At 42.3% G+C, this 72089-nt stretch overlaps 1 protein-coding gene across 8 annotated transcripts; it reads left to right on the top strand.

Annotated features, from left to right (window-relative positions):
* Positions 1–36259: 36259 nt before the first annotated feature.
* Positions 36260–56241, top strand: ZNF202 (zinc finger protein 202). Of its 8 annotated transcripts, none has more exons than XM_060160642.1 (7): positions 36272–36393; positions 49456–49951; positions 50626–50836; positions 51195–51283; positions 52741–52870; positions 53419–53535; positions 54051–56241. In XM_060160642.1, exons 2-7 carry the CDS (start codon positions 49550–49552, stop codon positions 55040–55042), a joined length of 1941 nt encoding a protein of 646 aa, XP_060016625.1. In that variant the 5' UTR covers positions 36272–36393; positions 49456–49549; the 3' UTR covers positions 55043–56241. The 8 variants fall into 8 exon arrangements, 2 of the variants coding, with proteins under 2 accessions (XP_060016625.1, XP_060016624.1); XM_060160641.1 differs by having other exon boundaries at positions 51195–51349; XR_009542553.1 differs by lacking the exons at positions 49456–49951; positions 50626–50836; positions 51195–51283; ... (1 more) ...; positions 53419–53535; positions 54051–56241 and adding exons at positions 37316–37434; positions 37637–37754; positions 42930–43115 and having other exon boundaries at positions 36260–36393.
* The last annotated feature ends 15848 nt before the right edge of the window (positions 56242–72089 follow it).

Genomic DNA, 72089 nt, shown 5'->3' with positions numbered 1-72089 from the left:
CAAGGAGGTCATGCATGAGCCAATCCTATAATCTCCTAGAAGTATTCTCATTTCCATGAATATCATTAAGGTGTAGGTTATATAAACTTGGAATTTGGTCCTGGGTCATAAGGCATGTTGATAGAAAGTCTAACTGTGCTCTCTGTTCTTCATGCACGAGAATATACTGCAACTAAACAATGCCAAAAAAGGTGCTGGCAGGAGAAACACACAGCTGTCTCCTACATATGAACCAAAACTGGGATTGACAGAAATAAGAGCAGCTGACAGGAACAGCTGAGGCTGGTGACAAACTGATGCAGATTAAAGAAGTAAAAACCTGACCAGAGATTAACTCTGGGAAACCTGAAAATGGCAAACTACATTGTGGTTTAGAAATAATCCTTGAATAAAAGTCAGTTATCCTGGGTTCCAACCATGGTTCAGCCACAAAGTAGATCAGTAGCTTCATGCAAGTCACTAAATTTCTGTTTTTCTCAGTTGCCTCAATTATAAAATAAGTTGGTTGTGTTTTCTATGCTGTCAGTCTTTGTCCAAATGTACAATGGTGATTCTCAATGTCAGGGAGGGGAAAATTTCCCCCTTCACCCCTGTCGAGTTCTTATGGCTGCACTAATAATAAAATGGGCAAAGGACAGAGTAACAGGAGAAAAAGAAACAAGTTTAATCCATGTACACAGAGGTCTCATAAATATAGGACCTAAGAAATGGCCAAAGGAGGCAATTTTATACTTTTTTAGACAAAGAAAAAATAAATTTGAAAGAAATTGCCAGGACAAAGAAACTTAGATTTCAGTGCTTAATTAGTAAGAAATTTAAGCAAAATTTGGGCTTGGGTAATAAATTAGCAAAAAAGTAACCAGATTTGCTTATATAGGCTTCTTGGCCCGAAATTATCTATCTCTGGTGATAAGAATGTCTTTCTACTGCCCAGTACAGGGAGGGCATCTTTCTATAGGACATTTATTTCCTGATTTCAGAGATACAGAAAGCCAAATTGTTCCTCTTGTATTGGCCATTTCTCAAGTAACTTAATTTCAAAATAATAAATATGCCATTGAGTCATATTTTGGGATGGCCTGCCCTAGGCCCCAATGTCAAACTAAAATATGCATACAAATATTCTAAAGAACTTGTTAAAAATGCAGGTTCTAATTCACTGGTTTTGAGTGGGACCCAATGTTTTGTATTTCCAATCAGCTCCCATCAGATTTGATGTTATTTATTTGCATATCACACTTTGTATAGTAAGGCTCTTGAATTTGTTGGTTTGGTTTTCCTGGTAGGCTCAACCAAAAAGGAAACAGAGTTGTTTGATTGGCCCTTTTAAACTATAGGATGGCCCTTTTTTTTTTTTTTTGCAGTACGTGGGCCTCTCCCTGCTGTGGCCTCTCCCGTTGCGGAGCAGAGGCTCCGGACGCGCAGGCTCAGCGGCCATGGCTCACGCTCAGCGGCCATGGCTCACGGGCCCAGCCGCTCCACGGCATGTGGGATCTTCCCGGACCGGGGCACGAACCCATGTCCCCTGCATCGGCAGGCGGACTCTCAACCACTGCGCCACCAGGGAAGCCCCACTTTTAAACTATAAAGAGTCAAGTGAGTAGAACAGAGATTGGGCCAGGAAATGTGAAAAGGACGCAAGCACTACTGAAAATTATAAACAACTGAAATCAGGGTTTACCATGCAAATTGTGTCAAATATCTAAAGATATGAGGATTGCTAAAACTTTTGAGTCAGAAAAGAACAACAGCCCTAGGGAAAATTCATTTGTAAAGTGAATTATACTGCTAATGATAAAGAAATTAGCAAACCTATAGACAACATCATGCTAAACAGGGAAAGCTGAAGGCATTTCCTCTCAAAGACAAGAGAGGGATGCCCACTCTCACTCCTTTTATTCAACTTAGTATTGGAGGTCCTAGCCACAACAATCAAACAAGAAAATAAAATTCTACTTCAAAAAACAAAGAAACAAACAAATTCATAGAAAAAGAGATCAGATTAGTGGCTGGGGGGACAGGGGAATTGGATGAAGATTGTCAAAAGGTACAAACTTCCAGTCATAAGATAAATAAGCAATAGGGATACAGTGTACAACATGACTGATATAATTAACACTGCTGTATGGTATATATGAAAGCTGTTAATAGAGTAAATCCTAAGAGTTCTCATCATAAGGAAAAATAAATCTTTTTTTTTTTTGCCACACTGCGCAGCATGCAGGATCTTAGTTCCCTGACCAGGGATCAAACCCACACCCCCTGCAGTGGAAGTGCAGAGTCTTAAGCACTGGACGGCCAGGGAAGTCCCTACTTAGTGGTAATCATTTCATGATGTATGTAAGTCAAATCATTATACTGTGCACCTTGAACTCATACAGTGCTGTATGTTAATTATATCTCATTAAAACTAGAAGTGGGGGCTTCCCTGGTGGCTCACTCGTTGAGAGTCCGCCTGCCGATGCAGGGGACACGGGTTCGTGCCCCGGTCCAAGAAGATCCCACATACCGCAGAGTGGCTGGGCCCATGAGCCATGGCCGCTGAGCGTGAGCCATGGCCGCTGAACCTGCACATCCGGAGCCTGTGCTCTGCAATGGGAGAGGCCACGGCAGTGAGAGGCCCGCGTACCGCAAAAAAAAAACTAGAAGGGAAAAAAAAAGAAATTAGAAAACCAGTTTATCATGATAGCTCTGAGCATAACAGATAATCTGATTAACAGGGTATTGTTGAAAACATCCAGGTTGATCAGGAAGCTCTGTTTCTTTTTTCTTTTTCCCCCTTCCTTCCTTCCTTTCCTTCATTTCCTTTTTCTGGCTCTCAGGTGGAGAGAATTAATGAACTATACACCTCAGGCCATGACACACTATCAGGATTGATCTAGGCAAGGCCCTCATCTCTCTTACTCCCTTTGATTCCTATTCCCCACCACCATTTCTTGCCTCTCCCCACAAACAACAATTATTTGTGTAAGTTTCTGTATAATGTGTATTGCTATTTGGTGTTGACCAAGATGACCTTAATGTTCTCAGCTTGACCAAACTTTACACTGGGGGTTGGGACGTTTTCCTAACTCTTGACCCCTGACTTTTCTTAGAGCATTTATTTAAGAAAACTTGTAGCTGTACTTTCTTTCTCTGCCCCTTTGAAAAATGCAAATCTTTTTTTTCTTTTATTATTCTTTCTGTTCTTTTCATCTTTTTTTTAAAAATTGAAGTACAGTTGATTTACAAAGTTATGTTAGTTTCAGGTATACAGCAAAGTGCTTCAGTTATACATATATATATTTTCCATATGTATACATATGTATACATATACATATATATATTTTCAGATTCTTTTCCATTATAGGTTATTACAAGATATTGAATATAGTTCCCTATCCTTGTTGTTTGCCTGCTTTATATACAATAGTGTGTATCTGTTAATCCCAAACTCCTAATTTATCCCTCCACCCACTACTTTCCCCTTGGTAACCATAAGTTTGTTTTCTATGTCTATGAGTCTATTTCTGTTTTGTAAATAAGTTCATCTGTACCATTTTTTTAGATTCCACATGTGTGACATCATATGATATTTGCCTTTCCCTGTCTGACTTATTTCATTTAATAGATAATCTCTAGGCCCATCCATGTTGCTGCAAATGGCATTATTTCATTCTCTCTTTTTTTTTTTCCATTATCTTTTATGGCTGATGTGTATATATATATATACCACATCTTATTGATCCATTCATCTGTCGATGGACATTTAAGTTGCTTCCATGGCTTGGCTACTGTAAATAGGAGATGCAAATCTTTATAAAAGCCTCTTGCCAATTTTACAACCCAGGAAAGTCTTTCTCAAGGACATGGGAGCCATCCCTTTGAAGTGTTATCATCAAAGAACATAGCTTCCCTTTCTCCTAGTCTCTGTGGAAGGGTAGGAGTCTAATTCAATGAGGGCCAATTAGCAAACACAGATGGCATAATCACAGAAAGGACATTTGCAACCTCAGAAGTAACTCCATATGCTTGACATAACCCATTGACCAACCTCCCCAAAAACACTTCCTATTATTTGTCCACTAGCTCACCCTAGTGCTTAAAACACTTCCACCCTTTGTTTCAGCAGAGTTGAGTTCAGACAGGGTACTGGCCTCTCTCTCCTATGGTAATAGCCTTGAATAAATTCTTCCTTGCCTGTTTAACTTTGTCCAGTATATTTTTTTTTCTTTGACAGTGTGCATATTTTTAATTTACTTAAAGGGAATTATTTTATATATCATATTGCACTTCTCACTTTTTTTTTAACTGAGAACTATATTTCATGGATGTACGCATGTTTTTATAAGTATATCTAGTCTAGTCCTCCTAACTGTGGCTTCATAATCTGCAGTCTGCTTTACCACCACTTTCCTATCTACCCTTACTTGTTTTACTTTACATTTCTCTAAATACTGACTAATTTGACAATATCTTTAAGTGCACATTGTTCTCTGGGTTTCCTGTAAATTACCTGTGCCTATTTTCCACTCATTTTTCTATCAGGATCTCTGTCATATTCTTGTTGATTTGTAGTAGTTCCATAATTACTCTGGATATTGATACTTTCTTGTTTATAAAAACTACAAGTATCTTCTCCCAATTGGTCATTTGTTTAGTCAACTTGTTCATAGTGTACATTGTTTAGAAGAAATGCTTAACTTTGAGGTAACTCAAATTTATCAATTCTTTGCCTTGTGGTTTATGATTTTGAACTTTAGTTGAACATCAAAACAAAAGCACCCACTCCAGACTACAAAGTCATTCTCCTATATTTTCTTCTATTGGCATTACAGTTTTATTTTTCACATTGAGGACTTTAATCTCTCTGGAGTCTTCCTTTATAGGAAATGTTTCATATGGATACAGTCTCAGTGTTCTCTTCTGTTTGGTACTCTATAACCCCATTCAATTTGAGATTTTTTTCCCTGATTTTAGGAAATGTCTCCATTATTTCCTCAAATACAACCACTTTCCTTTTTTTCTCTCTCCTACTGGGACTCGTCCATATCTCTGGGCTTTTTATTTTTAATATGTTCTATCTTATGCTTTTCTCTTGCCTTCTGGAGATCCTCAGCATGGTCTTTCAACTCACTAGTGGTTTTTCAGTTACATCCATCCTACAATTTACTGTGTTTTTTATTTTAATTACTATATTTTACATGCTAACATTTCCCATTTGGTTCTTATTTGTGATTTCCTCTGAATTTTTTATTTTTCTAGTATCTTCCCTTATCTCTTTGAGTATTCTTATTTTGCACATTTTAAATTCTCACTATTAGTAATTCTACTTCAAGTGATATATGGTGTTCGGTTCGTCTTTTTTTTTTTTTTTTTTTTAATAGAAAGTTTAGTCCTCATCTGTTACTTACTTGTGAACTCATGTACCCCTAGAAACATCAACTGCTCTTCTGGTAATTCATGGTGGTGAAGAGCCAAATGTCAGGTACTAGTCCACACCAATCTGATTAAGGTAAGGAAGTGGTCTGCAAACTATGGCCCATGGGCCAAATCAAACCCACTATTTTTGTAAATAAAGTTTATTGGAGCACAGAAACCCCGATTTGTTTACATACTGCCTATGGCTGTTAGCACAACAAGCGCAGAGTTGAGTAGTTTCAGGAGAAACCAAATGGCTCACAAAGCCTAAAATATTTACTACCTGACACTTTACAGAAAAAAAGTAGTTGACTCCTGATTTAAGAAGTAGAGAGGGTTTAGACCAAGTGCGGAAAAGGGCCAAACTACCATGATTCCCTGTCATCACTTCTAATTGCTGCTGCCCCATCAGGCAACACCTCTGATCTGGATTTCATCTTTGAGCTGGCTCTCCTAGGCTGTAATGCACAAGCCTTGATGGTTTGCCAGGAACAGTGAAGGCAGGAAGGCCTATGTTTTGCCGGTCAGCTCACACCTGTTTCCATCAGCTCATCACTCAGTCCAGGTTTTTGCACTGCCCTGGTATTTCATGGTTGAACTGCCGCTACTTATTTCTGTCATGATAGAGCAGGCAATGATTGTTGAAAGGCACTGCAGGTGAAAAGCAAAGGGAATTTACAAGTGATCCTCCAATCTAGCTTCACAGTGCCTCCTCTTCCTGACCCAGGAATGAAGTTGCACCTATCCACCTCCTCCCAAGAAAAAAAAAAAGACAACCTTCTATTTCCCTGGAGGTTTTCATGCATGATTTTTGTTGTTCCATGGTAATTGTTGTTTGATTCTGGAAGCCATGCTTCCCTCTTGCTTCTTTGGTTTCTCCCAGATTGTTTTTCTGTGAGGGAGCCAACAACCCATGTTGACAGAAACCAGAAGTCTCCAACATTTATACAGATTAAGCTGATCTCCATGGCAACATCTTTTCTAAGTCCTTCTCCACTTATTCCTAGTCCCTCCCACCATACAAACCCCATTAATCTAGAAGGAGTGGAGCCAAGAGATAAGGAAGAGTAAAACTTTCAGTGATTTTTCTTCAGGAGTTTCGTCTAGTGATCCTTCCTTCTCATGGGCCCCCGACAGCTTATGAAATATGTCACCTGCTTTTATGGACTGAATTGAGGTTGAGGTCCTCAACCTGACTATTTGGAGATAGAGCCTTTAAGGAGGCAATTAAGGTTAAACGAGGTAATCAGGGAGAGACCTAATCCAATGGGACCCGTGTCCGTAAGAAGAGGAAGAGACTCCCAGAGCATATGGACAGAGAGGTTATGTAAGAAAGGCACAGGAAGAAATGGCCGTCTACAAGCCGGGAAACAAAACCTCACAAGAAACCAACCCTGCCAGCACTTTGACCTTGGACTTTCAGCCTACAGAACTATGAGAAAATAAATTTCTGCTATTTAAGCCACCCATTCTGTGGTCTTCTGTTATGGCAGCCTAAGCAGACTAAAATACCTGCCAGTTAGCACTAAAACGTGCCCAGAGGAATCTCGGAGCTTATAACATCCTGATGGCAAGGATGCTGCTTATAAAACATGTCTTCCCCAATATCTGGCATATACTTATCATACCAAATTTCATACATCTTACATCACAAATGCAGAGAAGGGGGGAATTCCCTGGCAGTCCAGTGGTGAGGACTTGGCGCTTTCACTGCTGAGGCCTGGGTTCAATCCCTGGTCGGGGAACTAAGATCCTGCAAGCCCCGTGGCACAGCCAGAACAAACAACAACAACAAAATGCAGAGAAGGAAAAGAACTCCATTAAAGTATTCGAGGCAAAAAAAGAAAAAACAACTTCTCTGTTAGAGAAACGGACGCTAAATACTTACCTCCACATACCATGACCCCACCTTGCCAGATAAGGAATGTCTTAAACATAGATAAAGAAGGCAAATTAATGGAAAAGAATTATTCACCCTTCAAGCACAGTTAGGGAGTACCATTAGAACTTGTGAGACATTTGGGGGAATCCATCCTGTGCTTTATCACAGATGAAGAAAGGCAAGACATTAAAAAGCTTGGAAAGAAGAGACAATGAGCACAGTGAAGAGAGGCTTACATAACCATTTCCATGTGGGTGTCTCCTGTCCAGTCCTCTCAGTATATTGCACATAAAAAGATAATATCCATGAATCATCCTGAATTTTCTCAAATCCTTTAAATGAAGAGAAAAGTAGTGTGGGCTCCCTAAATATATGACTTGATTGCAGCGTAAGAGAAAAAACTAGAAATCAAGCCAGATGAAATTTTCTTACCTGGAAAATAAAAGTCAGCATACAAATTGCCTATATTGCACCATACTACACCCATTCTCCTTTTAGGTTTCAGTTGACGTGACTGTTACACTCAGAAATTCTCCTCTGATAAAGAAAGTGGGGTGCTGAATGGCTACCTCCACCTGCAATGCAAAGCAAATGCCAGGGAAAGGAGTGTCCCTTGCCTAAATACATCCCTCCCCCATACACAAAACAATTCCCTACCCATAATTTGTGGATCATAAGTACTTGTCAAATGACAAAAATAAATAAAACTAATTATGGCATAAGAGACAGATGAAAGTGGAAATGTCTCCTTTACTGCTGATCGAGTTGATAGGAGAACATGGCTTTGACTTGCCTGTACTTCATCCAAGAATTAGAGGTCACACGCTCTGGTTATGAGCAGTGCTGCAAACGGAGATGGGTACCTCATCAGACATAGAACTTGTTTGACTAAGCTTACACATGATGAGAACACAGCCTGAGATCCAGTGCACCCTCTCCAGATAGAGAAAACTCCAGAAAGGCTGGGTCAAACATGTTCAATCTTTTCTCCCAAACATGTCAATCAGATAAGTCAGTTCTAATCCTTCTGTTGAGCATGGATGACAGTCTCTTTACAAGATAACATGCCTCCAGGAATTCTTTGTTCCTTTTTGCCCCTTAACTTATTAAATTGGATGCTTGCCACATTAATTTTCAGTCTTTCTGCTTTTCTAGGGAGCAATTCTAAGCATTTTCTAGGGAGCAATTCGAGGCATTTAAAAAAATTCCTTTGATTATACTACTTTAGCTATATTGGGTGTATTTTCATATATAGGGGGGCAAATTTTGCCACCACAAAATGTGTCTCTTTGGCATGAAGATTAATTTAGGCTGATTATTTTTAAGAAATAGAAGATTCGGGGGCTTCCCTGGTGGCGCAGTGGTTGAGAGTCCGCCTACCGATGCAGGGGACATGGGTTCGTGCCCCGGTCCGGGAAGATCCCACATGCCGTGGAGCGGCTGGGCCCGTGAGCCATGGCCACTGAGCCTGCGCATCCGGAGCCTGTGCTCCGCAGCGGGAGAGGCCACAACAGTGAGAGACCCGAGTACCGCAAAAAAAAAAAACAAACAAAAAAAAGAAATAGAAGATTCGGGAAGTGTTTCATGTTACCTCCCCCTTAACTACCTAAAAAATTTAGATAAAGGGCCTGTTCCCAGAGTAGAGTTATCACCAGAGATATCTGCAAAGAATATAGGCTAGGTGTGGTGGGAAACCTGGCAAGAGCCTAGAGATCAGAGTCCACTCTGGGTCCCACTGTCACTTCACAATCCAGCAAACATTTGTTTACCAAACATTTGTTTTTCCATCTCCATGTGAATTACCTTCCTCCTCTTCCGGGTCACAAACCATTACCCCCAATGACCTCTTTTTTTTTTTTTAATATTTATTTATTTATTTATTTTGGCTGTACCGGGTCTTAGTTGCAGCATGTGGGATCTAGTTCCCCAACCAGGGATCAAACCCGGACCCCCTGCATTGGGAGCGTGGAGTCTTACCCACTGGACCACCAGGGAAGTCCCCCAGTGTCCTCTTTTGTTTTTAGATGAAGATGGGTATTTGAGGTGAGGGCTTCAGCTATTTTGGCAAGTTATTCAGTTTTCCTGGGTCTCTCCCATGTATATGTGTTAGACTTTGTGTCAGGGAGAGGAAAATATCCCCCCTTTACTTAACTATTGAGTTCTTGTGGCTGGACTAATAACAAAATTGACACAAGACAGTTAAAGAGGAGAAAAAGAAACAAGTTTAATTCATGTTCCTGGAAGTCTTATAGATATGGGACCTAAAAAGTGGCCAGAGTAGGCAACTTTGTAATTCTCAGACAAAAACTAAATTTGAGAGAAATTGACAGGACTAAGAAACTTATGTTTAACACTGGTAAATTAGTAAAGAAGTAACAAGTGTTGTTTATATAGGTTTCTCAGCCCTGAATTCCCTATCTCTGGTGATAAGGATATCTTTCCACTTCCCTGTACAGGGAAGGCACCTTTCACATGGGAGACTTATTTCCTGCTTTCAGGGAGACAGAGAGGAGGGTAAAAGTGTCCCTCTTGCATTGGCCATTTCTTAAGTAACTTTACTTCAAAATAATCAATATGTCATTGAAGCATAGGGTGTCCTGTCCTAAGCCCCAACATTTGTTTTTCTCCTATTAATCTGTTTCATGTCAATTTAATTCTTAGATCAGCCAGAAGCACCCAGAAGGGTAGGGGGGAGGTTTTTGTCCTCTTCCAGAGATGCATAGTATTTTCATTATCATTCAGTTCCAAGCATTTCCTTTTTTTGGGGGGGCTGTGCCACGTGGCATGTGACATCTTAGTTCCCCCAGCCAGGAATTGAACCCACGCCCCCTGCAGAGTCTTAACCACTGGACTGCCAGGGAAGTCCCAATTTGTATTCTTTTTAGATTCCATATATAAGTGAAATCATATGCTATTTGTCTTACTACATCTGACATTTCACTTAGCATAATACCCTCTAAGACCATCCATGTTGTCACAAATGGCAAGATTTCATTACTTTTTATGACTGAATATTCCATTTTATGTATATGACACATCTTTTTTATCCATTCACCTATTGATGGGCACTTAGGTTGCTTCCAAATCTTGGCTATTGTAAACAATGCTGCAATGACCATAGGAGTGCATATATTGTTTCAAATTAGTGTTTTTGTTTTCTTTGGAACATTACCCATAAGTAGAACTGCTGGATCATATAATGGTTCTATTTTTAAGTATTTGAGAAACATCCCTACTATTTTCTATAGTGGCTGCACCAATTTACATTCCCACCAACAGTGCGTGAGGGTTCTCTTTCCTCTACATCCTGACCAACACTTGACATTTATTGTTTTTTTGATAATAGTCACTCTGACAGGTGTGAGGTGAGATCTCATTGTGGTTTTGATTTGCATTTCCCTGAGGATTAGTGATGTTGTTCATCTTTTCATGAGTCTGTTGGCCATTTGTATGTCTTTTTTGGAAAAATGTCTGTTCAGGTACTCTGTCTAATTTCTTTTTTTTTTTTTGGCCACGCCACACAGCTTATGGGATCTTACTTCCCCAACCAGGGATTGAACCTGTGCCCCCTGCAGTGAAAGCACAGAGTTCTAACCAGTGGACTACCAGGGAATTCCCTGTCCATTTTTTAATCAGGTTGTTTGTTTTTTGATATTAAGTTGTATGAATTGTTTATATATTTTGGATATGAAACCCTTATTGGATATATTGTTTGCAAATATCTTCTCCCATTCAGTAGGCAGACATTTCATTTTGTTGATAGTTTCCTTCACTGCATAAAATCTTTTAGTTTGATGCAGTATCATTTGTTTATTTTTGCTTTTGTTTCCCTTGCCTAGGAAGACAGATCCAAAAAAATTGATATGACCAATGTCAAAGAGTGTACTGTCTATGTTTTCTTCTAGGAGTTTTATGGTTTCAGGCCTTACATTTAAGTCTTTATTCCATTTTGAGTTTATTTTTGTTTATGGTATGAGAAAGTAGTACAGTTCAATTCTTTTGCAGGTAGCTGTCCAGTTTTCCAACATCATTATTGAAGAGGCTGCCTTTTCTTCCTTGTATATTCTTGCCAATTTTGTCATAGATTAATTGACCATATAAGTGTGGGTACATTTCTGGGCTCTCTATTCTGTTCCATTGACCTATATGTCTCTTTTTCTGCCAGTACCATACTCTTTTGGTAACTGTAGCTTTGTAATATAGTTTCAAATCTGGGAGCATGAGACTTCCAGCTTTGTTCCTCTTTCTCCAGATTGTTTGGCTATTTGAGGTCTTTTACATTTCCATAAAAATTTTAGAATTATTGGTTCTAGTTCTGTGAAAAAGACCATTGGTGTTTTGATAGGGTGCATTGAATCTGTGGATTTTCCTTGGGGACTGTAGTCGTTTTAACAATATTAATTCTTCCAATTCTTGAACACAGTGTACCTTCAAATTCTTTCATCAGTGTCTTATAGTTTTCCAAGCTCAGTTCTTTCACCTCCTTGGTTGGATTTATTCCTAGATATTTTTTTATTCTTAATATAATTATAAATCATATCACTTTCTTAATTTCTCTTTCTGATAGTTCATTGTTAGTGTACAGATTTCTGTATATTAATTTTGTATCCTGCAACTTTACTGAATTCATTTATTAGTTCTAATGGTAGTTTGGTAGCATCTTTAGGATTTTCTACATATACTATGTCATCTGCAAACAGTGACAATTTTACTTCTTCTTTTCCAATTTATATTCTTTTTATTTCTTCTTTTTGTTTGATTGCTGTGCTAGGACTTCCAATACTATGTTGAATATAAGTGTCTTGTTCCTGGTCTTGGAAAAAATGCTTTCAGCTTTTCACCATTGACCATGGCTGTGGGCTGTTGTATATAGTCTTTATTATGTTTAAGTATGTTCTCCTTATATCCAGTTTGTTGAGAGTTCTTACTATACATTGATGTTGAATTTTGTCAAAATTCTGCCTCTATGAAGATGATCATATGATTTTTATTTTTCAATTTGTATTCTGCTTTTGGATGGAGTGTTCTATATACATCTATTAAGTCCATCTGGTCTAATGTGTCCTTTTTTTATATATATAAATTTATTTATTTATTTTTGGCTGCATTGGGTCTTCTGTGCAAGGGCTTTCTCTAGTTGCAGCAAGCGGGGGCCACTCTTCATCACGGTGCATGGGCCTCTCACTGTCGCGGCCTCTCTTGTTGCGGAGCACAAGCTCCAGACGCGCAGGCTCAGTAGTTGTGGCTCACAGGCCCAGTCACTCCACTGCATGTGGGATTTTCCCAGACCAGGGCTCGAACCCGTGTCCCCTGCATTGGCAGGCAGATTCTCAACCACTGCACCACCAGGGTAGCCCTAATGTGTCCTTTAATGCCATAATTTCCTTCTTGATTTTCTGACTTTGAGGAAACAGAGATGGTACCCACAATAGAGCTCATTGTTGCTCACTGCTTCCTTACCAACACAGGAGTTTGAAGGTACATCTTTCTCCTGGATCTGAGCTCTCCAGGCTTTATTCAGAATCTATTTAATGATTTCATCTTTCTGATTAAGGCTTTGTTCTGTAATAAATACTCATTTGGCACTTTAATCTGATTTTGATATCAAACTATTTCAGCCAAAGCTGGCTGAAAATGCTTTCAGCCCAGTTCCTTCAGGAGGGGGCTGCTTCAAATAAAATCGTGCCAGTGTTCAGCCTTTGGTCTCTTCCTTTGGAAGGGCTGTCCTCTGGAGATTGGCTTTAAAAAGACTTCAGCCTGGCTTCTCTAGAATCAAGCTGTCTTCTTAGGACTGGCTGGGATTGGTGTGCAAGCTTTTTAAATTGAGCCTTTCTGCTGTAAGCTGCTTAAGCCATTTGAAAATTGTTCTTTACTCTAGAGGAAAAACCTCTAGAGTTTTCTAGAGGAAATGGGATCCCAGTTGTCTAAGTATGTTGAAGGTTCCTCCCCTACAGGGACTCCACCTGATTTTATGTTTAAAACCATGGTCATTCCTCATGTGCATTTCTGATTAAATGGACCATCCCGACCAAAGGCAATTTCGAACAGCAGTGGCCTTTATGGGGAACTTTTGCAATCCCTACATTTATTTTCCTTAAAATCGAATTGGACTACAATAGCTCAAAAATTTCCAGAACTGAGTGGAATGCTTATTTCAGTTGGTATTTTGGGGCTTCCCAGTGCTATCAGGAGTCTAAAATTGCCTCTCTAAAAAATAAGATTTTAAGATTAACTGAGGCAAACAAATGGTTAAAGAAAGATAAAATGGCTTCCAAAGCCTCAGACTCTTCTTTCTTGGCTTCTTTGTGTGAGGCTCTGCCTCTGGTGCCATCTTCCTCCTTCCCTTCTACTGCCTGTGGCTCCACTACATCTTCAACTCCCCTATACAAATTCTCACCAAATTTCCCCTTTTCTTTGAAACTCTCTCCACTCCCTTTTCCTCTAAACTTGTCAGAACATATCCTTTTAAAATTAAGCCTTCTGAGGATCCAGAGGTTAAACATTCTTAGACTTCCTGGACTAAGGCTGAACCGTGAGCCGTAATCAAACACTTCCCCAAAGAAACCAAAGATCCTCAGCTTTGCTGAGAAATTTAACACAGTCACCCAAACTTATCAACTTGGTTTCTCTGACTTACATCAGCTAGTTCATATGCTTGTTGGTGAAGGCCGGGCCAGCACTGGATGAAAACTGAAACTGGGAATGTTCTGGAATGTCTCTAGAATTACAACCAGGAGACTAGCCCACTAACATACATTGATTGCACCCTCGCAGAAGGTAAAACTGCAAATATCTATACAGATGGCTGCTATGCATTTGAGATAGTTTATGACTTTGGCATGCTTTGGAAACAGAGGATTCTTGACCTTGGGGGAAGTGGGGGTTGGGAGGAGAACCAGATTAAGAATGAAAATTAGGTCAACAGGTTGTTGGAATCATTCAACTTCCATCTGTCCTAACCATCATTAAGGTGAGTGGACATTTGAAATTAAATTCAGATGAAATCAAAGGAAATAATTTAGCTAATAAGACCACAAGGAGAGCTGCCTTATGAGCTATCCAACCTGAAACTGTTAGAGCAAATTTGGACTACATTCCAAAAGAGGACCTAGTGAAAACTATCAAATATGTCCAATCTGGGGCACCACATGAAGAAAGGCTTCATTGGGTTGTATTTTTAGCCTGTTAACTAATTTATGGTATGATCCAAATAGAAGATCTGTCTTGCCAGAGTCCATTCAAAGACCGCTGATGGAAATGACTCATTGGATGACCCACTGGGCAGCAGATAAACTTGTAAGTTTTATGAAACAATACTGGTGGGGAAATATTTCTAAGGCCACCAGAGAAGCACAATTAACTTGTGCTGTATGTCCTAAATACAACCCAGGGAAAACTACCCAAACTGCCACTGGACACTTTAACTTGCCTAAAGGGCTTTCTAAAGGATGGTGAAGGGATTTTATCCAGTTGCCTCCTTCCCAAAGCTATAAATTTCTTCTTGTTATGGCTTGCGTGTTTGCTTATTGGATTGAAGCATTCCCTTGCTGACAGCCTACCACTTCAGCAGTTGCAAAAATATTGTTAGAAAATAATTATACCCACCTGGAGCATACCCTCAGCACTGCATAGTGCATGACGCAGACACTGAAGTTAGAAACAGCTTTAAAACAGATACTATAAATATAATATTTAACTTTTTAAATATGGCCATAATGAATGAACAGATGGGGAAATTTCTGCAGAAAAATGGAAATATTCAAAAGAACAGTATGCAAACTCTAGAACTGAAAAGGAAAATGTCTGGAATAAAAAAGCCATTGGGTGGACTTAACAATAGAATGCAATGATAGAATAAAGCCTCAGTGACCTTAAAGACAGAACAATAGAGCTTGTTCTAGTTAATGAAATAGATTTGTTTTTAATTTTTTAAAAAAGTACAGAACCTCAGCAACCTCTGGAACAATATCAGGCATACATGTATATTAATTATCCCAATTCCATTTAAATTCCAACATAAATGGACATTCATTATAAAAATGCCATACAAACTATTTTTAGTCATGAAATTTTGTTTAGGGACTTCACTGGTGGCACAGTGATTAAGAATCCACTTGCCAATGCAGGGGACACAGGTTCAATCCCTGGTCCGGGAAGATCCCACATGCCACGGAGCAGCTAAGCCCGTGCACCACAACTACTGAGCCTGCATTCTAGAGCCCGCAAGCACAACTACTGAGCCCACATGCCGCAACTACTGAAGCCTGCGCACCTAGAGCCCATGCTCTGCAACAAGAGAAGCCACCGCAATGAGAAGCCCTCGCACCGCAAAGAAGAGTAGCCTTTGTTCCTTGCAACTAGAGAAAGCCCATATGCAGCAATGAAGACTCAAAGCAACCCAAAATAAAATAAATAAATAAAAATTTTTGTTTAACTGCATTGATAAATATGATATTCTTATTCCACAGAATCTGAGAGGTCAGAAACATTTCCAAAGAGAAGTTCAGCTTCTCTATAAATAATGAGAAAGTAAAAAGAAATGCTTCAAAGAAATGAGACACCTGACTGCAGTCCCAGCCTCTCTTTCCCAGTTCCTCCTTTTTCTTTATTTTTTGGCCATTACACCATTGCATGACTTGTTTGTAATTATAAAAGTTAATGTGAGATTTGTATAGCTCAGAATGATAAAGTGTTTCTTGTCCGGGGGGGTGGGTGGAGGGACAGGTAGAAGATAGAAGAATTTAAGGTAATTGCTACCTAAAAACCAATCAACATCTTTTTTTTTTTTTTTTTGTCCCGTTGCGGAGCACAGGCTCCAGACGCGCAGGCTCAGCGTCCATGGCTCACGGGCCCAACCGCTCCGCGGCATGTGGGATCTTCCTGGACCGGGGCACGAACCCCTGTCCCCTGCATTGGCAGGCGGACTCTCAACCACTGCGTCACCAGGGAAGCCCCAATCAACATCTTTGATGGCACCCTGCCATTGAGGGTCTGTCCCTCCATTCCAGTCCCCTCCATTTTCTTGTCCTCCTCCAGTGTATTTTCTCTGAACTTCACTACAGCCTAAAATACTTCTGTGCAGAAACACGCAGTTGAAGATAATATAGGCGATACTTGGTAAAACGATGTGGTCTTTAAAATATTTATTCTGTCCACGGTCTCATATTTTACCTTCCACAATATTCTTGGTTCCATCACCTTCTTCATAAGAGCCCTAGTGCCTTCTCCTTCTCCTAATAGCTGCCTATCACGCACTCTAGAAGAAATATTTATGTTCTAAGTTTAAAAATGCTCTTCCAAAGCTATTTGCTTGTTCAACTTTATTTCCTGGGAAATCCAACCCAATCGCATCTTGTATGGTCTCTTAAAGCAAGACCTGAAGATGAAGATTTGAAAAAAAATGGGCTTCCAGAGCCTCATCACCCTGTAAGTCTGCAGCTGCAGGGTAAGCTCGGACAAGCTTGGCTAAGGCAGGCCTGCCTGCAGCTGTTGGGGAACTATTCCCAGGAGTTTCTAGAGCTGAAGGTTCTTCTTGCCAAGTTCTCAGTATGTGATTCCTCTCCTGCCAGAACAGAAATCCACCCAAAACATCCTCTCCCAACAGTTTTCACTCCTCTCCACTTTCCTCAAGGCCCTCTTTACCTCCCTGAAATTTCATGATTCCTTTCTTTCAATGTTTTTGCCAATTTTCATAATAAGGCATACCGTTTTTTTCCTTTTACAACTTTTTTTTCTAAGTATAAATTAATGCATGGTCATCACAAAAATAATTGTAAAATTGAAAAGACATATAAAAGCACTTAACTTCTCTCACCCAGAGACAAATTATTTTAATTTTTTACTGAGTGGTTCCTTTTAGGTTCAAGTCCATTAGAGAGTGTAATCCCAATAAGTGTCTGAGTGAATTAGACAGCCAACAGTGACTTTGCATCTTGCATGTAGAGCCTTATAGGGAGGCACTGTAATTAAAGGTATGAGGAATATTTTTTTTTGTTTTTTTTGTTTTGTTTTGGTTTTGGCCACACTGCACAGCTTGCAGGATCCTAGTTCCCCAACAAGGGATCGAACCCATGCCCCCTGCAATGGAAGCACAGAGTCCTAACACTGGACCACCAGGGAATTCCTCAAGTTGGTTCTTCTGCAGTAAGAATTTTTCCTTATGATTCCATATATTTCCACCTCCATACATCCCCCAGTCATCTGGACTTTTCTTAATCTTATTTTATTTTTTGAGATGACTCTGAATGCTTAACTTGAACTAACTTCATGTGTCCTCTTAGAATTCAGGCTTGTTCTGTCATATCTTGAGACCTGGAAGGGATGGTGAAGTCAGGGATTTATTTGCCTGAAAACTATTTGGAAGAAATGTGAGGGGGGCTTGAGTTCTTGTAGAGCAGATATTTATTAAACCAAAGAAAGTTTGCTTTTAGTGACTATTACTTTGGTCCTGTTTATCCAGGATTGTAATCACATGGAATACTTGGCTGAGAAGATCTTTATGCCTTTTTCCTAAGTCATGAAGACTAAAGAACAAATAGTGTATTGGGGGGAATTTGTGAAGGAAATGATTATTGAATAGAATCTTCATGTTTGTAGACTCTTCACTTTGGGGTGAGATAGGGCTTGATAAAGAGGAAGGAGGACATTTCAAGTGGGGTGAATATCGTACCAAAGCTAAGTGATGAAGTAAAAATAAACTTTACATTTTTAAGAAAATTGATATTGCCAACTGAAAAAAATTACACAGCCTAAAAGTTAAGAGGTATGTTTTATTCAGCGGACATTCTGAGGACTTCAAGCCTGGGACACAGCATCTCAGATAACGCTGAGAAACTGTTCTGAAGAGGCAAGGGGGGAGACAGGATGTATAGGAGTTTTTGTAACAAAAGACCAGGTAGTCAGACCATCAAAAGATTACTGTTAATTAAAGAAAACCAGACATCTCAATTTCAGGAATTTAGCACTTTTCTATGTATGGGAAGGTGCGAGAGTCTGGGCTCCTTTGATACGCAGCTCAGCTATCTGAGGCTAGCATCCTGTTCCTTCTCATCCTGAGTCTCCTCAAGGTGCACCACCCGGTTGGCTGCAGCAGTTGACGGCTAGATGGTGGGCATCCTGTTTCTTTTCTTTTTTAAAAAATTAATTAATTAATTAATTAATTAATTTTTTTAACATCTTTATTGGAATATAATTGCTTTACAATAGTGTGTTAGTTTCTGCTTTATGACAAAGTGAATCAGTTATACATATACATATGTTCCCATATCTCTTCCCTCTTGCATCCCCCTCCCTCCCACCCTCCCTATCCCACCCCTCTAGGTGGTCACAAAGCACCGAGCTGATCTCCCTGTGCTATGCGGCTGCTTCCCACTAGCTATCTATTTTACGTTTGGTAGTGTATATATGTCCATGCCACTCTCTCACTTTGTCACAGCTTACTCTTCCCCCTCCCCATATCCTCAAGTCCATTCTCTAGTATGTCTGTGTCTTTATTCCTGTCTTACCCCTAGGTACTTCATGACCTTTTTCTTTTTTTTTTTTCTTAGATTCCATGTATATGTGTTAGCATATGGTATTTGTTTTTCTCTTTCTGACTTACTTTTTTCTCTTTCTGTCATACTCTGTATGACAGACTCTAGGTCCATCCACCTCACTACAAATAACTCAATTTCGTTTCTTTTTATGGCTGAGTAATATTCCATTGTATATATGTGCCACATCTTCTTTATCCATTCATCTGTTGATGGACACTTAGGTTGCTTCCACGTCCTGGCTATTGTAAATAGAGCTGCAATGAACATTTTGGTACATGACTCTTTTTGAATTATGGTTTTCTCAGGGTATATGCCCAGTAGTGGGATTGATGGTCGTATGGTAGTTCTATTTGTAGTTTTTTAAGGAACCTCCATACAGTTCTCCATAGTGGCTGTATCAATTTACATTCCCACCAACAGTGCAAGAGTGTTCCCTTTTCTCCACACCCTCTCCAGCATTTATTGTTTGTAGATTTTTTGATGATGGCCATTCTGACCGGTGTGAGATGATATCTCATTGTAGTTTATTTATTTATTTTTGGCTGCGTTGGGTCTTCTTTGTTGCACCCAGGCTTTCTCTAGCTGCGGCGAGCAGGGGTTACTCTTCATTGTGGTGCACGGGCTTCTTACTGCGGTGGCTTCTCTTGTTGCAGAGCACAGGCTCTAGGTGCGCGGGCTTCAGTAGCTGTGGCGCATGGACTTAGTTGCTCCATGGCATGTGGGATCTTCCCGGACCAGGGATCGAACCCATGTCCCCTGCATTCGCAGGCAGACTCCTAAACACTGTACCACCAGGGAAGTCCCTGGGCATCCTGTTTCTATCCTGAGTTTCCTCAGGGCTCACCATCTGGGGTGGCTGTAACGTGGTGGTTTGATGGCTGCAACATCCTTTGTTTACTGATATGGCCGGCAGTATTTTAGTTCACAATATTATAATGGTTAAACATTGGGTTTGAGGCTTTATAAAAGGAAAGAAGTTTACCTGCTTGGACCTTGGTTTTCTAGGAAGTTAGGGCTAAAGTCCAATTTACTTACTTATGTAATAGCAATATGGCATCAGTGTCTCTATCACTTTTGAATCCCTGTCACTGCTCCTGGCTCACCCTCTACTGTCATCAACTCCACCTGTCTAGTTTCCTTAGCTAACTGATAACATGCTCATTGATGTATCTGCAGGAATAACTTTGTGTTACCCTACTAATTTGGATGTTTGAATTTAAAGGAGAATTATAGGAGACAGAATAATCTAAGGCCAAAAATAATTACTCTGCAATGGTAGATTTTCAGGTAGATAACAGAGGTAGATGATTTTGGACAGGTGACTACCTTGCTACTGCTAAACTTCTGATCAGAACATTTCATTGTCTGACTTCATGCAAGGCAATTCCTGGGTGTCTTTCTACAGTAGAAAACAGTGGTGTCCTCAACCATTATAGGCTTATAGATGCTGATTCCTACCATTTACCCTGAATTTGATCACCTGTGCCTAACTTACAGCACAGGACAGTCAAAACCACAAGAAGTGATGATTCAGTGCAAAGAGCTCATTTGTTCCTAATGTTTACATATCCTAGAATTACATTAGATTTCTGTCTTATAGAAATATGCACTTAGGACCTTGTTTCCCTCACAAAGTTGTTGTGAAATTAACTAGAGCTATGTCACTTGGGAAATTAAAAGCACTATACAAGTGTTATGAACGTTTTGTCTGTTTCATATAGTCTATTGTGATCCCAAGCTATTTTACTACATATGTGCTAGCTCCTATTCATCTTATTTACCTTTTCTGCCAGACTCCAAGAAATAGTAGTGATTCGTGGTTATTTACAGCAGAGAAGATAGCTGGGGAGAATCTGAAGTTGGCAATTAACATAGCCATTGGAAGAATAACAGATGGAATAAGATAAAACTTCAGAGGACTCCAAGAGATGAGAATAGACCATAACAGAGAATCTGGGGCAGATGATACTCAGGAGCCAAGCAGGTAGGCGCTCAGCATCCAAATTGATAATCAACCAGCAGTAAAGATTCCAGCTACCAGGATGGTGTCGGAACAAGACTCCAACCCTGAGAGGGGATCCTGGAGAAGCCCAGTTACTACAGATTCAAGTTGGGGGTGGGGGGAGGCTGAGGAACGAAGAAAACATGTGGGCCTCAGGATGCAGGCAAAGCTCAGTCTTCAGAACTCACTGAGACTAGGAACTGAACCACTTCAATGTTAGGAGCTGACCACTCTCCTGCTGCAGGTCAGGTTTGATCATGGGAATGAGATGAAGAACGGCATCTAAAGAGGGTCATCTAGCCTGGCAAAGGGGCATGAGGAAGCCAGGAATAGATTTGAACCTAACATTTCCTTCTATTTCATAACACCATTTTGCAGTTCCTTTTGTACCTCTTAATCTAGAAATGCCTCCTCTTCCTCCAGAAATGCTATTTTCTCAAACCCAAACTATGGGTTTCAAACTATGCTGAAACTGTTTTCTGGGTTGAAATCTGTCATTTACTAGTTGTAGGACCAAGTTACTTCACTGTTATGTGTCTCACTTTCTTCATCTACAATATAAAATGAAATAATAATAGTAACATTAACACACAGGCTTGTTGTAAAGATTACAAGGACTTAATGCTTGTAAAAAGCACTTAGAATAGTACCTGGCATACAGTAAAAGCACTATGCAAATGTTTGCTTTGATTATCATTTTTTAAATTTTTTACTGAAATATAGTTGATTTACAATGTTGTTTTAGTTTCAGGTGCACAGCAAAGTGATTCAGCTATACATACTCATATATATATACTCCTTTTCAGATTCTTTTCCATTACAGGCCATTACAAGATATTCAGTACAGTTCCCTGTGCTATACAGTAGGTTTTTGTTGATTATCTATTTTATATATAGCAGTGTGTGTATTTTAAACCCAAACCCCTAATTTATCCCTCCCCCACTTCCTTCTTTGGTAACCATAAGTTTGTTTTCTATGTCCATGAGTCTGTTTCTGTTTTGTAAATAAGTTCATTTGTATCATATTTTTAGATTCCACAGGTAAGTGATGTCACATGATATTTGTCTTTCTCTGTCTGACTTAGTTCACTTAGTATGAAAGTCTCTAGGTGCATCCATGTTGCTGCAAATGGCATTATTTCTTTTTTATGGCTGAGTAATATTCCATCGTGTGTGTGTGTGTGTGTGTGTGTGTGTGTGTGTGTGTGTGTGTGTGTGTGTACACCACATCTTTATTCATTCATCTGTCAATGGACTCTTAGGTTGCTTCACTTTGATTATCATGACCTTTATTTTTTATTTTATTTTAAAAAATCTTTATTTTTAACTTTGAGAAATGCATACTTCCATCAGATTTGGGTCCTCTACAAATTTTGTGCTTAAATTTGTAATCTCAGCTTGAAACCATTGCAGAGCAGAAAACTGACACATCAGAATAACACTCTGAATCTGTAAATGTAGTGAAGACTTGATCTGACTTTTAAAAGGGCACTGGGAAATTTTCTAACTCCTTTCTGATTCTGTACACCACTTCTCATTTTTTTACCTAGTAATTATTTTCAAAGCCCAGAAATTTCACCAGCCATTCTGAGGCACTTGAGTTCTGAAACAAAAGATGGCATTTCATGTTTTGAGAGCTAGGAAAAACCAAGATTTTTTTTCTTAGTGATGGTTGCCCATTCAGAGGAAACTCTGACATGAGTCATCTTCCTGGGAGATGATGGTTTAATCTTTTCGGTGTTTGCATGATGGACCCAGACTTGTGGTAGCTAAAACACATAGAGGGAGGCCATCTTTAAGAAAAACATAACATGTATACCTTTAGATTTCCTCTAACATGGTTAACTGAAATGTATTTTTAATTTATTTATGTTTTAAAGAAGTCACTTTTAGCTTCACAACATATTATTTGTCATGCATAAATGTATATGCTTCTGTAAAATTTAAGATAAACTGCTACGGTGCCTTTGTGATAGTATATGCTGCATTGCAGAGAATACGCCTGATGGTAGAGAATTTCTGCCTTGAGTAGACATCATTGATACTGCTTATAGTTTCATGTGACCAATTATGGGAAGAATTTTTCACAGACTCTCTCTTGCTCTTGTTTCTGGCTCTGAACATTTTGCCTCTCCTCCATTATCCATTGTTGGGGAAATATAATTAAAAACAAAATCTCCCAACCCAGAAAACCTCTCCACAAAGGCAGTAGAGAAAGAAAATGCTTTTATTATTAAGTAAGCATTAAACCAGAATATGATGCGTATCACAGGCAGCCCGCTGCGAGTTTGCTAAAACAGAAAGAAACCTCAACCTTTCATATAACCAAGCAAACAAAATCCATTACATACATATTTTCAAGATAAACAATAACTAGTCTCCAAGTAAGAGGATTTGATAGCACAATGTGTAAGACACAGTTCATCCTAGATTCATCTGGTAATTGGAGTGACCATCTGTGTTCGCTAATTGGATTTATCCAGAGGAAAAACAAACTTCTCATATCTTTATGACAGGAGAGAGTTTTGCAACTTGGAGGAAAACACCCAAGTAAGTTAGGCTTCTACCCTCCCACAGAAACTGTGAGAGAGAGCTCTATCTCCTTTGCAGTTTACATTTCAAAGGGATGGCTCCCAGGTCCTTGAGAAAGACAGTTCTGGGTCAGAAAGCTGGCAAGAGGCTTCCTTAGCTTCTAAAAAAATGTATATACATTTCAACGAGACAAAGAAAAATGTTACAATTAGAAGTTTTCTAAAGTATGTGCTCCAAGAAAAGGGAGAAGGAAGAAGTCTCTTTCCTTATTTTCGACAGGGAAAATTAGCCTCTTATATTTGTATTTGTCCTCACACCACATATTCCAGTGCTTGCTAGAAAAACCTCTAGTCCTGTTCTCTCAGATCATGACACCCAGGTGAGTCAGCCTGGAGAGTATTCTGTAGGGGAGCAGAATTTATCGCCCCAAAATATAGTAAGTCCCCAACATACAAACGAGTTCTGTTCCAAGAGCATCTTCGTAAGTCCAATTTGTTCATAAGTCCAACAAAGTTAGCCTAGGTACCCAACTAACACAATCGGCTACATAGTACTGTACTGTAATAGGTTTAAAACACTTTTCACACAAATAGTACATAACAAACAAACACAAAAAATAAACACTTTTAATCTTACAGTACAGTACCTTGAAAAGTACAGTAGTACAGTACAACAGCTGGCATACAGGGGTTGGCATTGAGTGAAGAGGCAAGAAGAGTTACTGAGTGGAGGAGGGAGAGGAGGTGGGAGGCGGTAGAGCTGAAGGATCGTCAGCAACAGGAGATGGAGGACAAGCTGCAATTTCACTCACACCTGACGTGGATGGCACAGGTTCTGGTTCCTTGCTGGATTCAATTCTATCTACCCTCTTGAAAAAACGATCCAGGGATGTCTGGGTAGTAGCTCTTTTTTTCTCATCATAGATGACACGGTAACACTGGATAGCGTTCTGAACGGCTGCTGCAACCTTCAGGTACCGTGCTATGTTCAGGTCCTGTGCCTCAGAAACTAACAGTGCCTCCTCAAATAAAGAAAATCCCCTTGCCATTTCCTGCATCATGAATCTCTTCGGTTGGAGACAGGAGATGGGCGGGCTGCAGGTCAGGCATTTACAACTGGCCTCCCATTCACATTTCATGGGGCAGGAAAAAGGTGGACTTCAGGCCGGACACTTACAACTAGCCTCCTGTTTGCATTTCCTGAGACAGGAGATAGGTGGGCTCCAGGTTAGGCATTTACAGTCAGCCTCCTGTTTGCTCTTTGAAATAGAAATAACAACAGAAACAGGGTAAATAGCCATGCTTTGTCTCCTGTGGACACCTTAAGATAACAGTCATGGTAGGAACAGAGAGGGGCTAAACCCTGTAGGAGTAAAGGACCAAGAGATCACATATTCCCCCTCCTTGGGGCAAGGGAGACACTGCACATGCGCAGAATGGCTACTTGGGGGTCAAAAGGCAGGGACGCCAGGCCACGATAAGTCTTGCTACTTTCCTCCCAGACGCCCTTGCACTAAAATCCATCTTGGCTGAGGGGTGTGTGCACGCTTAGGGGAGGGTCCTGAGACAAATTAGCAAGGGAGGCAAAACAAGACGATTGGCCAGAGGGAAGACAAAGACCCAGAAAACTGTCCCCTTATAAATGATTTAAGCTTTCCAAAGGCACCACTCTCACAACTCTCTCGCAGAGTTCGCCCATGCGTCTTTCTGCACGAACTCTGCTTTTCCAATAAATGCTTTACTTTTCTCTTTACCTTCCACCTCCTTGTCAGAATTTTCTTGTCAAGGCAGGCAAGGACTAGGGATGTAGGCTTTAGCCTCTGGCCTTCGTGGTCTAGTGGTTAGAACTCCTGGTTTACACCCAGGTGACCAGGGTTCGATTCCCAGTCAGGGAACTAAGGTCTCGCTTCCAGCTACTGCTCACTGCTTTTGTTTACTGCAAGCTACTGCTCACTGCTGTGTGTGTCCAAAATCAGATTCTTCAGTTGCTTCTTCTTCCTCTTGTCTCGCTTCATCCTTTCTCTGGGCCTCCAATTCCACCTTTCGCCTCGCTCCACTCTCTCAATTATTTTCACTTTTGTTTCCATCGTTATCCCTTGGCACTTCTTAGCAGTACCAGCTACATCGCCGCTGCTTTTACACTTGCTTTAGGACATCCTGCGCTTGAAATAAAGATACTGTATTACTGTACTCCTCACAGTACTGTACAGTAAAGTACACAAAAGCACAATCACTTGTGTAGAGGGTGCACGCATGTGACAATGTACGCCAGACACGTGAACTAACTTACGTGATTGGACATGCGAGTGCATGTTTGCATCTTTGAAAGTTCGGAACTTGAAGGTTCATATGTAGGGACTTACTGTATGTCTCTTTGGCATAAGGATTATTTTAGGCTGATTATTTTAAAGAAAGTGCAGACATGGGAGAAGTTCTGAAAACTAAGTAGAAGTTACCCTTTTGTAAGAGACATTTACATGTGTAAGGGAAATGTTCATTTGGAAGGGTCTCCATCCCTGTACCAGGAAGAGGGAGGATGACCTTCTCTCTAGAAACTCTTATCAATGCAGAAGGCAAGAACTTAAATTTGTGTAACAACTTTACCCTCCTTTACTCTGCTTTTCCTGGTAACCTCCCTTAACTGGCTCCACCCAATCCCAACAACTTTTGTCTTTAGCTGAAGATGGTGTTTTAGGTGGTGGTGAAACAGGAGGGAAGGGGGCAGGGCACAATCTTTAAAGGAATGACATAGCCATAGGACATGACAAAAACTGGTTAAAACCAACTAAGTCCAATATGGTGGAAGATTGGACTTCCGGCAGACCTTGAACCTCATTATACACATATTGTAATACATCAGCATGCTAAATGACATATCCATAGGTGCCATGACAGTTCTGAAGCCAACCATAAAAGGTCAAAAAGTGGCCGGTGGCCCAGTTCCTGGAAATCCCCGCCCCTTCCCTGAAATAGTTGGAATAATCCTCCCACTCATTAGCCGATGAAATTACCCAGCCGGTAAAAACTAACCACTCCATATTTCGGGACCTCTTGCCTTCTGAGATGGCCCACACTCTGTCTGTGGAGTATGTTTCTCTCTAAATGAATCTATTTCTTACCTATCACTTTGTCTCTCACTGAATTCTTTCTGCAGTGAGACATCAAGAACCTGAGCTTCATTAAGTCCTGAGACCAGCTGTGTGGTCTCAATTAAAAGACCTTGGGTTCAAGTCCCAATCTGGGTTGCACAGTTTCAGCGGCTTTGGCCATTTTGGTGAGTTACTCAGTGTCCTGGGTCTCTCCCATGTATACGGAAGGTATACATGTTATTAAACTACTGGCTGTTTCTTTCCTGTTAATCTCTCTTATGTCAATTTGATTATTAGACCAGTCAAAGAACCTAGAAGGGTTGGAGGAACATTTTCCTTCCCCAACAATTCCTAGTAACAGTTCCTATGGCTATTTCGTTCCTTCATAATAAAGTTCTCCATTTAATCCTGGTCCTCTCATTCCCCAAGCGCACAAGCATACAAGAAGAGAACATGAGGGGGGCAAGGGAAAGATGGCTGGGTCAGGACAGTGGACAGGCATCACTTTATCCTGTACCTGGAACATCACTGTATCTGTCCTGCTGATAAGCCAACCCTACCTTACCAGATTTCTACCAATCACACGTGGTGATTTTTCTCTCAGAGTTTATGGAGTGATTTCCTGTAATTCACTTCATTCAAGGACCACCTCAGCTTCCAACTATATTTATAAATATTCTATTATGAATGGGCTTTGTTTCCCATTACAGCTCTCAGACCTAAATTACATCATGATATATGCTCTAGCAGTCTGATTTAAATATCCAAACACTACAAGATAGATAAGAAGTTTGCTGAATACTATATAACACGAGGATGGCCTGATCAAAACATATAGATGAGTTCAGTGGGGTTTTATTATTTTATTCCACACATGGATCAAAAGAATTCTTATTTAAACAGGATATCTAATTGAATATATTCTGGTCAGTACTGGGACTGAGTAGCTTTACACAAAAGAAAGAATAAGTTAAGAAAAACTGAGGTTCTCCCCTTAAGAATAAAAGACATCCCACATGCCACGGAGCAACCAGGCCCGTGAGCCACAACTATTGAGCCTGCGTTCTAGAGCCCGCGAGCCACAACTACTGAGCCCATGAGCCACAACTACTGAAGCCCGTGTACCACAACAAGAGAAGCAATGAGAGGCCCACGCACTGCAACAAAGAGTAGCCCCTGCTCACGATAACTAGAGAAAGCCGGTGCGCAGCAACAGAGACCCAACGCAGCCAAAAAATAGATAAAAATAAAATAAAATAAATTTAAAAAGTAAAGAGAATTGTAACATATGGAGAGAAATGCCAGTCTTCTCACTAAATTAAAAAAAAAAAAGGGAACTGTATCCATAATTACTGATGTAAATCAGAGCTACAAACATTCCCAAAGGAGACTTTGCAATCCTCTTCTTAACCAATTAAATGATGGCTTCATTACCATGCATTATTTGTGCAAAACTTCTCCTTATCCTAGATCTAGCCTGTCCCTTTTTAACTCTGTGTTGGGTTGCACCCCACAGGCCTACAAGGCCTGCACTTGCCTAGCTTTAAGAACAACCAAAGAGCCCAGAGTCAGCAACAGAGACATCAGTGGTTTAATGATGGGAGAATCTTACACATCTGAAACAAGGTCCTAGAGGGACACCCCACAGTGTGCAGAGAGGTGGGCAGGACATGGTGGCAGTCTTCGTTCCCGGAGGAGAAGGGGAAATCACCAGTTACAGAGAAAGTGATGTCAGGTGGACTCATTAGTTACCAGGGAAACCAGCAGAGGGGCACGCCCCTCACCACCACTTTGATAAGAACAAGCACTAGCGGGGGCTTGGGGCAAGTGGGAAGGTCAGTCTTGTGCATAAGATATAGATGAGCCAGGCACTGGTCGGGCAGGGAGTGCACAGAGAGCAAGAGAACAGCCATCTTGAGTGGCCTGACCATACACTCAGAAAGACAGAAGTCACATTTGAGTGATACAGCTCTCTCTTACTTGTCAAGCAATAAATTCAACTTGACTTTTTCAGTTCTAATGATCCTTATATGCACTACAAAACCCCAAGAGGAGGACAGAGTATATGCCTTTCCCAAGCTTATCTGGCCACAGACCACTTTTCTCAATGTGCCTTAGACTGAAGATTCCCTGCTCTCTTCCTTGAGTGTATCTCTAAATTCATCTGTTTTTATCAGGTATTCACAATACCCAACTAACTTAGAAATAAAATTTTAAAAATCTAAGACAAGAAAATCTGAAGTATACTATAGAAAAATTTGGAGATAATTATGTATTTACCAAAGTATCTAGTGCCTGAAAAATTGGTTCACCATGCTGTGAATTAAAATTGCTCCTTGCAAGTTTAAATGACTCCAACTATATATATAGCTCTTTCAGAGCCATCCACTTTGTGTACTTGGTATTCAGCTAGTCTTGGACTGAACAACTAAGTAAGTAAAACTCCAAGAGGAGGACAGCTGAACTCATTCTTTGATTTTTTGGAAAATAATCTCTCTCTATCCTACGTGCAGAAGCAGCTGTTTTCCTAAAAGTTAGTTTTTTGCTCTCCATCAAATATTATTAAAGAAATAACCTCCTCGTCTCCACACTGAGGCTTTAGTCCAAGCCCTTGACCTTGTTGGGGAGGAAGTGATTTTCTTCTGCCCTTCTAGGTTCTTCTGGCTGGTCTAAGAAACAAATTGACATGAGACAGATTAAAAGGAGAAAATCAAACAAAAGTTTAATAACATGTACACATGGGAGAGACCCAGGAAAACCGAGTAACTTGCCAAAAAGGCCAAAGCCCTTACCTTAAAAATCATCTTCAGCTAAAGACAAAAGAGGTTGGGGGTAGTGGTTTGGGACTTCAAAGGGGAAGAAGGCAATTCACAAGGAGATGGAAAAGCAAATGTTTAGTAAACAAATGTTTGTGGGCCAAGCAGAGACAATGGGACCCAGAGTGGGCTCCGATCTCTAGGCCCTGCCAGCTTTCCCCACCATACCTAGCCCATAATCTTTGCAGACATTTCTGGTGATAGCTCTATTCTGGAAATGATGCCAAAAGCTTGGCTTCTCTGCCCTGGTGCTGGATTGAATCTTGGAGACAAGAGTTTTGGGTGAAGTAGAAAAGGATAGCTTTATTGCTTTGCCAGGCAAAGGGGGCCACAGCAGGCTACTGCCCTGAAAAATTATGTGTCCCGACCCAGGAGGATCTGATGAGGGTTTTATAACAACAGTTCCAGGGTGGGGCTGACCATAAGATCAGGTGTGCACAGGGCTTGCCCTCCCTTAATCTCATCTCAGGTGGTCAGGTCTCCTAATCTTGATGTTTCTCTGGTCCCTTTAATCTTGCCTTTAATCTTGGAACTCAGGGAAGGTCATGGAGGCTGGAGTCTGGCCTACAAGAAACAGGGGACAAAAAAAGCCCTCTGTGCCCTGGAACCCCACAGGCCCTTTATCTAAATTCTTTAGGCAGCTAAGGGGGAGATAAAGAGAAAGACTTCTTGAGTTCTCTGTTTCTTAAAAATCATCAGCCTGAAGTCTCCTCATGCCAGAAAGTCACATTTTGGGGGTGGCAAATTTTGCTCCCAATACAACTTACAATAATACAGCTTCCTAAATTACCTCTCCACATCCGCTCTTGGACCCCTTCATTCTCCTCAGTGGCCAGAAGAAACTTATGAAAATATGTCAGTTAATTAATTATAACCCTTCTATGACTGCCCATCACCTTTAGCAGTTAATTTTGGTCTATAAGACCATTGGTCTATCAGATCTGATCCCTGTCCACAATACGAGGCCCACCTCACACATTTCTCTATTACTGTTTGGCCCCAGACACACTATTCTTCTTTCAGTTTCTCCAATACCCCGAACTCCTTCCTTCCTGCCTCAGGGCCCTTGCACACACACTATTCCCCATCACTTCAAGTATTCTCTCTTACTCACCCTACCTCCCACCCCACCCCCCAATCTCAGCCTGCCTGGTCATTCTTCAGAGCTCTGCTCCAAGGTCACTACTCAAGGAAGCTTCCCCTAACCCTCTCAACCAGCACTTCCACCAGGACTGGGTTTGCCTCTTGGTGGGTGTCGTGTCAAAAGACAGAACGAAACCAAAGATTAGAAGCAGGAAGGATTGATTACTCGCAACAAACAAGGAGAACAATGGGGATCTTTCCCAAAGCAGTATCTCCCTGAACAGCAAAATTAGGGGAGGTTTAAGCTAAGGGTTCATGCATATTCATGAAGAGGCTTGGAAGGTGAATGCATACCTATGAAGGGGTTTGGACCGTGTATGCATATTCATGAAGGGGCTTGAGCAGAGGAGAATTCAGCATAGAATTGGGGCAAAGGTTGACAGAGTCCAGGCTCTAGGTGATCAAAGTCAGAAAAGGTCAGCAAAGGTCAGCGCCATTCCTTAGGTTCCAGTTAATCTGGTGGTTGAGTGCTCCAGGGGGTTTGAATTCTGCAAAACAGCTCAAGAATGTGCTTCGGGCTGATATTTACCTTTGAAACAGAACTGGGAGTCTTTACAGCTGATACATTGTCTCTGATATGCTTACCCTGGCCTGGTAATAGCTGTTTGTTTTTACCTTCTTTTGTTCCCTTAAAATCATTATTACTGAGATCTATTCTTTTGCAAGGGCAGGCATTGTGGTCAGGCTTAGATCACAAAGTGGTTTAGGCCTAAAATGACTTCTCGGGAATTCCCTGGCGGTCAAGGGTTAGGATTCAACTCTCACTGTGGAGGGCCCAAGTTCAGTCCCTGGTCAGGGAACTAAGGTCTGGCAAGATGCGCGGCACAGCCAAAATAATAATAATAAAATAAAATGACTTCTCTTATGTTATGTCTAGTTCTCTTCCTCCAGGGACCCCCTACCCTATCTGCTTTACAGGACCTTTAGTTATAAGCTCTCATAGCACACTGTACTTCTCCTCTGTAGAAACTAAATCATGACTTATAATGTAAATTATTTAAATTTCTTTCCTTCCAAACTCCTTCATATCATACACACACACCACATGAAAAGTTAGCTCCAGGGGAAAGTTAGTTAACAGGGGTTATCATCGTCTTATTCCAGTAGGTCCGGGGGCCATGTGCTCTTGGTCATCAAGTAGCTAACTTCTTCCATTTAATGGGGGTGTTAGCATCTGTAAAACAACTCAGTAAATGTAACAATATCAATGCATCAGATATTGTTATCTAGGTACTTCAGAGTGGAGCTAAAGCAGAGGACCTGGGGGAAGGGTTCTGTCCCGGCCAAGGCTCCATAATGTCCTGTGCCGTTACAATATGAGGGACCAGATAACTGGACCGACAGAACATGTTACATCATGCATGGATAATATCCTCTGTAGTTCTATTCTGTAAATATCCCATACTCCACGTCTTGAAAGAGGAATTTAATTACCATAGATAATATTAGATTAGAATCCCCAATTTATACCATCCACAAAAATACTGTACAAAGAACAAAAAAAATAGGAGGAAGCCCTGATGACTTTTGTGTAGAAAAGATGTTCTTAAATAAGACACAAAATTCAAAGCCACTAAGAGAAAGTGTGTATTGAGAAATGGAATATTTCCTGCCATATCAGTAAACAAAGGATGTCACTGTCATCAGCGATTGTAGCCACCACCTGCAGTGAGCTGGTGAGCCCTGAGGGAACTCAGGAAGGAAACAATGAATACCTGCCATCCAGCGGCCCTCAGACTGCAGCCACTCCCTGCAGTGAGCCCTGAGGACACTCAGGATATGAAAACATGGGATACTGGCCCCAGATAGCTGAGGTACACATCAAAGGAATGATTTCAGTGAGCCCAGACTCTTGCCTCTTCCCATACAGAGAAAAGCACTAAATTCCTTAACTTGAGCTATGTGGTTTTCTTTAATTAACAATAATCTTTTGAAGTTCAGACTACCTGCCCTTTGCTGCAAAATTCCTATATACTCTGGCTCCCCACCTCGCCTCCTTGGAGCAGTTCTCTCAGGGTTTCTTGAGATGCTGCCTCCTGGGCCTGAAGTCCTAAATATTTCCGCCAAATAAACATAACTTTCAGCTTTTAGACTGTGAATATTTTTTTTGGTCGACAGTATCAAATTTAAAATTTTAATACTGGGAATTCCCTGACAGTCCAGTGGTTGTGTTTCAGGAAGGGGGACCCCTGCCAGGGCCCAAGAGTGAGCTCTTGTCCAATACTCAGAAATGAACTGTCCGAGGAGACACAAGTGCTGACAAAGCAAGAGACTTTATGGGGAAGGGGCGCGTGGGTGGAGAGCAGCAGGGTAAGGGAACCCAGGAGAACTGCTCTGCCATGTGGCTTGCAGTCTCAGGTTTTATGGGAATGGGCTACTTTCCAGGTTGTCTCTGGCCAATCATTCAGACTCAGGGTCCTTCTTGGTGGTGAGCGCATTGCTCAGCCAAGATGGATTCCAGTGAGAAGAATTCTGGGAGGTTGGTAGGACATATGGACTGGCATCTCCTCTCTCCTTTTAACCTTTCCCAAATTCTTCTGGTTGGTGGTAGCTTGTCAGTTCTGTTTGTTACCAGGACCTCCTGTGGTAAGATAATTCATGCAAGTTGCTACTATCTTGCCTGGCGAGGTCGGGCGGTTTTGGTCAGTGTTTCCCCTAACAGTTGGGATTCCACGCTTTCACTGCCGATGGCCTGGGGTTTGGTCTGTGGTTGGGGAATTAGGATCCTGTAAGCCACCTGGCACTGCCAAAAAATATATATATTTTTAAATACTATAAACAAAGATAGAAAATAAGCTATAGAATTGAAGAAAATATTTTCAACATATATACTAAATGATTAGTATCTAGAATACATAAAGAACATCTAACAATAAGAAAAAGAGCAGGACTTCCCTGGTGGCACAGTAGTTAAGAATCCGCCTGCCAATGCAGGGGACACAGGTTCGAGCCCTGGTCCAGGAGGATCACACATGCCGCAGAGCAACTAAGCCTGTGTGCCACAACTACTGAGCCTGCACTCTAGACCCCGCAAGCCATAACTACTGAGCCCGCAAGCCACAACTACTGAAGCCCTGGTGCCTAGAGCCCATGCTCCACAAGAGAAGCCACCGCAATGAGAAGCCCGCACACCATGACGAAGAGTAGCCCCCACTCGCTACAACTAGAGAAAGCCCGTGCACAGCAGCGAAGACCCAATGCAGCCAAAAACAAATAAATAAGTAAATTTTTTAAAAAAGAAAAAGAGCAAAAAACCCAATAGAAAAATGGGCAAACTCATAGGAAAACTACAAGTTACCAATAAACATACAAAGGATGTTCAGTGTCACTATTGTTAAAAAACAAAATTCAACCAAGTAAATTTGAAGATTGGCTTTATTCAATGATTCATGAATCAGGCAGCATCTCATCCAGTAAATAGAAGGGCAGTCTGAGGGGTTGTACAAAATGGAAGGGTTTTTTTAAATAAATTTATTTATTTTATTTTTGGCCGCATTGGGTCTTCATTGCTGCATGCTGGCTTTTCTCTGGTTGTGGAGAGTGGGGCCACTCCTCGTTGCGGTGCGCAGGCTTCTCATTGCGGTGGCTTCTCTTGTTGCAGAGCACGGGCTCTAGGCACGCATGCTTCAGTCGTTGTGGCACACAGGCTCAGTAGTTGTGGCACACGGGCTTAGTTGCTCCACGGCATGTGCGATCTTCCCGGACCTGGGATCGAACCCGTGTCCCCTGCATTGCCAGGCAGATTCTTAACCACTGTGCCACCAGGGAAGCCCAAAACGGAAGGTTTTTATAGGCAGAAGGAGGGTGCAGTTGGCCCTCCAAATCTGTGGTTTTTGTGTCCATGGATTCAACCAACGCAGATCGAAAATATTCAGAAAAAAAATTACATAAAGTTCCAAAAAGCAAAACGTGAATTTGCTGTGCCCTAGCATCTATTTACATAGCATTTACATTGTATTTAAAACTATTTACATAGCATTTACATTTTATTATATGTTATAAATAATCTAGAGATGATTTGAAGTATACAGGAAGATATGCATAGATTTTATGTAAATACTACACCATTTTATATAAGGGAATTGAGCTTCCATGGATTTTGGTATTTACTGAGGTCCTGGAACCAATCCCCTCCCCAGATACATGGACAGCTGTATTAGCAAAAGAAAAAAAAAGCGTTCTTTCTGGCCAAGCTATCTTCTTTGGGGGTAAGGGAACTGCAGGGGTCTTTATCATACAGATCACCTCACTAGTGTTGATGAAGTAATTTCAGATTGATTATTTTAAAGATCACATTTCTGGGAAGAGTTGAAACTTCGATTAAGTCTTAGTTTGCTGTACTGGAGGCAAATGACTCTCCATTGGGCTTATTTCTTTTTAACAATATTAATTATGGAAAAGTAAAGTAAAGCAATAAGACATCACTTTTACCCAACAGATTGACCAAGATATACAAATTTGGCAACATGAAATAATGGCACGGATGGGGGGAAATAGTCTCATACACAGCTATTATGTGTATACATTTCTCAGCATTTGTCTCCTAGTGACATTTGCATGTATGCATGCAGAGTATGTTTATTATAGCATTGTCCATAATAACAACAATTGTAAACAACATATATTATCACTAAGCGAATGGCTATTCAGACTGTGGAATGTTATGCAGAAAAGTAGAAGGAATAAGGGAGAACTGTACGTACTGTGGACAGATCTCCAAGGCCCTTTGCTAGGAGAAAACAGCAAACTGAGGACTCCAACAGGAACACACACATACACGTATGCACACACAAAATACTATATATTTTCTATTAATACATATATGTATTGTATGTAAAAGTACAGAAAAATGTCTGGAAGATAAATACAGGTTCATAAGAAGAAACTTTTGGTGAGAGAGATGAGGAAGCCAGGATTAGTAAAAAGTCATTAGCTTTATCTGTAATGTTTTAAACGTTTAGAAGAACAAATTTATGTATTACTTATGAACTTAATACTTAAAAATATTAAATGAGATACAAAGAAAAAACATCTAGCACACAGCAGGCTCTCATGAACTGTAAATTCGTCTCCCTCCACCAAAAGTGATTAATACCTTGGGTTCAAACACAATAACCAGATCCCACCAATGTGTCCCATGAAAATAAAATGTGTAAGGCATAGTTCAGGAAGAGAAGGCCCTGACATGGCACGTGGAGAGTGGTGACTTAGGGAGTGGAACAGAAGGAAAATTGCAGGTACAGGCAGAAACGTCACTGCCCACACAAAAATGAACAAATGAGATCAGGGAAGATAGTCTCAAAGTAAAGAAACACAAAGAAATGCCCAAGGAAAATACAGGAGAACCATGATGCCATAACTATTCTCTTACTAAGCTTCTACTAAGCTCCAATCAGTTCACATGCAATGTACCATTTAGCCTGCAGAGTAACGGTATTACTACGCCCATTTCAGAAGATGGACACTGAGGTTCAGGTGTGAATTTGTCGGAACCCCTACAACTGACGGCGACTACAAGAGCCGGTATTCAAATCCACAACTGCTCATTTCTACCATGCTTCGCCGACAATGCAAAGGAAAAAAAAAATCAAGAAAACCAAGTCAAGATATAGGCATCAAAATTAAAACAAAGACCCAAAACAGAACGGAGCCCCCCTGCAGAAGGTACGTGTGTTAATCGAGGGCCCCCCCCACCCATGCAGAGAGGGGCGGGCGAGCGGGCGGAAGCTGAGGCCCCCCCGACCCGCTTCCCCTGGGAATACGGCAACTCCACGAGCTAGGGGCACAGAGAAACAAGCAAACCTCCCAAGAGCCTAGAAAGGCCCCAGCGCGGCGAAGAGGCGGGGCGAAGGGCAGCTTCCGGTTCCGGGCGCAAAGGCCCCACGTGTTCCGACCCGCCAGGCCCCGCGCGGCTCGGATCTGGCGGCGCTGCTAGGGCCGGGAGTGGGTTGGGGAGAAGCCGGGGCAGGGGAGGAGCCGCCGGAGCTGTCGGAGCCGTGAGTGCTGGGGGCTGGGCCGGGCCGGGCCGGGCCGAAGCAGGCTGAGCGGGGCTGAGCGGGGAGGAGGGGGAGGGGTCGGAGACCCCGCCCCCCTAGAGCCTGGGGAAATCGTACTGTCCTGTGGAAGGGGTTGGCGGCAGTATGTTGAGGGGGCTGAGGCGTTGTGGTCCCCGTGTTTCCTGGCGGCCGAAGCTAGAACCTTCGGGTACGTGGAACGCGCTTCAGGCTTCTTTCTTTGCAGCCACCGCCCTCCGCCCCCTCTTGAGGCCTGCAGAAACGCAGTTAGTTCGTACCGCCCTCCCATTGCTTCCGTGCCAACTGTCCTCCCGGCACCGTGGGAGGAGTGGTCGAGGCCCCTTCATTTCCCGCAGTTTTTTACCCCGCCTCTCAGCTGGCTCGAGATCCCCCCGAAGGCTCCCTGCCCAGGCGAGCCCCATCACTTGCCACCACTAACTACGCCGCAACACACGCAGATACCCTCACCCGTGATTTTATCGCCCGTGATCTTACCGCCCGTGATCATGCTAGGCCTTGGAGACCACCTGGCCTGTGGCTTTTAAGCTGCACCATGACGGACCCGAGCTTCCTCTCAAGCCAATGACTGCAGTCTCCACTTGCAACTTCCCTCCCCCACCCCTAACAGCCAGTTTGGGCACTTTTCTCGACACCACCGCTACCCTCAGCGGGAGTATATGGGGCCTGCTTCTTACCTGGTTTCGCGAAAAGTTTGTTAGTTTGTATGTTAGTTTTTCAGAAAGGTGCCAGCCCGATTTTTATTTTTCTGGGCCTTGATGTTCTTGTCTTCTAGGCGCCTTGATAACCCTGTCTGCCTTGGTCCTGGGGAGCAGGGCCACATCCAGGCTCTACTTAGAGGCTAGGCTTAGAACTGTTGCTTTTTCTCTCTGTCCACATTCTGCAGGTGACACCCAGGGCAGCCTCACTCAGAAGCCACAAGGAAAGCTAGTGGAGTCCCTCATCCCTCCAACTTCTCTTCCAAGCTGCCCCATGGCCCTTGATCCAGAAAGCCACTTCAGAAAGGTTGTGGGACAGCCATGGGAGGCTTGTTGCTGGGAAATGTATGACAGCGGAACAGTTAGGGTTTGTAGCCATTTGTCTTGGGTAGCTTTTTGCTATTACTATCTAGCCTAAGAGGGTGGGCAGGCTTGGAGGGAGGAAAGAAATTTTTTTCTCCTAGGACTAAGCACTGGGGATTCATAATCTTGTCCCCTCTTTCCTCCAGCTGTACCCGTTTTGCACTCTTTCTGTATACCATATTGCAGTAGACAGTCATTTCAAGGGCACAGCAAGGTTTACTACGAAGTGAGGGACTCTTGGGCATTATAAACTATGCAGATGAGGTAAGTTACAGGTTTACAACATTTTTTTTTCCAGCTAATTTGGCACGGACGTAAAACACATATAGCAGTCCTAGACTCCTTTCCTCCTTTAAATTTGGCCAGCACTGGAAAAGTTGGATCCCTTCTGCTCGAACCTCAGATTTCTCTTTTGCCTTAGGTACTGGTCCTCAGACTTACCAAGCATCTTAAACCCCTGAAGGGCTTGTGAAATACAGATTACTGGGGCCACCCCCAGAGTTACTGATCATAGGTCAGGGCTGGGGCTTGATCATTTGCATTTGTAACACGTTCTCTGGTGCTGGTGCGGTGGTCTGGGTTTCCCCACGTTGAGAACCACTGCCTTTGGCCAGACTTCTTCACACAAACATTGCAGTGGTTTGGACATCAAAAAACCTGTGTGTGAGTACTTCTGTACTTGAAACTAGTACGATGATCTTGTGTGGGTAATTTAACCACTTAGGTCTGAGTTCCTTGATTTGTAAAATTAAGAAAGTGTACTTCAAAAAAACTCAAGGTGCTACATTTTCTTAAGCTGAATTGAAGCTGAAATACTGGTGAGTTTTTTCCCTTGATTTTCTTAATTCTCTTGATAGGAGCTTCTATTTTTATCATATAGCTTATACCCATATTCTAGGTTTTTGCTGTGAGTTCCTAGTATGCCACAGTCCCAGCTATTTTTTAACTACATGTTAAATTCTTTAAGGTCAGGGCCTGTGCTTTTTTCATCTTTCTTTGCCCAGCACCTTGACTTGTGTGGGACACACAATTGATGCTCAGTAGATACTTCTGGGATGAATGAACTCCATCCCCTGTCTTCTCTTGGAGAAGTTTTCCTCCACTAATCCTGTGTAGCATAGTAAAGTAGTATATGGCTATGCCACCTGATTCCCTCAGGGGACTGGAATAAATGCTAATGCCAAATTCCTGTAACTGTCCCCAGAAGCCCTGGCACCCACTGATTTTGAATTTCAGTGTCTGTATTCAAGTTGGGGGAAGAGAAATCAACAGCTTAAATAAATACAACACACATTTATCGAGCATCTTTTTAACCAGGTGTTTGACGAAGTGTTAGGAACAGGGAATATAAAAATATATAAGGAGGTCCTTGCTTTCAGGGACAGGGCTCACAGTGGGAGACAAAAGACAATAAACCGTGGCCCAGAGCAAGAATGGCATCTAGTTTGGACCATGATTTACTCTGCAGTGGAAACCTGATACCCCTCAGATTCCTGTGGTCCAGCAGGCATGGATCCCATCCTTCATCTCATCATACGCAAGGGAGCCTTGGGCAAAGCCAGAAGGAAGTCATCTACATACAGAGCAGGGAATATCTTGACAGAGAATATTAATTAAAAACTAAAAACATAGTGAATGACTTTTGAAGTAACTTCTGAATTATCTACATTTATACCTCAGGTCAAGCTATATTTATAAAATATCCTTTTTTTTTCTTTCATTAAATAATGTTTCCTCTGTGTGATCGGCATTGACCGTGTTCACTGTAGTGAATTAAGTGTATTTGGCTAGTTTTAACTCTGGCTTCCAGATAAAAGCTGCTACCCTCATCAGGGTGGGTGTCAGGTTTGGTGATCACCCTTTACCTACTTCAGATTAGTTTGTGACATTCTGTTTTAAACTGAGGCATGTAGATTGGCCTGCTTTATTCAGGCCATTAACCACCCCTGGGTAAAAACCTGTAAGTTTAAAAAGCCTAGTTTCATGTTGGAGGTTACCCAATATGATCATGGTGGCAGGATATTTAATTCTGGTCTCAGAACCTGTATTTGGCCTCTAGCCCTTCTCAGCTCTTGAGTAAATTCCTCTCACCATCTTCAGGCTAATACATTATGGCCCAGGTACTCAATAAAGAGGCCACATACCCTTGTACCCCTCAAAGCCCCTCTATTACCATCAAAAAGCTGGATAGTTTCTCAAAAAATGATCCAGCTCTCTGCCTTTAGGTAGAAAATCATCCCCATTTTCAAGATGATTTGATGTGACTTGTCCCAGATGACACACCTCTAGGAGGTGGAACACAGCTCATCCACCTCTGAAGGGAGAACTATCAACAGCGATCCAGCACTGCCTCCTGGGCCTGTGTACGTACCTGTAGGAAACATTTTAATTGAAAATAAAGTGAATTGTTATGATTTTTATAGCTTTATTTAAATTTTTCGTGTTTATATTTACTCTCAATTACATTTTTATACCTCGATCCTAACTGCAAAGTCTATAAAATTTAGTGGCAGAAGATATTTATGTCTTAGCCTCCTCTGACTCCCTGTACCACCCACTACTTATTTGGCCTCTCCCTTTATTTCTTCCTATCTTCCTCTTTTTTACACCTTATAATAACCTTTGAGCTACTTCTCCCGTTGCTACTCAAATCTAGTGAAGAATCACTGAATAGAATCTTAACTAAATCTATGTTGACTCTAACGAAGGAAGAAAAAATATAAATGGCAAGAATATCTTAAATAGTTTTTAAACATGGTTTGAAGCACACTGATCATGATGTGTTAGAAGGCAAAAAGTCAGTGAAGGTATTCCCTTTCATTTCTTCTGCCTTTTGGGTTAGGTTTTCAGAGGACCTCTTGGGTATATGGGCAGACCTCGGAGATATTGCGGGTTCAGCTCCGGACTGCTGCAATAAAGGAAATATCGCAATAAAAACAGGAATTTTTTGGTTTTCCAAAAAACTGTTTACACTGTACTGTAAAGTTCTCTTTACACTGTACTGGAGTCGATTGATAAAGCAATAGCATTGTGTCTTTAAAAAAAATGTATATAATTTTAAAATACTTGTTGCTAAAAAATGCAGACCCTCATCTGAGTCTCTAGTGAATCATAATCTTTCAGCTGGTGGAGGGTCTAGCCTTGATGTTGATGGCTACTGACTGAAGGGTGGTGGTTGCTAAAGGTTGAGGTGACTGTGGAAATTTCTTAAAATAAGACAGCAATGAAGTTTGTGGTATTAATTGACTCTTCCTTTCATGAAGAGTTTCTCCGTGGTAGGCAGTGCTGTTTAATAGCGTTGTACCCACAGTAGAACGTCTTTCAAAACTGAGTCAGTTCTGTCCAACCCTGCTGCTGATTTATCAACTAAGTTTATGTAATAGTCTAAATCCTTAGTTGTCATTTCAGCAATCTTCACCAGTAGATTCCGTCTCAAGAAACCACTTTCTTTGCTCATCCATAAGAAGCAGCTCCTTATCCATGAAGATATTATCATGAGATTGTAGCAACTCAGTCATATCTTCAGGCTCTACTTCTTATTCTAGCTCTCTTGCTATTTCTACCACATCTGCAGTTTCTTCCTTCACTGAAGTCTTGAACCCCTCAAAGTCATCCATGAAGGTTGGAATCAGCTTCTTCCATACTCCTGTTAAAGTTGATGTTTTGACTTATTCCCATGAATGACTAATATTCTTCATGGCATCTAGAATGGTGAATCCTTTCCAGAAGGTTTTCAATTTACCTTGCCCAGATCCATCAGAGGAATCACTGTCTATGGCAGCTATAGCCTTACAAAATGTATTTCTTAAATAATAAGACTTGAAAGTTGAAATTATTCTTTGATCCATGGGCTACAGAATGGTTGTTGTGTGAACAGGCACGAAAACATTAATCTCATTGTACATCTCCATCAAAGCTCTTGGGTGACAAGGTACATTGTTCAATGAGCAGTAATATTTTGAAAGAAAATTTTTTTTCTGAGCAGCAGGTCTCATCAGTGGGCTTAAAGTATTCAGCAAACCATGTTGTAACAGATGTGCTGTCATCCAGATTTTGTTGTTCCATTTATAGAGCATAGGCAGAGTAGATTTAGCATAATTCTTAAGGGCCCTAGGATTTTCAGAATAGTAAATAGCATTGACTTCAACTTAACGTCACCAGCTGCATTAGCTTCTAACAAGAGAATCAGCCTGTCCTTTGAAGCCAATCATTGACTTCTCTCTAGCTATGAAAGTTCTAGATGGCATCTTTTTCTAGTAGAAGACTGTTTTGTCTGCATTGAACATCTGTTGTTTATCTTAGCCACCTTCATTAATTAGCTAGATCTGGATAACTTGCTGCAGCTTCCGCATCAGCACTTGCTGCTTCGTCTTGCACTTTATGTTACAGAGATGGCATCTTTCTTTAAACCTCATGAACCAAACTCTGTTAGCTTCAAACTTTTCTTCTACAGCTTCTTCACCTCTCTCAGCCTTCATAGAATTAGAGAGAGTTAGGGCCTTGCTGTGGATTAGGCTTTGGCTCAAAGGATTGTTGTGGCTGGTTTGAGCTTCTATCTAAACCACTAAAACTTTCCCCACTTTCTTATCATTTGTGTATTCACTGGAGTAGCACTTTCAGTTTCCTTCAAGAAACTTACCTTTGCATTCCAACTTGTCCAACTGGGGCAAGAGGCCTAGCTTTCAGCCTGTCTCATCTTTCGACATGCCCTCCTCACCAAGCTTAATCACTTCTAGTTTTTTATTTACAGCAAGGTACACGCGATTCTTCCTTTCACTTGAATACTTACGGCCCTTGTAGGGTTTTTAATTGTCTTAATTTCAACATTGTTACGTCTCAGGGAATAGGGAGGCCCAAGAAGAGGCAGAGAGACGAGGAACATCTGGTCAGTGGAGCAGTCAGAAAGCACACATTTATTGATTAAGTTTGCCATCTTATATGGGCAGTTTGTGGCACCCCAAAACAATTAGAATAGTAACATCAAAGATCACTAATCACAGATCACCACAACAAACATAGTAATAATTAAGCTTGAAATATTGTGAGAATTATCAAAATGTGATTACATCAAGTGAGCAAATGCTGTTAAAAAAATGGCACTGATAGACTTGCTTGTTGCAGGGTTGCCACAAACCTTTAAACTGTAAAAGAAAACAAAACAGAAAACACATTATCTATGAAGCGTGATAAAGGTGAATCGCAGTGAAATGGGGTATGCCTGTACTAACTGGGTTTGCCTCAGGTTGCCTCTTCCCAGTTAGAGGAAGGGGACAGGACTGTGATATTGGTAAACAGAAGTATCACTACTCTGGTCTTAGGCAGGAAAACCTATCTTTAAGTTTTCATCCCATCTGGTTCCAAGGATCTTGTTTAATTTTAGCTTATAAGTGCTTTCAAAGCAAGAATTCTCTCTTGGTTTAACACTTTACTTTTTTTTAGGGGGTCTGCACCACGCAGCTTGCAGGATCCCAGTTCCCCGACCAGGGATTGAACCAAGGCCACAGTAGTGAAAGCGCCGAATCCTAACCACTGGACCACCAGGGAACTCCCTTAACACTTTACTTTTGATGTAACAGTAAACAGACCAAGATTTTCCCTGTGCATTAAAAAAAATTTTGTTTTGAATTATGATGAAATAAAGGACTGTTTGATTATCATGTAAATCTTCTTCCCAAAAGGATTTAAAGCGATTTGAAGGAAAGAACAGAATATATAGAGCATCTACCATATACCAAACTGTGCTGAGCGATTCTATGCGTTACTTCATTGATCCTTAAGACCACCATATGAGGTAGGAAGTATTTGCCACATGTTGGAGATTGGACTGAGGCTTAGGGAGTGTCACCTGGCTAATAGGTGAGGGGAGGGATCCAGACTAAGGCTCCAGAGCCCCTAACCATTATGTGGAAAGTATGGGTAAACGTTTGTGTAAGGATCAGTAACAGTAAAATGAAAGAATCTTTCCTGTAGGAGGATCATAGTGGGTAGTCTTTAGTTTTAAAGAACACTACAGGAGTAGAAAAGGGCAGTTAACAATTTTTATTAGCTGATTATTTTTTCTAGAGCAATGAGAGGAGCAGTTGCAAGCGTCTGGTTAGTCCCAGCGATCATTGATTCAAATCTCCAGGCTCTGGGCCCACGTTAGAGTCAAAGAGGAGAAGGGAGACTGGAAAGAATTTAAATGTCTGCTGAATATCATCATTCGAACCTCTCTGATCACTGTTTTCTTCTGAAGATTAATTATTTGCCAGTAAGTAGATCCCATCTCTCCTTTAGGAAGATGCTATAAGACTACAGACCTTGTCATTTAGGGTCCAGAAAGATCACTCCAAGTAGGAACAACATTTTAAGATAGAGACCCAGGTATCTTTTCACTGCGTGCAGTTTTCTTTTCTGGTCTTCAGGGTTGAGTTAGGGCCTTAACTGGCATGGGACCCACTCAGATATGGACAGAGACAGCTGGACCACAGACTGGAGAAAGGTCTTGCCTTTCCCACATCTCCTCTGCAGTCCTGCCCCAGACGTCCTAGAAACACTGAAGAGGCTAGGTGGTGGGGCCAGCGCAGGCCGAGGCATCTCTGCAGACATTATTTTAGAGCCTTCTGGAAACAGGTCTTTCACTTTTCCTGGCCTGGCCTCACGGTCTCTCTATAGTATCCTGTTGTTGGGTTTTTGTCTGTCACTGTGGAACCCTTCCAAGGACAGACACTGAGGGAAGGCGTTAGAAGGCAACGAATTGCAAGGCAGACTTGCAGGGTAACCCATCCCATAAATGGCGGAATAAAATGCAAAGCCCATTTTCTGTCTCTAGTACTGACACCTGGCATTTGCACAGCATGCTCTAGTTCACAAGCTCTCAGAGGTCTCAGCTAACCCTGACAGTTAGGAGAGTTGTTGTCGGAAGAGGGCTTCACCCTTTACAAGGGCTCTTGTGTACCTCGTCTCAGGAAACCCTTAGAGCGGTTCCAGGTTTGTGGGGATGTGGGCTGGAGCGTACACCTTTGGATACCTAATCCGGTGCTCTTTTCACAGCACTGCCCGCCTTCTCTTCCTTCCCATCTCTTGCCCCAACAAGGACGACTCTGCCGCCCCTCATTCCGCTGTTGCTGACCTTTTGTTGCCATCTCATCTTCCGAGGCTGCCAAAGTAAATACAAAACAAGCGAAGGAAATCTCAATCCGTGATTTCTGAAGAGCATTTTAAAGCAGCAGGTTCTATGTGATGCTGTTACATTCTTTTTTTCTTTGGAGAGCAAAGCCCTGTAAGAGCAGGAACCCTCTGTCAGCGCATACTTTATAGAATCTGTAGTAGGGCATCTCGTGGACTGTGCTACGTGAAAACAGTGAGAGTTCCTAGCCTGCTTCGCTGGGCAAGTTCTCCCATTTTTAAGTTAATAGAAATCCCTTCATTAAGCCAGAGACCCTGAGTATCAATTCCATCTTCTTTTCCTGCCTTGCAGATGTTGGGGGGATTGTCTGGATAAATAATCAGTGTTGTATTTGTGTTAAGTTACTTGATGTCCGGTTTTGTGCATATTAAGGTTGATTCACATCTTCACAGGAAAATGATTTTTTTTTTTCAAATGCACAGCTTTGTGTGACTTGTATGTGGATCCTCCCAAGGCAGCCTGAAGATTCCTTGTGATGAGTTGTGTTTTCCTCACTTCAGGAACCACTAAGAGTATTCTGTTTTACTCGCAATCCAAATAATAAGTGTTTTTTCCCTTATTTATTCATTTGTCTGGCACACAGTTAGCTGGACAAATGAGTGAATAAGAATTAATAGGATATTGGATCTGTCCTTCCAGAGAAAGACTTAAAAAGACTTACCGTGGTCTCTGCCTGAGAACCTGTTGTGTGACAGGCCTTGAGCTGGGTGCTGTGTGGCCCTGCCCTCGGAGCTCTATGGTCTGGTGAATTAAACAGGAGGATGAACAATTCTTACCACACAAAGTAGATATATGTGTGTGCTGCGATACAGGGTCCGAGTTCCTGTGGAAACAATCTGGGAGGACCAGGGAAGGCATCTGGGGAAAGCAGATCTGAAGGATGAGTAGAGTTAACCAAGTAAAAGGGGTAGAAAGGGTATTTCAGGCAGAGTCGACAGCATCAGGAACACCTAGTGAGGGCGTAGAAAAGAGATACAGCAGTGTATTTGAGCAGCAACTTTCAACGCAGTAGCAGTCGTTGGAGAAGAGAGGTGGGCAGGGACCAGGTCTTGCAGGGCCTTGGGAATCAAATTGTAAGGGATTTAGATTTTACCCTGTGGACAGTGTGAAGCCATTGGCCGATTTTGTATGTTAGAAGGGTCACCACTCAGACCTTAACCGCAGCACTGCAGGTGGTATTGATGTGGATGTGGCTCTTGCCCATTTTTAAATGCTTGCACTCACCTGCCTCCCTGCCCCCAAACTAAAGGTAAATGTCTACGTTCCAGAAATAAAAGCTGGAGGAGTGAGCACAGTCTAACTCCACCACAGCCCGAGGAGATTTCAAACCAAAATAAAGACTTCTAAAGTTTGGGGTTCTAATACCTATACTCCAACAAGGAGATATGAAAATGGGGCACTGGTGGGGATGGGGGAGGGATATAGAGTTGAGTATCTGCCAGCCTGGAGCCTTGAAGAGCTACTCCTTCCGTGAAAATCTGTCTACTGATCAAGCAAAAGGGCAAGGAATTGTAGGCCTCCATAGCCTTGGGTGGGACAGAAATCACTCACAGGCTTAGGCCTAAGTAAGACACTATCGGCATAATTCAGGAAGACTGAGAAATTAAGATATTGAAACCACTAGTACTTGGATGGAAGCAAAGGAAATTTCATTCAAAGGGCTCACTTATAACCTAGGGCTCTCCCAAAGAAAATGGGCATAAAACGTAAAAAAATTACAAACCACCTGCAAAAACAAACCACCATGAGATAGAGCAGATGTAGTAAGTAGGTAAATTAGCCCAGGAAGATCTGTAAATTACAGAACTATAGACCATGAGATTATGTAGTGAATGTTTGCAGGTAATGGAAAAATGAAATAAGCTTGAATGAAAAGTGATTTGAGATACAGATTTAAATAATGAATAATTTGGTGGTTGATGGGCAACCGCACGTTAGACAGCATGTTACAGCTGTTAAGAGTGGATCGCTGACCTTGAAGGTGGACCTGAGGCAGTTGTAGTGAAGCATAAAAAGATCGGAAAATGAAGAACCCTCAGGTTGCATGTGGAGGGTGGTCTGGAGGCGGTGGCACCTGGAAGCCCTCTGGTAAAATTTGAACCAAGTGGTTCGTTCCACATGTAAGTGCCAGTGCAGTCGTAGGGGCCGAGGATATAGTCACTTTTTAAGAGGTCCTTTCAATGCCTTTTAGTGGGTCAGAACGGCTTCACTCGGGGAATGGCAATGGAGATGAGATGCATGAATTTGAAAGATTTAGAAGGTAGGATTAACAAGATTTGGTGAATAAAAAAGAGTAGAAACTTATGGAGGAAAAGATTGATTCTTACTGTTAATGTAGGAAGAAAACTTCAAAGTGGAGGCTTATTCATTTAGATGCATTTATTGTGTGCTTTGTTATAGGTATTGGAAATTGATTGAAGGACAGTCGCCTACTTCAAGGGGTTTCAGGGGAAAGATGAACGATGACTGTGTGTGGCAGATTTTGAGATACAGATGTGTCCAGATAGCTGGGGAAGCAAAGTGATTTCTAACCAGGTCTAAGGGCAGGGAGAATGGGATCAAAGAAGGCATCTCAGGAGACATGAAGCCTTACCTATCTATGTCTTGAAAGATAAGTAAGTTTAACCTAATGAAGGGTAAAGAGTTGGAAGGAACGGCATGTTCAGAAGCCAAAGAGCATAGACCTTTTGTGTGCTTTACATGCACAATGTGCATGCGTGTGTGTGTTTGAAAGGATTGGAGAGGAAGGCAAAGGAATAACAAGATGAAGGGACTTCCCTGGTGGTCCAGTGGTTAAGACTCCATGCTCCCAATGCAGGGGGCCCGGGTTTGATCCCTGGTCAGGGAACTAGATCCCACATGCTGCAACTGAAAGATCCTGTGTGCTGCAACTAAGACCTGGTGAGACCAGGTAAATAAAATAAATATTAAAAAAAAAAAAAAGAAACCCAAGATGAAGGTCAACCCAAGATGAAGGTCAACCTAATACATAATACTTAGAAGTTTGTATTTCACTTCCAAGACAGGAGTGATTGAGGATCTTAAATAAGGAAGGGACAGGACCAGGTTTGCCAAGAGCAGTCACTCTTGTGATATGATGAATGGTGACGAAGGTAACAAACCTGGAGACAGATAGCTCACATTTCGAGGCAATTGCAGTAATCCAGAGAACTGATTTAAGACCGAAACTGTAAATCCTGGGAATGAAGAAGAGGGGAACTGTCGAGAAGAAGTAGGAACACACGTGAAGCATTGGTGGTGGGAGTTTTCCATACAAAAGGAACAGACTTTTACAGACTTGGAGGCCTGGAAAGGCACCCTATTGTAGGGAGGTCAGCAATGCATTCATTATAGCAGGTGATACAGAGAAGAGGGGAGGATACGAGGCTTGAAAAATAAATTGAGGGCTGGTTGTGAAGGGCTTCATGTACCATGCCAAGGATTTTGGAACTGATCTTACTAACAGTATGAAATTATTTTTAAATGTTGAGTGATGCAGTTGGAACTATTATTCAGAAAGATAATGGTTAACATTGGGGCACCATCACTTTTAGGCACTTCACAGGTATTCCTCATAGTAACCCTATTAGATGGATTCCATCCTACCTCCATTCTGTAAAGGGGAAACAGGCATAAGGAGAATAAGAACTTGACCATGACCCCGTATCTAGTAAACAATAGAGCCAGGATTCAAACCCTGGCAATCTGACTCCAGGACTCTCTCTTAACCTTACATGCACTAAGCGTTTCTCAGCTAGGATGCACATCAGAACCACATGTAGCATTTCTAAAGATACAGTTCCCTAGGTTGACTTGACTCAGAATATCCAGAAGAATGATGTGTGATGCTGTGTTCTGCAGAAGCTCCACAGCTGAGTCTGTTGCGTTTTGCTCATAGCTGAGTACTGCGGGGATCCCAGTTAGGAAGTTATGGCAGTAGTCCAGGCAAGAGATGGGGGCCCCAACTAAATCAGGAGGAAACAGATTTAGAGGCTTAAGAGGTACAATTGGTTTAGTGAGCTGTAAGCAACGGGTAAGATTCAAAGTTGAATCCAAAGATGATAAGGTTGAGTGTTTACTTAACAAGTGATGATCTCAGCGAAGAGGATTACACGAAGAGGGTGGATTCGGGAGCAGGAATCGTGAATTTAGTTTTGAGGGTCTGTAGGTCTTCCAGTTAAAGATGTCTTAGGAGGAGGATCGCTTTTGGGGGTGCTTATGTGCCAGCCACTGTGTGTAAGTGGCTTTCTTCGCTGTTATCGCATACAATCCTCTCAAATCTCGGAGAGTCCCCAGTTTACAGAATAAATTAATACGGAGTGTGAATCAGTTCACAGTGAACCTCCACAAAGCCTTCTCTGTCTAATTCAGCCCTGTCAATGTGTCTCTTCTCAGAATATATATCCTAATATATATGTCAGCGTGTGTGTGTGCGTGTGTGTGTGTGTAAAACAGATTGTGGTCAGTACTGCATTTTTAGCAGGCAGTTATGACTGTCCTTTCTCCTAGCCATTTTCCTTTTAGGTTCCCATATTTCATGATGTAGAAATGCAATGTTTTTCTGTTTTTCTATGGGGTGTGAACCTTGCCTAGGAAAAGGAGTGGGAGAACATACCTTCAGGCATAGCTTATCCTATTCCAACTAGATCTATTTACAACATATGTTATGGAGATTAGGGGAAAGGGGATTTAAGTTTGGGAGTGTTATGTGCACAGGATTATGATTGAGCTCAGAACTGTTATTCCTGTGTATACTTTCATGCTCATAGTGTTGTCTGTCTTTACTTCTCTACCCAGGTCCCTTGGGAGAAACTCCTCGAGGTGCCCAGGCTGAGACGGGGGGAACGACAGTGTGAGCTCTCGATGGTGTGAGACACCCCAGAGCCAGACAATGGCTACAGCCTTGGAACCGGAGGACCAGGATCTTTGGGAAGAAGAGGGGATTCTCATGGTGAAATTGGAAGATGATTTCACCTGTAGGCCAGAGTCTGTCTTACAGAGGGATGACCCTGTGCTTGAGACGTCGCACCAGAACTTCCGGCGCTTTCGCTACCAGGAAGCAGCAAGCCCTCGGGAAGCTCTCATCCGACTCCGAGAACTGTGTCATCAGTGGCTGAGGCCAGAGAGGAGGACAAAGGAGCAGATCCTAGAGCTGCTTGTGCTGGAACAATTCCTTACTGTCCTGCCCGGAGAGCTGCAGAGCTGGGTGCGGGGCCAGCGGCCAGAGAGTGGCGAGGAGGCCGTGACGCTGGTGGAGGGTTTGCAGAAACAACCCAGGAGACCAAGGCGGTGGGTGAGGAGGGGGAGTCCTGATCTGTGTGATGTGGAGGGGGTCTATTTGCTGGGAGCATGGATTTAGGGGTAGGGCTTACGTAAATTACCCCATAAATGGAATTGGCTCTGCCCTTGGGTTGTACCTAGATCCATAAGCTCCATGGGACAGAGGAGTGTGTGTGTGTTTGTGTGTGTATGAGTGTGACTTCCTGGTTCTTGAAACACCTGCCTAGGGACCATCTTTGTGGCCTCAGCACACAAGGTGATACGGCTTTGGTTTTCCCTTTGGATGTTGAACCTCCATTTCCTGGGGAGGAGAATTCCGTGACTTCCTCAGAGGTTCTCAGCCCCGCAGTGACAGATCCCCCTTTCAGGACGACAGACAGGGAAGCACACAGCAAGGCGAGCCGCAGGTGGGGTAGGCAAAGATGGGAAGGATGGGACCTCAGAGCCTTGGTGACAGGCAGGGTTGAGGGAAATGAGAAAGCAGGGCAGTATCTGAATGTCCCCCCTTGTCCTGGCGAGGATAACCTCAGCTCCTCCTCGCACGCCCCAGTGGGACTGGACTTTCCCCTCCTCGTCTGGGTCCCTCTGGGAGTTTTCCTGTTGGCAGCTTCTCCTAACATAAGCCCTGATGACAACCAAGACTTTCCTCCTGACTCCATGGTGACTGGAAGTTGGAATTATTCCCAGGTGACTGTCCATGTTCACGGCCAGGAAGTCCTGTCCGAGGAGACAGTGCATCCAGGAGCAGAGCCCGAGTCACCTAGTGAGCTTCAGGATCCTGCACACACCTTGACCCCCGAGGAGTCCCATGAGGAGACCACACAGAGCCCAGATCTGGGGGCACCAGAAGAGCAGAGCCTGTGCCAGGAGTTGGAGTTCCAGCCCCTGCAGGAGAGCGGTGGGAGCCTCAGCAGGAAGGGGGGATCGTGGCAGAGTGAGGGGAGGGGGATATTGCTCCCATACCGAGGAGGCTGGCTAGATCATAAGGGGAGGAAACCACAGAGTACAGGGTGTTGAGAGGAGGCAGTACTAGCTAGAGTACCCATAAGCAGGGCTACCTTGGATAGCACTTTTGTTGGTTATTCTCCTGGCATTCCCGTAGTGTTACAGGTGGTGGCGTTGGGATGACTCAAGCCGCCGTTAGGCCTGTGTCTTGACTCCCACCTTCCCACCAGAGACCATGGGGGATGCTCAGCTCTTTGCCAGTTTTAGGGCTGCCCTGCACACTGCTGATCTCTGCCTTCTTTTCTTCTTAGAGGTTCCAGTGCCCCAGGACCCAGCCCTTCCTGAAGAGAGGAACCCTGGAAACCCAGAGATGGTTGCCCTTCTTACTGCTCTATCACAGGTGCACCCTAGTTTCTGTCTATACCATGGAGAATTTGAGGAACCGTTGGGCATATACACTGAACAGGTCAGACGGGACACAAGTTTCCACTCTCCTTTGCCAGTTTAAGTTCTCAGTTCTGCATGTGTCTGGAAGGGGAGGAACTGCAGCTAATGAGATCAGTTATAACATCTCAGTCGGATCTACAGGCTCCAGAGCCTTTTGATTTGCCACCAAGCAGAGGGACTAACAAAGTGGGATTATTTGGTAACACCCCAGTACAACTTTGAAGTTGTCAAGTGAGGGTTTGTTTTTGGTTTTAAGGAATAAACTTGATCGTCATTTGTAAGGATAACTGACTGTCCTGCAAAAACGATTTCTGATTTTGGGTGCTATCCTCTTCCAGGGACTGCATTCAGTCAGGCCATGGCATTCATGAAGACTTCACCATGGTCAAGAGCCCCACAACTAAGCTATGTGGCTGGAGAAAAAAGAATAGAATTCATCCTTATTTTTATTTTATTTATTTATTTATTTATTTTGGCCGCGCCGTGTGGCATGCGGGACCTTAGTTCCCTGACCAGGGATCGAACCCGTGCCCCCTACATTGGGAGTGTGGAGTCTTAACCACTGGACCGCCAGGGAAGTCCCCATCCTTATTTATTTATTTTTTAAAATAAATTTATTTCTTTTTGGCTGCATTGGGTCTTCGTTGCTGCATGTGGGCTTTCTCTAGTTGCGGCGAGCGGGGGCTACTCTTCCGTTGCTGTGCGGGGCCTTCTCATTGCGGTGGCTTCTCTTGTTGTGGAGCACGGGCTCTAGGCACGCGGGCTTCAGTAGTTGTGGCTCGTGGGCTTCAGTAGTTGTGGCTCGCGGGCTCTAGAGTGCAGGCTTAGTAATTGTGGCGCACGGGCTTAGTTGCTCTGTGGCAGGTGGGATCTTCCTGGACCGGGGCTCAAACCCGTGTCCCCTGCATTGGCAGGCGGATTCTTAACCACTGCGCCACCAGGGAAGCCCCCCATCCTTATTTTTAGATTGTAGCCTAGCTGAAGAAGAAAGTCCTGTTTATGCTGTATAGACTATGTAAGTGATGTGTGATTAGGTAAGGTCAGTTAGGGAAAGTTTCCTGGAAAAGATGAATTTTTGCAGAAATGTAGGTGGCACTAAAGTGTAAAATAGGGAGTTGAATGGTGACTTCTAAGACCTTTCTTGTATTTTAAACAATATCCTCAGAAAGGCTAGTGCTGAGGGAAAGCAGTGGGATTGGAGGGAGCAGGAAGCGGGCCAGTTGCAAAAGCAGAAACTTGGGAAGCAGCGACAGGATGAAACTCAGATGTCCTGAAAGGGAACCAAGTGTCGCATTTGAGTTTCTTTGTCTCCTGGATGGATTCTGCCTGTACCAATGACCTTTATTCCAGGAACAAAATATGAGGCTCCATAAAGCATGCCATTTTAGTAGAATCTTTGTGTTGTTTCAGGGATTGGTAACTTTCAAGGATGTGGCTGTATGCTTCTCCCAGGACCAGTGGAGTGATCTGGATCCAACACAGAAAGAGTTCTATGGGGAATATGTCTTGGAAGAAGACTGCGGAATTGTGGTCTCCTTGTGTAAGGAATTTCAAGTGTTTCTAGAGTGTCCTGAGCACAGAGATCTTTTTCTTGTTGGAAATTGAGGGTGTCTTAGACCTTAGATTGTACGTACTACACTTCTCTTATGCCGACCCCACCAGTGACACTGAAGGACAGCCGAGGAAGATGGTGTCCTTCGAAGTTAGAGGGAAGAGAAAATGCCTAGAAAGTAGTTGGAAACCTCTAATAAGAAAACAGCTGTAATACTATAGTTTTAGTATGAGTTTAAGTTTAGTGTGAGTAGGTAAGCATATAAGTTATGAAACAAGCAATAAAGGTTGGAGACGATCTACTTACCTGAATCTGGGAAAAGAGGGTAACATTGACGGCTGTGTGATTATTGAGTTGCTGGTGAAAGGCAAGAGATAGGCAGTACTCGTCAGAGGTGCTCAAGCTAAAGACTGAAGGTTTGATGGACTGACCTGCCTATGTGATTGTTCTGCAATCTGCCAAACAGAAAAGATCTGCTCTTGACATGGGGAACAGTTGAACCAATCGTGATGTCCTGTTTTCCCTCTCTTGAGCAGCGTTTCCAATCCCCAGACTAGACGAGATCTCCCACATGGGAGAAGAGCCTTTGATCCCAGAGATCCCAGAGGCGCAGGAGCCTCAAGAGCCAGAAATCCTGAGTTTCACCTACACAGGTGAGGAGTGACAAAGGGAAACTGTCCCCCGAGCTGGCAGTTCCTCTGGGGAACCCCTCTCACTGGTTCTTCTAACATGTCAGCCGACAGCACTCTCTCTGAAGCCAAATTCTTCTATCCTTTTCCCCTCTTCATGCCTATCATTGGTTTGAGGGATCTGTACTGCAAAATGGTGACAGACAAAAAAGGGGAACTTTTGGAATTGCAGCTATACCATTTTTTAAGCATTCACATAAACCCTTGATCCCCAACCTCCATATTTGTGAAAGGAGGATAATAATGTTTGTCCACACGAAGGCTGCTGACAGCGTGAGAGAGCATATAAGAAAGTGCCTGGCACACGACAGGCATTCAGTTGACTGGTTATTTCCTTCTTCCCAACCTCTACACTTAAGGAACATGGGTTTCTCTCTTTACAGTCTTGCCCTCCCAAAACTGTTTAAAAATCTCTCCATTGTGTGCAAGGCATCATTACCTCTATAATTTCCTCTTTTCTCCTCTCTCCCTTTCTACAGGAGATAGGAGTGAAGATGAGGAGTGTGCTGAGCAAGCAGATCTGAGTTTGGAGGAGCTACACAGGTCTATCTTGGGAGATGCAGAAATTCACCAGACTCCAGATTGGGAAATAGTCTTTGAGGGTGATCCAGGCAGACTTAACGAAAGAAGATTTGGCACAAATATTTCTCAAGTTCATAGTTTAACGAATCTTCAGGAAACCGTGCCTGTCCACCCCCTGTTAGGGAGACATCATGACTGTACTGTATGTGGTAAAAGTTTTACTTGTAACTCCCACCTTGTTAGACACCTGAGAACTCACACAGGAGAGAAACCCTATAAATGTATGGAGTGTGGGAAAAGTTACACACGGAGCTCACATCTCGCCAGGCACCAAAAGGTCCACAAAATGAGCGCTCCTTATAAATATCCCCTAAACCGGAAGAATCTGCATGAGACCTCCCCTCTGGTCCAGGTTGAGAGAACTCCACCTGTTGAGAAACCCTACAGGTGTGACGATTGTGGAAAACACTTTCGCTGGACTTCAGACCTTGTCAGGCACCAGAGGACACATACGGGAGAGAAACCCTTCTTCTGTGCTGTTTGTGGCAAAAGCTTCAGCCAGAAATCCGTGCTCACAACACACCAAAGAATCCACCTTGGAGGCAAACCCTACTTGTGCGGAGAGTGTGGAGAGGACTTCAGTGACCACAGGCGGTACCTGGCCCACCGGAAGACGCACGCGGCCGAGGAGCTCTATCTGTGCAGCGAGTGTGGGCGCTGCTTCAACCACAGCGCCGCCTTTGCCAAGCACCTGAGGGGACACGCCTCAGTGAGGCCCTGCCGCTGCACCGAGTGTGGGAAGAGCTTCGGTCGGAGAGACCACCTCGTGAGGCATCAGAGAACACACACTGGTGAGAAGCCGTTCACGTGCCCGACCTGCGGGAAGAGCTTCAGCAGAGGCTACCACTTAATCAGGCACCAGAGGACCCACTCAGGAAAGACCTCCTAGCCCGGTCCCCACGTGCGGACACCTGCCTTCGACTCTTTCCCAGGGGTGATCTGGGAGAAGCCATCTTGTCGGCCTGGGAAGACCTTTTCTAGGGAGTCTCCCTCACCTGCCCAGGTGTGCGTTAGTAACCTCTTCCCACAACTAGATCACCCCCCCCACCCCCCCGGGCAGAACCTCTCAACTTTGTTCTACACCTTGAGGAGATATTCTTTCCAAAGTTCGCCTGAATTGAGGCCTCTCCGTGACTGGAGTGCTCCTGCCTCCACCTCACAGGTGTGAAGTAGGAGAATTAGAAGACTTAAGAGGTTGTGTTTACTATATTTGCCCCCAAATAAGCTGTTAACTATCCTAAAGACGCCTAACGCCCTCAAGTTTAAAGTGGCCCAGGACAGGTCCTTAGGTTTGGTAAGGGACCAGCCTTTAGGATTCTGTCCTTCCTGGGCTCAAATCTTAAAGCACACAGCCCTGAACTCAAGGCAGGAGACCTGCATCCTGATGGCTCTGCCACACTTTCACAGGTTAACTGTACAACTCTCTCACTGATACACTTCTTCACCATGCACTTTCCTTTGATTCTCGGGAGAGATGCGAGTAGTGGTTGATGGGCAAAAACATCGAGGCGGCTTCATGTGGACCTTGTCAGGCTGCTCCCTTCCCCATTGTCAAAATGACACCAGGTGCCAGACACAGCTTGAAAGGGGGGCCTAGTCAGAAGCCTCTTTCCTTGTGGGTTTTTTCCTGTTAGAATGCCCCTGCCCAGCCCTCCTACTGTTCTGCCAGGCTCTCGGTTTTGTCCCTAGTGCTACATCTGTGAGATGTAGCATTTGGGTGCTGAGGGATTCAGTAACGCCTAATTAAAACCATGTTGAAGTCATTTACATTTCCACATATATACACGCCCACCCACCCGACCCTCTTCCCATGAGTCTGTGAGGGGGTTTGGAAGTGGTGTCAGCTTACAAAGGCACTGTCATGATTGTAGAATCCTGATCAATGGGGTCACTACACTTACGTGAAGAAAGCTGGAGAAGAGCTGAGCTCCAATTGTGGAAACTTTAAGCAAAAGCTGCTGCTGCTGGCTAAGGCCATCCAGACTGTTCTCCTGACGCCCCACCCCATCCGCCCTGCTCATTCTCTGATGTCAGGGAGACCTGGGACCCTGAAGAATCTACCAGGAGTAAAGGCTTTCATGTATTTGCGTTGTTTGCTTTTTCTTACGTGATTTCATTCTCATGTAATTAAGAACTAAGGAGTAGAATCTCATGGCCCAAGGACCTCTGTTGCCTGGTAAAGGTTCCATGGAGGTGAGGCTGAATAATCATGAACCTCACCTGCTCTGATTGTGTGGGAGCGGCAAGGACTGGGGAGACCATCCTCCAAAAGTGGAGCACGGGGTATGGGATTAAAGCATGAAAAGGGAGACTGCCTTCTGTGCTGGTTTCTTCTGCTCTGTTTCTCGGCCTGTTGTGTGCCAGCGTTCACCAGAGGAATGCGGGTGGGATGACAAAGCCGCAGCTTAACGGCTCAACAAGGGGATTCTCGTTCTGGTCAGTGAGGATGTTCCAGCTGACTGGTTTGGTTTTAACTCCAGTCATCCATTGTCCTTCTGGAAGTACGCACACGTGAAATTTCAGAAAGTAACACGGGCAGCCAAGTTCCCTGGTTTCTAGGGCTTTCCATTTAACCCATTCACTCTCCAGAGCCGCAGGTTCCTGAGACTTCTAAGGATCATCCACACAGAAGAATCTGGGAGGACATGATGGTTTTCCATGAGGATAGAGAAGGCCTGGCGTGGTTAGCAGAGCCATAGGTGGAACTGAGGTAAGAGCTGAGTCTGGAGTTTGCCAAAGAGACTATCCTAACATGCAGACATTTCTGAGCCATTGATCTAAGGCTTAAGCACAGTTTGTCCTGGGTGAAATGGCACAGCATCAAAAAATAATTTCCCCTAGATTATAACATTTATGGAAGTTGATAAAATTCTGGAGGTAACAACAAATTACTTTTCATTCACTGATTTGTCTGCATTATTGCAATAGGTGAAAATCTGTCAAGAGAATTATACATAAAGGAAAGTTTGAGAGACAGTGCAGTGTGTTGAAAAATCAAATAGTTTTTTTATTGCTGACCCTCCTGCAAAGTTTCATATGCTGACACTAAATCTCTGGTCTCTTGTAAATGATCGTATTTTCTGAGGTTCCTGAAGGAATATGCTGTCTCCTGAATCTAAACACGAGCAAAACCATGGTTTGTAGCAGCAGGGCCAGTACGAGAGCCTGGCACGAGCAAGAAGCAGTACAGCTGAACACAGGATGCTGGAGCCCTGGATGCCCTACCATTCCTGAGGGGTCCTTCAGAATTCTGAGAACAGATGAATCCTGGCGTTCCCTAACACCTTACTAAAAAAAAGTTTCAGAGGAATAAAAAGGCAAGATTTTAAAAGATTATTTGGAGAAAGATATAAAGTAGTCTAAATGAATTGACAACTTAAAAAATTACTAGATTGTTGGAAATGAAGTGATTTGCTAACAAAGTTAAGAAATTAAAATGATAATATTAAGACCATTTGGCCACTAGTTTAGGAGTACCAAGTAATATTCAGCCTCTTCTCCACTGCAGAGTCCCAAGAGAAGTAAATGGAAGGAAATAAAGGCAAAATATATTTTTATTATCTGGAACTGAGGGCTCAAACTCTAGAGCAGAATCTAGTGAATTCAGGATACAAATGTACACAACATAATTTAATAACTTGTGGGCAATAAAGATTCATGCTTCACAGTAATAGAATACATATTCTGAAATGGATGTAAAACAAAATAATTGCTAGTGTATACTGTAATAAAGTTTTAAATACCAAGTGAGTATTATATAGATTAAGTTCTCTGACCACAATATTTTTTATTGGAAAATCCACAACAAAAAGTTTAAGTTATATGTTTGGAGACTTTAAAATGTCCATATAGGGACTTCCCTGGTGGTGCAGTGGTTAAGAATCTGCCTGCCAATGCAGGGGACACGGGTTCGAGCCCTGGTCCGGGAAGGTCCCACATGCCGCGGAGCGGCTAAGCCCATGTGCCACAACTACTGAGCCCATGTGCCACAATTACTGAAGCCCACGTGCCTGGAGCCTGTGCTCCACAACAAGGGTGGCCACCGCAGTGGGAAACCTGCACATCGCAACGGGGAGTAGCCCCCGCTCGCCACAACTAGAGAAAGCCCGCATGCAGCAACAAAGACCCAATGCAGCCATAAATAAATAAATTTATTTAAAAAAATGTCCATATAAATAACTTCTCATTTTAATTAATTTTTGGCTACATTGGGTCTTCGTTGCTGTGTGCGGGCTTCTCATTGTGGTGGCTTCTCTTGTTGTGGAGCACAGTTTCTAGGTGCGTGGGGTTCAGTAGTTATGGCTTGTGGGCTCTAGAGCACACGCTCAGTAGTTGTGGCGCACAAGATTAGTTGCTCTGCACCATGTGGGATCTTCCCGGACCAGGGCTCGAACCCATGTCCCCTGCATTGGCAGGCAGATTCTTAAACCATTGCACCACCAGGGAAGCCCAATGTAAAGAACTCTTGCATCAAAGGAGAGATCATGTGGAAATTTACTAATGCTCAGAACTAAAACAAAATGTAAATGCTGCATATCGATATTTATAGGATGCACTGAAAATGTTACTGAGCGGATAACAAAAAAGGAGAAGCTTAAAACAATGAGCTAAATTATCAGCTTAGGAATTTTTTAAATAACAAAATATAGAAAGGAGCTACTGCAGAAAGTAATGACAAAAAATTACATTAACAAAGGAAAAAGCCTGGTTTTTTGAAAAGACTGCTGAAATCTTTGGCAATATTGATTAAGAGATAGAAATATAGAAATACAGTATGTAATAAGCTACAGAAAGATAACTGTAGATAAATACAAATCAGTAGTAGTGGTATAAAACAAAGAATGCCTTTTGAAAATTGAACTACACAGATGGCCTCATCCACCAGAGGGCAGAAAGCAGAAGCAAGAACTACAATCCTGCAGCCTGTGGAAGGAAACCCACATTCACAGAAAGACAAAATGAAAAGGCAGAGGACTTTGTACCAGATGAAGGAACAAGATAAACCCCCAGAAAAACAACTAAATGAAGTGGAGATAGGAAACTTTCCAGAAAAAGAATTCAGAATAATGATAGTGAAGATGATCCAGGACCTTGGAAAAAGAATGGAGGTAAAGATTGAGAAGATACAAGAAATGTTTAACAAAGACCTAGAACAATTAAATAACAAACATTTAGAATAATTAAAGAACAAACAGGTGAACAATATAATAACTGAAATGAAAAATACACTAGAAGGAATCAATAGCAGAATAACTGAGGCAGAAGAACGGATAAGTGACCTGGAAGATAGAATAGTGGAATTCACTGCTGTGGAACAGAATAAAGAAAAAAGAATGAAAAGAAATGAAGACAGCCTAAGAGACCTCTGGGACAACATTAAATGCAACAACATCTGCATTATAGGGGTCGCAGGAGAGGAAAGAAAGGACCCGAGAAAATATTTGAAGAGATTATAGTTGAAAACTTCCCTAACATAGGAAAGGAAATAGCCACCCAAGTCCAGGAAGTGCAGAGAGTCCCAGGCAGGATAAACCCAAGGAGAAACATGCTGAGACACATACTAATCAAATTGACAAAAATTAAACACAGAAAAATTAATGAAAGCAACAAGGGAAAAATGACAACATACAAGGGAACTCCCATAAGGTTAACAGCCGATTTCTCAGCAGAAACTCTACAAGCCAGAAGACAGTGGCATGATATGTTTGATGAAAGGGAAGAACCTACAACCAAGATTGCTCTACCCAGCAAGGATCTCATTCAAATTAGACGGAGAAATCAAAAGCTTTACAGACAAGCAAAAGCTAAAAGAATTCAGCACCACCAAACCAGCTGTACAAAACAGCTAAAGGAACGTCTCTAAGTGGGAAACACAGGAGAAGAAAAGGACCTACAAAAACAAACCCATAACAATTAAGAAAATGGTAATAGGAACATACATATTGATAATTACCTTAAACATGAATGGATTAAATGCTCCAACCAAAAGACACAGGCTTGCTGAATGGATACAAAAACAAGAGCCATCTATATGCTGTCTACAAGAGACCCACTTCAGACCTAGGGACATATACAGACTGAAAGTGAGGGCATGGAAAAGGGTATGCCATGCAAATGGAAATCAAAAGAAAGCTGGAGTAGCAATACTCATGTCAGATAAAATAGACTTTAAAATAAAGAATAGGGCTTCCCTGGTAGCACAGTGGTTAATAATCTGCCTGCCAGTGCAGGGGACATGGGTTTGAGCCCTAGTCCAGGAAGATCCCACCTGCCACAGAGCAACTAAGCCCGAGTGCCACAACTACTGAGCCTGCACTCTAGAGCCTGTGAGCCACAACTACTGAAGCCTGAGTGCCACAACTACTGAAGCCTGCACACATACAGCCCGGGCTCTGCAACAAGAGAAGCCACCACAGTGAAAAGCCTGTGCACCAGAACGAAAAGTAGCCCCCGCTCACCGCAACTAGAGAAAGCCCATGCAGAGCAATGAAGACCCAATGCAGCCAAAAATAAATATTTTAAAAAATAAAATAATAAAATAAAGAATGTTAACAAGAGACAAGGAAGGACACTACATAATGATCAAGGGATCAATCCAAGAGAAGATATAACAATTATATATGCACCCAACATAGGAGCACCTCAATACATACTGCAACTGCTAACAGCTCTAAAAGAGGAAATTGACAGTACACAATAATAACGGGGGACTTTAACACCTCACCTACATGAATGAAAAGATCACCCAGACAGAAAATTAATAAGGAAACACAAGCTTTAAATGACACAATAGACCAGATAGATTTAATTGACATTTATAGGACATTCCATCCAAAAACAGAAGATTACACTTTCTTCTCAAGTGCACACGAAACATTCTCCAGGATAGATCACATCTTGGGTCACATTCAAGCCTCAGTAAATTTAAGAAAATTGAAATCATACCAAGCAGCTTTTCCGACCATGATGCTATGAGATTAAAAATCAATTACAGGGAAAAAAAAGTAAAAAACACAAACACATGGAGGCTAAACAACACGTTACTAAATAACCAAGAGATCACTGAAGAAATCAAAGAAGAAATCAAAAAATACCTAGAGACAAATTACAACGAAAACATGACAATCCAAAACCTATGGATGCAGCAAAAGCAGGTCTAAGAGGGAAGTTTAAAGCAATACAAGACTACCTCAAGAAACAAGAAAAATCTCAAGTAAACAATCTAACCTTACACCTAAAGGAACTAGAGAAAGAAGAACAAACAAAACACAAAGAGAAGGAAAGAAATCATCAAGATCAGAGCAGAAATTAATGAAATAGAAACAAAGAAAACAATAGCAAGGATCAATAAAACTAAAAGATGGTTTTTTTGAAAAGATAAAGAAAACTGATAAACCTTTAGCCAGACTCATCAAGAAAAAGAGGGAGAGGATTCAAATCAATAAAATTAGAAATGAAAAAGGAGAAGTTACAACGGACGCCGCAGAAATACAAAGCATTATAAGAGAATACCATAAGCAACTCTATGCCAATAAAATGGACAACCTGGAAGAAGTGGAAAAATTCTTAGAAAGGTATAACCTTCCAAGACTGAACCAGGAAGAAGCAGAAAATATGAACATATCAATCACAAGTAATGAAATTGAAACTGTGAGTTAAAATCTTCCAAGAAACAAAAGTCCAGGACCAGATGGCTTCACAGGTGAATTCTATCAAACATTTAGAGAAGAGCTAACACCCATCCTTCTCAAACTCTTCCAAAAAATTGCAGAGGAAGGAAGACTCCCAAACTCATTCTTTGGGGCCACCATCACACTGATACCAAAACCAGACAAAGATACTACAAAAAAAAGAAAATTAAAGACCAATAACACTGATCAATGCAGATGCAAAAATCCTCAACAAAATACTAGCAAACAGAATCCAACAACACATTAAAAGGATCATACACCATGATCAAGGGATTTATCCCAGGGATGCCAGGATTCTTCAATATATGCAAATCAATCAATGTGATACACCATATTAACAAATTGAAGAATAAAAACCACATGATCATCTCAATAGATGCAGAAAAAGCTTTTGACAAAATTCAACACCAGTTTATGATAAAAACTCTCCATAAAGTGGGCATAGAGGGAAACTACCTCAGTATAATAAAGGCCATATATGACAAACCCACAGCAAACATCATTCTCAATGGTGAAAAACTGAAAACATTTCCTCTAAGATCAGGAACAAGACAAGGAGGTCCACTCTCACCACTATTATTCAACATAGTTTTGGAAGCCCTAGTCATGGCAGAAAAAGAAACAGAAGGAATACACATTGGAAAAGAAGAAGTAAAATAGTCACTGTTTGCAGATGACATGATACTATACATAGAGAATCCTAAAGATGCCACCAGAAAACTACTTGAGCTAATCAACGAATTTGGTAAAGTTGCAGGATACAAAATTAATGCACAGAAATCTCTTGCATTCCTATACACTAACAACAAAAGATCAGAAGGAGAAATTAAGGAAACAATCCCATTCACCATTGCAACAGAAAGAATATAATACCTAGGAATAAACCTACCTAAGGAGATAAAAGACCTGTACTGAGAAAACTATAAGACACTGATGAAAGAAATCAAAGATGACACAAACAGATGGAGAGATAAACCATGTGCTTGCATTGGAAGAATCAATATTGTGAAAATGATTATACTACCCAAAGCAATCTACAGATTCAATGCAATCCCTATCAAATTACCAGTGGCATTTTTTACAGAACTAGAACAAAAAATCTTAACATTTGTATGGAGACACAAAGACCCCGAATAGCCAAAGCAGTCTTGAGGAAAAAAAAACGGAGCTGGAGGAATCAGACTCCCTGACTTCAGACTATACTACAAAACTACAGCAATCAAGACAGTATGGTGCTGGCACAGAAACAGAAATATAGGGCTTCCCTGGTGGCGCAGTGGTTGAGAGTCCACCTGCTGATGCAGGGGACACGGGTTCATGCCCCGGTCCGGGAAGATCCCACTAGCCACAGAGCGGCTAGGCCCGTGAGCCATGCCCGCTGAGTCTGCACGTCTGGAGCCTGTGCTCCAGAACGAGAGAGGCCACAACAGTGAGAGGCCCGCGTACCGCAAAAAAAAAACCCAAAAAAACCCAGAAATATAGATCAATGGAACAGGATAGAAAGCCCAGAGATAAACACATGCACCTAAGGTCAACTAATCTATGACAAAGGAGGCAAGGATATACAATGGAGAAAAGACAGTCTCTTCAATAATTGGTGCTTGGAAATTGGACAGCTACATGAAAAAGAATGAAATTAGAACCCTCCCTAACACCATTCACAAAAGTAAACTCATAATGGATTAGAGACCTAAATGTAAAGACTGGACACTATAAAACTCTTAGAGGAAAACATAGGAAGAACACTCTTTGACACAAATCTGAGGAAGATCTTTTTTAATCCATCTCCTAGAGTAATGGAAATAAAAACAAAAATAAACAAATGACACCTAATGAAACTTAAAATCTTTTGCAAAGCAAAGGAAACTACAAACAAAACGAAAAGCCAACCCTCAGAATGGGAGAAAATATTTGCAAACGAATCAACGGACAAAGGATTCATCTCCAAAATATGCAAGAAGCTCATGCAGCTCAGTATTGAAAAAAAACAAATAACCCAATCCAACAATGGGCAGAAGACCTAAATAGACATTTCTCCAAAGAAGATATACAGATGGCCAAGAAGCACATGAAAAGCTGCTCAACATCACTAATTATTAGAGAAATGCAAATCAAAACTACAATGAGATATCACCTCACACCAGTTAGAATGGGCATCATCAGAAAATCTACAAACAACAAATGCTGGAGAGGGTGTGGAGAAAAGGGAACCCTCTTGCCTTGTTGGTGAGAATGTAAACTGATACAGCTACTATGGAGAACAGTATGGAGGTTCCTTAAAAAACTAAAAATAGAATTACCATATGACCCAGCAATCCCACTCACTACTGGGCATATACCCAGAGAAAACCATAATTCAAAAAAACACACGCACCCCAATGTTCATTGCAGCACTATTTACAATAGCCATGTCATGGAAGCAACCTAAATGCCCATCAACAGACAAATGGATAAAGAAGATGTGGTACATATATACAGTGGAATATTACTCAGCCATAAAAAGGAATGAAATTGGGTCATTTGTAGAGATGTGGATGGATCTAGAGCCTGTCATACAGAGTGAAGTAAGTCAAAAAGAGAAAAACAAATATAGTATATTAATGTATATATGTGGAACCTAGAAAAATGGTACAAATGAACTGGTTTGCAGGGCAGAAATAGAGACACAGATGTAGAGAACAAATGTATGGACACCAAGGGGGGAAAGTGGCGGGGGGTGGTGGTGGTGGTATGAATTGGGAGATAGACACTATATCCGTTATAGTGTATATACATATATACACTATATGTATACAGTGTATATACATATATACACTAATATGTATAAAATAGATAACTAATAAGAACCTGCTGTATAAATAAATAAATTAAATTAAATTAAAAAAAAATAGGCATTCAAAGCAAATTTCTTATTTGTTCTCCCCTTCCTCTCTCCAAAACAGAATCTGAACAGACATGAGCTCATTCCAGGAAAGACGAGCACAGGCCTGTGGAGAGGGACCCATGGGCTGAGCTGCCTCTGGAAGGAGTGGAGGGAGTGGGCCTGCCCGAGACCATACGTGTGGGATGTGGCACCTGCTCTCAGCCTTCCTCCCCAGCCACCACCTCCTGACTGCACCCCAGGACTGCATTCCAGTTATCCCACTCACTAGCTGCATGACCTTGTGCCAGTAACTTAACCTCTCTGAGTCTCAGTGTCCTCCTCTGTAACTCAGGATAGCACCAGCTGCACCCCATCGAGCTACTGAGAGGATTAAATGAAATGCTGTCCTAGATGCGTGCCCTCGGTATCCAGAGGCCAGCCATGGGAGGGATGGCGTCGCATCAGCCCCTTCTCTGAGAAAGGAACAGGTCTTTGGAACCTGGAATCCAAGACTGTCCAAGGTGGTAGGGCCTGTCCGTTACTGAGTCTGGTCCTCCCAGTGTGCAGGGGGTCTGAGGCCCAGAGAGGGGAGCCGCACAGCGGATCGGCACGAACCCCAGGTCAGGACTCGAGCTGCAGCTACTCAGGACCAGGAAGTCTTGCCCAAGGAGAAGGCCCCCTCGGCATGTGTTACAACCCTCTCTGGATCTCAGTTTCTTCATCTGTAAATAGGGACACCCAGGCAGCTTGTGCGGGGCCTGCTCTGGCGCCCCAGTACTCCCCTTCTCTGTTCAGAAACTGCTTTAGCCGAAGAGAGAAGCAAACAGCCAGTGAAAGCAAAGGGGTTGTTAACTTGGTAGATGGTTTAGAATGTTTACTTTTTTATTATGAAAAGAATCATGCTCATAAAATAATTAAAATGTTATACAAGTGAATAAAGCAGAAAATGAAAAAGAAATTAAAATACATGTCAATAATAGCAGGTAGGGCTTCCCTGGTGGCACAGTGGTTGAGAGTCCGCCTGCCGATGCAGGGGACGCGGGTTCGTGCCCCAGTCTGGGAGGATCCCACATGCCGCAGAGCGGCTGGGCCCGTGAGCCATGGCCGCTGAGCCTGTGCGTCCAGAGCCTGTGCTCCGCAAAGGGAGAGGCCACAGCAGTGAGAGGCCCCTGTACCGAAAAAAAAAAAAAAATAATAATAGCAGGTAAGATGGGGAGAGTAGATGGAGGTAAAATACTTTAAGGTTCAAGCATTGTTGGGAAGGTGAAGTACTATGTTTTTTAGATGGTAATAATCAAGGATATATGTTCAACTCTGGGGTAGCCGCTAAAAGAATAATAAAAGAATGTACAGCTGACATCTTAATAGAGGGAAAATAATAAAGTAGTGAAAAATAATGCAAGTGAAGGCAATAAAAGGGAAACAGGAATATAAAATAGGTGGGTCAAGTACATAACAAATAGATGGTAGCTAAAAACCCAAATATATAAATAATTATAAGTGTAAGTGGATTAAATATACCAATTAATGATCAAGTTAATAGAGAAATGCACACATAGGTATATGGGTGTGCACACACACGAGACATACCTTAAAGAACACAGGAAGGCTGAACATAAAGCATAAAGCACTCTTTAAAATGAATCGTCCCTAGAGAATAGATACAGCCAAGGAGGGAATGAGACAGACTATATATATCACTGCGCTCGAGGCAGCGCGAACACACCATGGGAAGAACTGAGCCTGAGAAGAGCAAACCTCAGGGAAATGAATAGGATTGAAGGTGGTGACTCTGTTCGATATTCACTAATTCATTCAACAAAACTGAATGTACCAAGAGCTGGGGGATGAAGCAGAGGATGCAAAGATGAAGAAGACACAACATGCACAGACAGCTGTGGGGATCTAGGTGAGAGTCGGCAGTACTCAAGTTAGACACGCGGAAGAAAAGAAAAAGCATGAGAGGAAGATGGTGTGCTCAGTTTTGTCTTATTGAGTGTGAGACAGTTCTAGTTTATCCAGAAGGCAGAAATGTATCTGTTGTGAATAAAAAGGTCTGAAAGGAGAAATGGCTTTGGGGGTAATCTGCAAACAGGTGTAAGTTCAGGGCATGGGTGTGGATGAGAAAGGTGTGCACATTAAAAAGGAAAACTTGGGACTTCCCTGGCGGTCCAGAGGTTAGGAGTCCACGCTTCCACTGCCTGGGACATGGGTTCAATCCCTGGTTGGGGAGCTAAGGTCCCACATGCCATGCGGCACGGCCAAAATAATAATAATAATGATAATAAAAGAAAAACTTGCTAAGGACAGAAATCTGGGCTTTTTCAACATTTAAGGAAGAACTGGTGGAGGCAGAAGATTACCCACCAACAAAAAGTGAGGAAGAAGAATTAAAGAAGAGACTCAGAAGAGAAAAAAAAAATCCAAAAAAGAAGAAAAATTTAAAAGGAGAAAGTGGTCAGTGTTGTCAAATGCCATAGAGGAGTCAAGCTGGATGAAGACTGAGAGAGTGTTTGATTTCTTTTTTTAAAATTATTTATTTATTACTTTTGGATGTGTTTGATCTTCATTGCTGCACGTGGGCTTTCTCTAGCTGTGGTGCGTGGGGGCTACTCTCTTTGTTGTGGTGCGCTGGCTTCTCATTGTGGTGGCTTCTCTTGTTGCACAGCATGGGCTCTAGGCGTGTGGGCTTCAGTAGTTGTGGCACGTGGGCTCAGTAGTTGTGGCTCGCAGGCTCCAGAGCACAGGCTCAGTAGTTGTGGTGCACAGGTTTCGTTGCTCCACGGCATGTGGGATCTTCCCCGACGAGGAATCGAGCCCGTGTCCCCTGCACTGGCAGGAGGACTCCCAACCACTGCACCACTGGGGAAGTCCCCATTTGATTTCATAATTAGATTGATTATGAAATGTGAAAATTGGATGAGCAGAAGGAGTGGAGGAAGAGACTGGGAATACAGGATGTTTTTGTAAAGAAGCTTGAGAAGGAAAGAAAATAGTGTGGCAGTTTGGGAACGTTCAGTGTCAAGAAAAGGTGTCAGCCTTTCTCAGGATAAGGGAAACTTGAAGCATTTGAGTCATATTTATTGACCACCTGCTAATTTCCAGACACTGTGCTAGGAGGTGTATTTATACATATTGTCAAGTCATAGAAGCTGAGGAGAAGGGGCAAAGGAGACTGAGACATTAAAAATACAAAAAAGGGGATAATTGAAGAAGCAAATCTTTAAGAGAATGGGATCAAAAGGACAGTGGATGGATTTTGCATTGAAAAATATTCTGAGACAAAGGAAAACATGTTCAGGTGAGTACAAAATCTGATCAGCTTTTAGACTGGGGAAAGGAAAATGAAGGGAATCCATCACCAGTGGTTTCCACCTTCTCCTGTGGAAAGTTCTACTCCCATCAACTAAACAGGAGGGGTGGGAAAATAGAGAAATAGGCTCAGAAAGGACAGGAAAGGGTTCAAGCTTGGGAATTGAGAGACTGGTTGACAACAGCTAGAAGAACTTCTGAGAAGATCTGAGGATCCATCTAACGTGTTATCAGGGAGAATACAATGAAAGTGTAGCTTAGATGATTGAGCTTAACAGAGCTGCAAGCTTGAAGATGAGGCAGAGCTCGATAGCTTTTCTCAAACCTCCTCCAACCACTTGAAGCCCCTACAGCTTCAAACCTAAACTCTAACTTATTTTGTCAGGATGGATTGTGTTAAACTGACACAACCCTCACCTCCCCTTAGATACCTATTGATTTTTTTTTTTTTTTTCTGAAGACCAGGTTGGGGGTTTCAGCTTTTCAACCAGGCTTTGATCTTCTGAGAGGATGTGGTGGAAGAGTAACCACTGCCTGGGGTCAGGACAAAACTACTGTAAAGAACTCAATCAGGGCTTCCCTGGTGGCGCAGTGGTTGAGAATCCGCCTGCCAATGCAGGGGACACGGGTTTGAGCCCTGGTCCAGGAAGATCCCACATGCCGCGGAGCAACTAAGCCTGTGCGCCACAACTACTGAGCCTGCGCTCTAGAGCCCGCGAGCCACAACTGCTGAGGCCTGCACATCTAGAGCCTGTGCTCTGCAACAAGAGAGGCCACCGCAATGAGAAGCCTGCGCACCGCAACGAAGAGTGGCCCCCGCTCACCGCAACTGGAGAAAAAGCCCATGCGCAGCTCGCCGCAACAAGAGAAAGGCCCAAGTGCAGCAACAAAGACCCAACGCAGCCAAAAATAAAATTAAAAAAAAAAAAAGAACGCCATCAATTATTCTCATGATGGAAAAGACTGTTACATGAACAGGGAAAGTAATTGTACATAATTGCTACTTGTAGAAAGTTGTTACTAAACTGACCAACAAAAGGTCACTCTAGATAAGTGATTATTGCTCTCTAGAAATAATTCTTGTGATGAATTTTCTCAGTGAAAATCTGCCTGTAACTTAGCAGGGGGAACATCGATCAGAAGACCACTGAGTCACAAAACCATAGACGGTTGAAGCTGGAAATGTGTAGAGTGAATCTAACCCCAAACCTCCAACACAACATTGTAAATCAACTATACTCCAATAAAAAATAAAAACCAAAAACAAACAAATAGAAAAATAAAACTTTTTTAAAACCAAAAAAGAAAAAAAATAAATTCTTTTTTGTTATTGGAAACATAAAATAACCAAAACCCAAAAGTTCTGAACATGCAGTTCCCAAACTCCATGAGTTTCCTTACCTTTTATTTCATACACTCAGAAAGTATTTAATAAATACTTACAATCATGTAGCAGATACCGTTCCAGATGTTAGGGAAATAGCAGTAAACAAAAGAGATAAAGATCCCTACCTTCAAGGAGCTTCTATTATGGTGAAGAAAGACAAACAGTAAACAAAATAAATTATTGTTTAATTTATGGAGCATACTAAAAGGTGACAAATGCCAAGAAGAAACATTAGTCAGGGAAAGTATAGAGAGTTCCAGGGATAGGGGAGGAAGTAATCCAGGAAGGATCCACTGAGAAGGTGACATTTGAACAAAGACTTAAAAGAGCTGGGGGCGCGAGTCATGCATATATACAGGGAAGAACATTCTAGAGTGAATAGCAAGTGCGAAGCCCCTGAGACAAGCTTCTGTTTGGCATATTTAAGAAGAGCAAGGAGACCTGTGAGCCTGGGGCAGAGAGAGTGAGGCGGAAAGTACAGGAGATGCGACTGCGGGGATAATGCGGAGGGGCAAGTCACGGAGGGCTTCATAAGCCGTTGGGACAGCTTGGGCTTCTATTCTAAATAAGGCAGTGAGGCTATTGTTCAAGGGATTGATATATGATCTCACTACAACTATAAAAACATGCTAATCGGGCTTCCCTGGTGGCACAGTGGTTGAGAGTCCGCCTGCCAATGCAGGGGACACGGGTTCGTGCCCCGGTCCGGGAGGATCCCACATGCCGCGGAGCGGCTGGGTCCGTGAGCCATGGCTGCTGAGCCTGCGCGTCTGGAGCCTGTGCTCCACAACGGGAGAGGCCACAGCAGTGAGAGGCCCGCGGACCGCAAAAAAATAAAGATAAAAACATGCTGATAGGCGAGAATGGATTGTAGGGAAGCAAAGATGGAAGAGGGGAGATCACTTGGCAGGGTAATAAAATTATCCAGGTGAAAAATGAGCATAGTTTGGATGAGAATAATTGCAGTGAAGGTGATGAGCAAGTGGTAGGGTTCAAATGATACATTTAAAGTAGAATGAACGGGATTTACTGGTGGATGTGAGAATTGAGTAAGAAAAAAGTTAAAGAACACTCTAAGGTCTTGGCCTGAGTAAATGGGAGGAAGTAAGTACCACTGACTAAGATGGCAAGACTTAGGTAAAGCATAACTTTCCAGAAACATGAGAAGGATGGGGTTTGGACGTGGTCGAGATACCTACTAAACAAGTCAGTGGACATGTTGTGTAAGTAGCTAGATAAAAGAGTCTGGAGAGAAGAATTATAATAGCCACCCATGCATTATACATTTATTGCATACCTGCTTTGTGCCACGCATTGTGTGAGGTATAGATTACTAGGAGCTTTGCTTCCAAGGAATTCATGAACAGGTGGGAAAGACGTGAGATGTACTAAGTAGATATACTAGACAGCATAGAAAAGGGATGGTCAACTTTGCCTGAAGAAATGATTCAAATAAGACAGAGGCAGAACACAGTAGTGGTTAAAAGCACAGGCTCTGGATAAATAGACCTATATAGGGACCTAGATTTGAATCCTACCTCCATCACTTATTAGCTATATGACCTTGGGCATGTAAGTTACTTAACATCCCTAAAGGTTCCCCAGTGTAAATTGGGGAAATTAATAGAACCCTTAGAAGCCAACTTCTTATTTTTTTGGCAGCACCATACGGCTTGCAGGATCTTAGTTCCCCAACCAGGCACTGCAGTGAAAGCACTGAGTCCTAATAACTGGACAGCCAGGGAATTCCCGAAGCCAACATTTTTATTCGTTTATTATTTACCCAAATAGCTTGATTGGCTGGACGTGTGATGAGCCAGGCTGCAACTGCAGCCTGTGTATCAGGAAAGCTCTGGCCACATGTCCATGACAGCTCAACTCTGATTCTTTCTACCACTCCCAGGATCAATGAGAAAAGCAGCTTGGCCCCTGAAGACCACTATGAATGTCTCTGTTCTTACAACTCCAGAAGCCACTGAGGGTGAGAATGTTATTCCAAATCAGTTTTCCCTATGGCACAAAATACACTGAGAAAATAATAAAAATAAAAATTATCAAATTATCTCTTGACTTAGATTCATTATGTCCACCCAAACTTGCCAGAAATTTATCTAATGGGAACCAGATAATCAGTATCAGCTTTAAAATATCCTGAAATTTGCAGCTAATCCTATAAAATTTAATAATATAAGCCCCTTCCATTTTCAAGTAAATCTTTTGTTGCCAAAAGTCTTATGTCTTTTTACACAAAGGAAATTAAATATCCCAACTATGCATTGAGTCTTTTCACTCTAGTCCCTGCATGGTGCCCAGTTATCTTCTCCAACCTGGGTCAGAAGCTGCACTCCACTAGTACCCAAAGTGGCTCCAACATACATCTATCATTTGTCCTACTCTTTTCAAGAATCCAGAGAGTTAAAGGACATAAAGGATTATCCCAGTACCAGCTCCACACCCACAAACCTTAGAAAACTCTAGGATGTCCCAGAACCAGCATGATCTTTGCAGCATTACAAATTCCATTATACAATAATATTCCCAAACCAAAGCTATGGTTTGGGAACATATATTGCCTTCTAAATCCATTCTATTTTCAGATGTAAATAATAGCAGAGATTTATGTAACTAAAGGTTAGAAATAGTAAGTTTAAAAAATGATAAAGAAAAAGACTGTGGTTTTGGC

This window comes from Lagenorhynchus albirostris, chromosome 9, assembly GCF_949774975.1.
Source record: "Lagenorhynchus albirostris chromosome 9, mLagAlb1.1, whole genome shotgun sequence".
Classification (NCBI taxonomy): Eukaryota; Metazoa; Chordata; class Mammalia; order Artiodactyla; family Delphinidae; genus Lagenorhynchus; species Lagenorhynchus albirostris.
This window is presented reverse-complemented; position numbering and strand designations above follow the sequence as displayed.

Excerpts from the sequence above, each read along its gene's own strand:
- ZNF202 (XM_060160641.1), top strand. The coding sequence starts at position 49,550 with ATGGCTACAGCCTTGGAACCGGAGGACCAGGATCTTTGGGAAGAAGAG. Across the intron at positions 51,350-52,740 it reads TGGGCATATACACTGAACAG|GGATTGGTAACTTTCAAGGA; the intron begins GTCAGACGGGAC and ends GTGTTGTTTCAG. Across the intron at positions 53,536-54,050 it reads CCTGAGTTTCACCTACACAG|GAGATAGGAGTGAAGATGAG; the intron begins GTGAGGAGTGAC and ends CCCTTTCTACAG.